Raw genomic sequence first — 72,089 nt, forward strand, 5'->3', positions numbered from 1 at the left:
TACAGGTGTCAGCCTGCAGTGAGTTTTACAAGTGTAAAGTTACGATATGATGATCTTATTTTGAGTAATGGCTCCTGATAGATTTTCTTTTAAAGCAGAATAGAGGGATGAGATCAGGGAGTTTGAACTTCATTTATTAATTTATTTTCTTTTCAGCCTAGTCCTTTTAATAATCTTTGGCTCGCCAGAGCGGAATGAACCGCCAACTTATCTAGCATATGTTTTATGCAGCGGATGCCCTTCCAGCCGCAACCCATCACTGGGAAGCTTCTATACACTCTCATTCTCACACATACACTTCGGCCAATTTGGAGTTTAGACTTAATAAACCTAATTCTCAGCCATGAGTCTGGTCTAAGACAACACACAACAGACAGTTCTATAAAAATATTTTTATGTTATATACAATTGTCTATAGAATTTCATTCTAATAAAATTGATATATTTATGCAAAAAAAAATTCTTAAATGATTTTAACATATCACTTCAGTCTTTACATTGTTTTCCAGTTACATTTAGAATTAATTTATTTTATTTATTTAGAATAAAAATATAATAATAATAATAATGATAAAAACTATATTTTATAAAAAGTATTTATTAAAATAATATATAGTTTTATAGATTTATAAATAAATGGGGGCGTGGTTTGGTGTAGGCGGGGCGAGTGGGCATAAATTCTCACTCCAAGCTAAAGCCAAAAGTTGGCAGCCCTGTAGGTGGCCCCTTTAAGTGTCGTTTTCCGCTTCCGCCTGCTCTCGCTCAGTTCGCGGCAAACGCGATCGAGGAGTGGTGAGTTGTACTAAAGCTCCGGTTAAAAACGTACCAAGTGTTGTTTATCACAATTATGCATGTAATTTCTATCTGAAATGCATTTAAACATGTATAAGAGGTTGTGTAAATTATATGAAGCATGTATTTTGGGTGAAGTTTATAAGCATAAGTATGAAGCTTTGTGGTGAAAATGATCCCTTTCACTGATAGGTTAGTAAAGTCCACAGGAAGGCCACAAACTCTGCTTGATGTCATTTGTTTATTTTGGGTATTTTATTCATGCAGGTATGTGCTTACTCGTGCTTCTGTTTTTGAATTTATGTGTAATGTTTCTTTTTTTTTTTGGTGTATGTTAAACGCACTTTGATTAGATTTATGGCAGTTTGTGGCAAACGCGATTGAGGAGAGGTTGGTGAAGTCTTAAGGAAAGGCAAATACTTAGCTTGATGTCATTTGTTTATTTTATTCATGCAGAATAAAAGACAGTTTACTCCCATATGGTTCTGTTCACCTAAACACAATGCACAGTAAAACGAAGCATTACAGTTTGTTCCCTTATACCTACACATCTTTATTCTTATATTATTTGTACAGAAAAGTACACTGTTATTTCACTGTACTTACTTGGTACTTTTGTTTATAAAAGAAATCGTTACCGATCATGCTGCAGACAAAACAAACACAGACACCAGGACAAGAGTGCAAATCCAGACCTCGCGCGCCCTCATTACACAGGAGCGTGCACAGCCCAAGCGTGGTCATGACAGCACTCATACAGAGACACACAATGACAGAAAATGAGTGCTTTTAATTAAATAAAGTTAGATGAAGGACATAAACCTCAATGAAGACAGACCCCCCCCCAGATAGTTTTCTACATTTCTAGCAATTCAAGTGTGGTGTGTCTGTCTCATTTCTTTAACGTCCAAATGACCTTCAGTAAATGCCGTCTCCAGCACCAGCACCAGAGACTGTTTCAGCTTCTTCTTATAATCCTTACTCATGAACACATAGAGAAATGGATTCAAACTGCTGTTGAGATTTATCAGGTAGAAAGTAAAATCAAATAGCATCCAAAATTGTTTAGTGAGAGTCCAATTATTATTTTTTGCCCTTATTCTCAAAATCCAGCAAACATGGTGTGGAAATGAACAAATGAAGAAGGTCAGGATTACAGTTATAATGAGTCTGTATGACCTGAGCTGCTTCCCCAGTTTGAGGCGTTTGATTTTTACTCCAATAGCAATGTATGAAGATGTAATGATCAGGAAGGTGATAAAAAAGACCACTATAAATTCATATGTGACAATAATTGTATCTGTAATGTTAAAAACTTTGAAGTAGGGTAAAATGTAGCCGATGGATGAAACCCAGACGATGATGCAGATGATTCTGGCTTTACGCAGAGTTCTGTTATTTTGAGCCCAAACAGGCATCCATGTGCACAGACATCGATCCAGACTGATAACTACAAGAGACCAAACACTAATAAACAGATTTAGAGATGTTGTGATGATAAAAAAGTACTCTGTGAAGTCACTGTGCTGCTTGCTCCACTTCAAGGAAAAATTTGTGATTGAAACTAAAATGAAGATGAAGTCTGCAATCGCCAAATTCAGAAACCAAATGGAGTTGACAGTCTTCTTCATTCTGCAGCCGGTCAGAAATATGACCAGACCATTTCCAATGAGACCCACTACAAAGGTTACAGATAAAATGCAGGCAAGAAAAATCTTAAATCCCTCATCTTCCACAGTGCTTTTGTCTGTTGAGTTTCCAGTCACATTTTCAAGCCCAAAACTGCTGTTTTCTATACAAAGAAGCACAGAAAGGACTGTCAGTGTGTCATTGTGCTGCAAAATTCTGAACTATTAGCTATTAGAGCATATCTGATCATGCTCCTCTCAAACATTTTAATAAAACCTCACTAGAATAAAACCAATAATTAGTCTTTTATATTCAATAATTTTGCATTTGCAGTGTGTTGACTCAATAGAAGGATTCTTTAGATAGAAGATCTTTGTTTGAAGGGTCATTTGTTTGAGAAAGTAAATGTGTATCTTGTGCTTAATTATATGGATTTAATATTATCTCTGTGCATTGTCTGTGTTATAAACAAGCTTTTATTTATGTTCTGAAAGGTTTTCATAGACACAAAATATGCATAATAGATATTAATTTCTCACCCATGTTTTCGAGATGCAGTGGAAGGAGTCGAGTCTTAATCTTGTTCCGTCTTCTTGTTTGTGCTGACCGATAGTTGGTTTTATACCAGAGCAAACCCTGATGCATCCCTATTGACTAAATATGGTCATCAGCAAATATCTGCTATGAGTGGACATCAAACCCACCGCAAAACATTTCCTGCCACACCTTTTCTTTTGTTCAAACATGAAGCAAAAAACTTTAAATAAAGTATTCAGGAGTTTTAAGAAAGAATCAAGTGTGTACTGACGGTGGAGGAAATTACTGAGAAATTATTATGACATCTGCATTGAAATACAAAAGCAAGTTCCCCTTCGGGAGGGGAACTTCAATGCTATGTGGAAACTTCCACTATGTGGGATTTCGTCAGATCCAATCATCTGAAAGAATATATAATCAGGCCAATGAGTTGGCAATGTCAGCATGCACAGCTGGCGCTACTTACAATTAATCTTGTATATAAGCGCAGCATGTGCCAAACTGAGGCATCCTTTTGGCTTCAAATCCTGTCACAAAGCTTCTGAGAGGGTCGATGAGGGTTTCTCCAGCAGTTTCTATAGAGAGAGATTTTTCTGCCCAATCTGCGTGCGCCTCCGCCATCAGGCGTTCACCCAGCAATTTACGGCGGTGAAGGAGCAGTTGGACACTATGGGTAAAGTCTCCTATTGGCAGGAACATAAGACTGCTCCCCCCGCCGAACCATCCACATCCACTGCTCCTCACCGAGGGTGCCCATCTGCGAGAGCTGCTCCGCCACCCTGTCTGCGCCTCCGGCCAAGCGGCAGCACCGAGCTCTACGCAGAAAAGCAGCCCCCTTGCCCCAGGGTGCTGTTAAGTCCGGTAAATGGACCGCGAAGCATCCCTGAGACTTGCCATCCGGAGAAGAGGAAACTTGCTCTTTCCCCAGCGGAGTACCGGGCTCTATATCTGAAACATCAAAGACATTTTTCAATGCCACCAAAATTTCAATGAAAGAGCACTTTTTCCCTTTCCCGGATGTAGTAGCCCGAACACTGCCAGTCTGGAATGCTATACCTTCCAGCTTGCGTGTCTTCCCTCCCCGCTAACTATCTTTTTTTCATATGAGTACTCCCCCCTCCTCAGGGCCAGTCCATATGTCTTCTCGCCACCAGGTCTTCCCACTTGAGCAGGAGGTGGCATCCGCAGCATCCTCCATATCTGGACTGCACGCTTTCCCAACATACTGTCTTATTTAAAATTTTAGAGTTTAACTAGATGCATTTTGTGATTCCCAAAAAATATATCTAAATCTGTAAAACTTCTTTACAAGTGGGATAAGTCAGGGAACATGTTTATAAGGCTGCGCCTCTGTTGATGCAGGTGCGCTCCCGCTCTTGGCTTGGCATAACCTCTCATCAGGGGCAAAGTAAGGTTTTGTGGTGTGTTCAATAGATTCCCCCACAGTGGAAGTTTCCACATAGCATTGAAGTTCCCCTCTCGAAGGGGAACGCTCCGGTTAATGAAGTAACACTCATTCCCCAAGGGGGGAGCGAAAATGCTATGTTCCCCTCCCACAATGATTGCCCCTTGGCTGTTAGCCGTGAAAGGCTCTTCAGCTAAAAAATTATGCCTCAGCTTGGCACGTGCAGCACTTATATACAAGATTAATAGTAAGTAGCGCAAGCTGTGCATGCTGATGCTGCCAACTCATTAGCATTTCATTTGCCCGATTGTCCACTCTTTCAGATGATTGGATTCTGACAAAATCCCCCATAGCGGAAGTTTCCATATAGCATTTCTGTTCCCCCCCTCGGGGAATGAGGGTTACTTAGGTAATTGGAGTGTTTCTATGTTATGCACTAATTTGATTATATACTAAAGACAAGCTCTTACATGGTCGCACACTAAAGGCTGCATCTGGTTAGTACCCGTATGGAAAACCACATGGGAAAACAAAATTACTGCTGAAAAAGTTGTTAGTGAGGCAGCAAGTGGTGCTCATCCTGCCATTTATGTGGGTCCTAATGCCCCAATATAGTGACAGTGATGCTATCCAAAGTTCAATGTGACATCACACTGTGGTGCAGCCACCATTTTTGTGACCGAACTGTACCATGCTGTCAATCTGAACTGAACTACTTTTCATTACATAAATGTGTCCTGATGTAATTGAGCATAATGTGCTTTAACATGCTATCCAGGTCTGTGATCATGCTTGCGATACTTGTCTAATGCTAACCTATCATGGAGACAGCATAAACCGCACAGCTTGACTTTCTTTATTACTGAATAAAACCACATTGTTTTTGTTATAATCGCAGTAAACAAATAAAATAGCTCTTTAACTTTTAAACAATACTGTTTTCTTACTCTTATTTAAATGACCTAAAATGACGGAGTATGCTGCTACTTGTGGGATTTTCACTGTCATGCAAACATGCATATCTCAATTCAATTAATCTTTTTTTTATAGCGCCTTACAATGTGGATTGTGTTAAAGCAGCTTCACATAGAAGATTATAGTAAATTGAAACCGTGTCAGTCCAGTTTTCAGAGTTGAAGTTTAGTTCAGTTCAGTGTGGTTTAACTTTCACTGCTAAAATCTAGAAACTGAAGAGCAAATCCATCCATGCGCAGCTCCACATGTCCCAAACTATGCGAGCGACAGAGGTGAGGAACAAACTTTACCAATAGACGAAAGTGGAAAAAACCTTGAGAGAAACCAGACTCAGTAGGGCACGATCATCTCTCCTCTGGCCAAACTTTTTGCGCAGAGCTGCAGTCTAGGAGGCTGCAGAACGCTGGACGTCCATCGTGGAGAAGCTACAGGTGTACACCGGCTGGTGTACAGGCTGGCTTTTCAGGATCAATGCAAGGACTTGTCTGTCACTGGAATCAGTTTCATGCTCTCCACTCCTCCATGACCACCACAGCAGCTGCTCAAGATACGGCCTGGTCCAGGAATATGGAAAGGAATTTTGAAGCTTAGGAGGAGGGAAAAGGCCATCATCGCAGCTTGCGCCTATCGTTTATATATGGTGTTGTAATGATGGCTTAATCTCTCCAGAATATCAGATCCTGAGAACTGTTATGGAATTTCATGATATGCAATAAAACAATACACTTTCTCATCTGAGAAGATCAGGAAACCGGCTGTTCAGCTGTTCTGTTCAAATCAACCTGAGACATTTGACAATAGGCTGGAAACACAGAGCTACACCTCACTAGGGGGCAATGCGAGAAAGCTGACCCTTCACCTTTCACCTCAACCTCATTCTCTTTTCAAGGTAAGGCAAGTTTATTTATATTGCACATTTCATACACAGTGGCAAATTAAAGTGCTTTACATAAACAAGAATAAAAAAGACAAGTTTAAGAGCATAAAAAACAAACAATAAAACAGATTAAAATGTGTTAAAACAAGTTATAAAAGAATGAAAAAATAAAGAAAGACAATAGTGCGATCTGTCAGACGTAGCACAGTGCTCATTCAGTAAAGCCACAGCTACACAGATGTGTTTTCAGTCTCGATTTGAATGTGCCTAATGGTGGAGCACATCTGATCATTTCTGGAAGCTGATTCCAGCAGTGAGGGGCGTAGTAGCTGAAGGCTGATTCACCCTGCTTTGACTGAACTGAGTGATCTGTTAGGTTTGTATTCAGAGAGCATGTCTGTTATGTATTGAAGTCCTAGGCCCTTTAGTGATTTATAAACCAGTAGTAATACTTTAAAATATATTCTGAATGTAACTGGGAGCCAGTGTAAAGACCTGAATTCTTAATGAGCTATAACTGTCTGACTGTCTTTTTGGGAAGGCCCGTGAGAAGGCTGTTACAGTAATCCACCCTGGTGCTGATAAAAGCATGAACAAGTTTTTCTAAGTCTTCACTGGAAACAAAGCATCTGATTCTTGCAATGTCTTAGAGATGAAAGTAGGCTGATTTACTGACTGCTTTGACATGATTATTGAAACTAAGATCTGACTCCAGAGTCACACCAAGATTCTTGACCATATTTTTTGTTGTTTGACCCTTAGTGCTAAGGTACACATTCACCTTGAGAACGTCATCTCTGTTCCCAAATTCAATCACTTCAGTTTTCTCTTTGTTTAACTAAAGAAAGTTTTGGCACATCCAATTGTAAATATCATCAATGCATTGGCAGAGGGTGTCAATGGGGCTGTAGTCATTAGGCAGAGAGGCTAAGTAGATCTGAGTGTCATTATAGACTGTCTTTATAGATATTATAATAAACTACTAGTTTTGTCTTTCTCAATCTTTCATTGTTTGTACTCTTGGTGACCTTGTCCAAAATGCCAGTCATCTTCTTGACTTTAACAGGAGCAATGTATTCTATGACATTCTTAACTTTAGAGTTAAACAAATCTAGGAGAGAATCAACAGAGTCTGCAGATATACTTGGTTCTTCCGATATGGCTAGATAAATTTTGGATGGATAAATTTAAATTTTGTGTTAATATTGTGTTTCTTGTAGCCTTATATTCTTGTTTGGTATCATTTTTTATGTATTTGTGTGATTGGTAAAGTGGTCTTAATTTTACTGTAATATTTCACTAGTATATGTTGAATTGGTTTTTGGCTTTGATAAAATCTTTGCTAGATGCTCCCCCTTAGAGATGGTTAACGCCTCAAATTCACCAGGCAAGGGTCTCGGTGACTCTTTTATTGTCTTGAATTTATGGCTGTTTGTTCCGAGTTGAGTATTTAAGGTAAATGGGCGGCAAGCGTTGTAGAAGTGATGTTTTTGGTCCCCATGAATACTGTCAGGGAGCAATATCTTTCAGATGAGATGATGATAAATAAATAAATAAAGTGTTAATACCGATTAAAGAGAGTAGAAATAAATTATGTACAGGGCAATGCTTTAAATTAAATAAAATAGATGAACAGGTCAACAACACAAACATCAATGAAGACAGACTGAGACTTAAATACACACCGAACTAAACAATGAAATTAGACCTAACTGAATATACAGACACTGAAAACAAGAACACAAAACTAAACCAAGCACAAAACCTGGATTTATAAAACTATCATTTACGAGATATGTATTAGACAGAGAAATTTTGCTGAATAACTGTTAACTGTGATAATTATATACAGTATTAACAATGGTCACAAACCCTTGAAGGTTTTCTACATTTCTAGCAATTCAAGTGTGGTTTTCTTCTCTTGCTCATCCTTTTGTGTCTTTCTCATTTCTTTAATGTCCAGATGATCTTCAGCAAATGCCGTCTCCAGCACCAGCACCAGAGACTGTTTCAGCTTCTTCTTATAATCATCACACATGAACACATAGAGAAATGGGTTCAGACAGCTATTTAGCATAACCAGGTAAGCACTGTATCTACGTAGCATCCGAATTTGTTCAGTGACACACCAATTATTATTTTTTGCAGTTAATATAAATATCCAGCAAACATGGAATGGAAATGAACAGATGAAGAAAGTCAGGATTACAGTTACAATGAGTCTGTATGACCTGAGCTGCTTCCCCATTTTGAGGCGTTTGATTTTTACTCCGATAGCGATGTATGAAGATGCAATGATCAGGAAGGGGATTAGAAAGACCACTATAAATTGATATGTGATAAGAGATTTACCTGTAAGCTTAAAAAAATCTAAGAAAGGGAGAATGTAGCCGATGGATGAAACCCAGATGATCATGCAGATGATTCTGGCTTTACACAGAGTTCTGTTATTTTGAGCCCAAACAGGCATCCATGTGCGCAGGCATCGATCCAGACTGATAACTACAAGAAACAAAATGCTAGCAAATAGATTTAGAGATGTTGTCATGAAGAAACGATAGCTCATAAAGGCACTGTGCTGCTTGCTCAACCAGACTACAGGTATCTTTATGGGGACTCTACACATATGTAATGATTTTTATAAAGTACTAACAATAAGCCACCTATCTTTAAACCCAGCCCTTACAAGAAATATTCTGCGTTTTTAGGGATTTAAGATACACACACACTGAAATGTTGGGATTAGCTACTCTAGTATATCTGATTGTGCTCTTCCTGAAACCTCTTAATACAGCCTCGTTAGAATAAAACCAAAAATTAGTCATTAAAATTGAATAACCTTGCATTTGCAGTGTGTGGATTAATTATGTAAGAAGGACATCTATGAATGGTCATTTATTTGAGAAAAAAAAATCTAACTTTTGTGCTCATTTATGTGGATTTTAAAGTATCTCTGTGCATTGTCTGTTATAAACAATCTTGTATTTATGTTCTCAGAACTGTTCATAAACACATAATATGCATGATAGATATTAATTTCTTACCCATGTTTTGAGGTGTCAATGCAGTGGAAAGAGTTTAGTTTTGATCTTGTTCCGTCTTCTTGTTTGTGCTGACCGTTTTTTTTTTTTTTTTTTTTTTTTACCAGACAGCAAACCCATCCCTATTGGCTAATAAGGCTCATTATGACATAAAGGTATAGGTCATCATATATCATACAGGTCATCAGCAAACTTGATGAAATGATTAGAGATGTACAGTATCTGCTATCATGAGTGGCCATCGAACCCACCACTGATCCTTTCCTGCTTGAAGACAACAACTTTTATTTAAAACAATCAGACATTTTTAGGAAAAAAGAGAGCATATTATGTGATGTTCTTTCTTACAAATATTCTAGGCATTAAAGACATTACTGTGACATCTTTATTGAAATACATACACAAGTTAGTAAGCAGTAAGCAGTATATGCTGAAGGCAAATTCTGAGAAAAGGTTAGCATCAGTGATGTGCAGTGGGGTTTGTGGCCAGGACTGTTGCTGGCCAAAAGAGTGCCCTAAGCAAAATGTTATTGTGGTAGCCCCACAGAAAAACAGAAACATGCAAAGATAAGTACAGACAAAAACACATGTACTTAAACATGTGTATGTGTATGTATAAATATATATATATATATATATATATATATATATATATATATATATATATATATATATATATATATACATATATATATATATATATATATATATATATATATATATACACACACACACACACACACACACACACACACACACACACACACACACACACATATTCCACTCTTCTGTGGAAGCATTTAGAATTTCAAACATTTTCAAAAGGTAAAACCCTGTCAGTGCTTGTAGAGATGGACAGTCCTCATTAAACCTTCATGTACAATGCAGAAGAAATTAAGAATTTAAAGAAAAACTCATTACATACAATGGGCAAGTCAAGCACTCTTCATAATGTTTACAAGCTATAATCAAAATGTGGATTTAACTTGTACTATAATTTATGGTGACAAAAACTGACCTTTGCTGTCAGTATGAATCTTATAAATGTTTTAAAAGAATGAATTGAGTGTACCTTTAAACAAAAACTTATTGTTAACATTCAGAAAATGTTAAACATTAAAGACTCTAAGCTATAAAAATGGTTTATGGCCTGTGGTTTATAGTAATTTGACTATTTTTTTTATCTTTCAGAAATCTCAGAATATTAGTCCGTTTTGTTATTTCATATTTTAATGTAAAAAAATGGCCTATAAAAAAACTGGCTTATTAAAAACACACCTATCTACTGATGTAAAGACTAAAAAGACTTTATTAGCACTACCATTCTGCTGTAAAAGTGCGGTTTATTTGTAAACTAATTTCGAGAGGATCACATGCTTATGATTGCTTGAGACTGATCCTGCATCAGCTCTGCATATTGCGCCAATCAGATGAATACTGACTTACTATAAATAACCAGTTTTCCACTCTAGTCATCTTCATCTTGATGAATCCCCCCTTCTCCTACTCTTCTTCTAATAGGCGTCACGGTCACCCAGTGGTTGGCACTGTTGCCTCACAGCAATAACGCCACTGGTTCGACCCCTCACCAGGCCAGTCAGCGTTTCTGTGCGGAGTTTCCATGTTCTCCCCGTGCTTCCGTATGTTTTCCCAGGGTTCCTCCCACCATCCAAAAACATACATTATAAATAAATTGACTACTCCAAGACAAACACTTAGCCGTCTACATCTCAGCTATTCCTAACACGTTCACATGCAGAAGACTTCGAGACCTACCTAAGCTCAAACTCTGCTCTTGCGCTTCAAACGTGAGGGAGCCCCGGGCTCGAGGATATTCTGAGCTCATGGCTCTCTCCTGGGACAGCATGTTCAATTTTTTCAATTCAATTCAGCTTTACTTGAATAGCGCCTTTACAATGGTAATGGTGTCAAAGCAGCTTCACATAAATGGTCATAGTAACTGGATCAGTGTAGTTCAGTTTTTAGTGTTTAAGTTCAGTTCAGTTTAGCTCAGTTCAGTGTGGTTTAAAATCATTACTGAGAGTCCAAACACTGAAGAGCAAATTCATCGATGCGTAGCTCTACCAATCCTGAACCGTGCAAGCCAGTGGCGACAGCGAAGAGGAAAATAAAAACTTCACCGATAGGAGAGTGAAGAAAAAAAACTTTGAGAGAAACCAGACTCAGTTCGGCATGGCCAAAAGTATTGTGCAGAGCTGCATGTCAAACATGCTTTATAATCAACCATCAGCTAAGTGTGAACTCTAGAAATCTGCATTGGATTCACTCCTCTGTGAAAGTCTCCTTCAGTTACAATAGGCCCTGTATGCTAAATTGACTCTGCATTTCTATTTATATGTGAATTATCGTAAAATGTAAAGGATTTGTTGTCTACTAATGTTGTTTTATTTCTGAGCACAATTTTGACTAATACATGAAACATGAAATAGCATTAAAATTACTTTAACAATTTGGCCGATATCAATAAAAATCCTTAACTGGTCAGTAATGGTCATCTGGTAAATAAATAGTGTTAGTGCTGATTAAAAAGAATAGAAATAATGTACACAGCAATGCTTTTAATCTAATAAAATAGATGAACGACACAAACATCAATGAAGACAGACTGAGACTTAAATACACACACTGAACTAAACAATGAAATCAGCCCTAAGTGAATATACAGACAGTGAAAACAAGAACACACAACTAAACCAAGCACAAAACCTGGATTTATAATGCTATAATTTACAAGATATGTCTTAGACAGAAAATTATGATGAATAACTGTAACGAAGTGGCTGACACAGAGGGATCCATTTGCAGTATGTTTATTAAACACAGTTTAATAACAATAAGCACACAGATGTAATGCGTGTGCGAACTCGCATTAAACACAGTAGTATAAGGTCGAAGGTCTGGCGGTAGGTAAACAAAGGATGAGTATGCAGGCATGGGTCAGAGGCAGGCGGCGAATATCAAAGTCGGTGTGCAGGCTGAGGTACAAGGCAGGCAGGACAAGGTCGATAATCAAGGCAAGGTAAGGTAAGGTAAGGTAAGGTAAGGTAAGGTAAGGTAAGGTAAGGTAAGCAACAGGAAAGCAGGCAAGGATTTGAAACGCTCAGTAGTGTTAGCCGGGGCAAAACAAGACTTCGCAATGAGACTGAGTGTGAGTGCTGTCTATATGTGTGAGCCAGGTGATAGAGAGATGTGCTGCAGGTGTGAGTGCTAATCAGTCAATGGATGATGTAATGTCAATAGTCCGATGATGATGACCTCTGCTGGCCAGCGAGTGGAATGACTGGGACCGAGTCAGTGACAAACTGTTAACTGTGATAATTATACACAGTATTAACAATGGTCACAAACCCCTGAAGGTTTTCTACTTTTCTAGCAATTCAAGTGTGGTTTTCTTCTCTTGCTCCTTCTTTTGTGTCTGTCTCATTACTTTAATGTCCAGTTGATCTTCAGTAAAAGCTGTCTCCAGCACCAGCACCAGAGACTGTTTCAGCTTCTTCTTATAATCTTCACACATGAACACATAGAGAAATGGGTTCAGACAGCTATTTAGCTTAACCAGGTAGGCACTGAATCTAAGTAGCATCCAAATTGGATCACTGTCGCTCAAAGTATTATTTTTTGAAGTTACTATACAAAAACAGCAAACATGATATGGAAATGAACAGATGAAGAAAGTCAGGATTACAGTTACAATGAGTCTGTATGACCTGAGCTGCTTTCCCATTTTAAGACGTCTGATTTTTACCCCAATAGCCATGTATGAAGATGTAATGATGAGGAAGGGGATAAGAAATGCCACTATAAATCGATATGTGACAAGAATTGCATCTGCAATCTCAAAAACTTTAAAGAAAGGGAGAATACAGCCGATGGATGAAACCCAGAGGATGATGCAGATGAATCTGGCTTTACGCAGAGTTCTGTTATTTTGAGCCCAAACAGCCATCCATGTGCGCAGGCATCGATCCAGACTGATAACTACAAGAAACAAAATGCTAGCAAACAGATTCAGAGATATTGTGATGGAGACAAAGTAGTTTGTGAAGACACTGTGACACCCACTCAACCTTAAGGAACGATCTATGATTGAAGATAAAATGAAGATGAAGTCTGCAATCGCCAAATTCAGAAACCAAATGGAGTTGACAGTCGTCTTCATTCTGCAGCCGGTCAGAAATATGACCAGCCCATTTCCAATGAGACCCACTATATGGGTGAAGAAAATGCAGGCAAGGAATATTATAAATCCCTTGTTCTCCACAGTGCTCTTGTCTGTTGAGTTTCCAGTTTCATGTCCAAAACTGGTGTTTTCTAAACATAGAAGTACAGTAGACAGTCAGTGTGTCATTGTGCTGCGTCATCTTTTTCACAAGTCTGCCCTTAGGTTATATTTATTGCTTGAAGAAATAATCTGCATATTTGTCATATCTCTTGTTGAGAACAAATTAAGAGAGAGGAATTGGTGTTGGGATTCTAGAAAACTGTTGTAGGACCAAGGATACACACACATGCAGACAACAGTTATCTTTATGGGAACTTTCCACAGATGTAATATTTTTTTTATAAAGTACTAACAGTAAACCCCCTATCTAAACCCAACTCTAACAGGAAATAATCTACATTTTTAGGGATTCAAAATACACACTGAAATGTTTAGAAGGATTACCTACTCTAATATATCTTGATTGTGCTCCTCCCAAACCTTGTTAATAAAAATTTGTAATTTATATTTAATAACCTTGAATTTCAGTGTATGGATTAATTATGTAAGAAGGACAGATATGTTTGAAGGGTACCTTCTTTGACAAAACACATCTAACCTTTATGTTTATATGTGGACTTCATATTATCTCTGCATTGTCTGTGTTATAAACAATCTTGTATTTATATTCTGAGAGGTTTTTATTAACAAATAATTTGCATAATCGATATTATTTCTTACCCATGTTTTGAGGTGTCGGTGCAGTAGAAAGAGTAAAGTCTTGATCTTGTTTCGTCTTCTCGCTTGTGCTGACCGATAGTTGGTTTTATACCAGACTCCAAACCCATCCCTATTGGCTAATAAGGCTCATTATGACAAAGTTATAGATCATCATATATCATATAGGTCATCAGCAAACTTGATGAAATGATTAGAGATGTACAGTATCTGCTATCACGAGTGGGCATCAAATCCACCACAGAACCTTTCCTGCCACACTAGTATTTGCTCTTGCTAAAAATGAAGCAAACAACTTTAAATAAACGTTCAGACATTTTCAAGAAACTATAAAGCATATAATGTGATATTCTTTCTTACAAATATTCTCAGGCACACAGTGGCGGATATTAGTGATGCTCATTAACGACTAATGTTTAAAGACTGTGACATCTTTATTGAAATACAGATTCTATGTTGTGCAGTGTATGCTGAAGACAAATTCGGAGAAGAGGTTAGCATACCTGCAGCTCGCTCTCATAGTTCCAACATGGTAGTCCACTAAGCAGGGCTGTGCATGTTTCGTATCTTGATGGGAAACCACATGGGAAAACTTACAACTATGGTCCCCTTTAAAATGCTTGGAGAACCTAAAATGCAATATAAATGTAAGGAATTATTATTATTATTATGTCAAATCTTCAGCTTTGAAGATTTCAGAAGACTCACTGTGACCTTACATCTGTGTGGACTTTGAGGATGACTCTTGATCAATGATCACTAAAAAAAATGAAAATTTCTTCATGTTATAATATAACATGATTTTAAAAACGTATATTAGATGATGTTAATCGTACAGCACATGTCTGTACCCAGCCCGGTGATAACATTTTGAAGCTTTTCCTGTCATTTTGTATTCGTTTATGAGGTTTAAATGCTGCATTTTAATGACAATTTATTCACTAATTTTTGCTTGGAAGCTTGTCGGATGATAATGTGCATTAATTGATATATATTTACAGAATTTGGATCTGAAAAATAGTAAGAAAAAATAAAACATGGTAATAATATTAATAATCAGAGTTGGGTGTAACTCATTCCACAGTAACGTGTCACTGTATTTTAATCACATTTTTGGGGAACACAGTAATGAATTTGTCTAATTGATTACAGTTACCAAAGTCAGTGTACTTGTGTTACATTACATATATAGATGTTAGAAAACAATATTTGCTTTTTCTTAAAGTTACGTTTTCAGCTGCAACGACAGTAATGTGAAAAGGGTTGAGCTAATATGCTGAGCTGAATTGGCTGCTGTCGAGAGTGGTTGCTTCTTCAAGTGGATATACAGACATTACTTTGATTTCATTGAGCGTAAAAACAAAAGTATAACTGTGAACTGCAGTCTATGTCCAGCCTTTAAAAAACTTTCAGCTGCTTTTAACTCGACCAGCAACTTGTTCAAGCACTTAACAGAAAGCATTCTAGGACAATACTCATCACTAAGGAGGAAACTGGCACCCTAACACAGTGGCCCAACTCAGCCTTAACAGGCTAAATTGGATTTGTGTGTAGGATTGGAAGTAAAAGTATCCTCTGAAAATCTAAAGTGTAGCTGCGTATGGGGACATCCACATATTGCATCTTTTGCATGCGCAAGTTTGTTCCCAGCAAGAATTTTTTGTTTTTAAAAGATGTTTAATAGATGTCTAAACATAGTCATTTTGGCTAAAATAAAGCTAAATTTGGACTGTCAGTGAAAATCTAATTGACCTCTAGAATAATATGCCAAAACTAGACTGGTCATCAAATAAACAGAAATGAATGACATAGAAAGTCTGTCTAATCTGTCTATTTGATGACAGGTCTAGGGCTATTCGATGTCTATTAGATTTTCACTGACAGCCCAAATTGAGCCTTGTCTTAGCCAAGCTGTCTACGTTTAGATGACTATTAGTCGTCAATTTAAAAAAAAAAATTATTATTATTTTTAAAGATTTTAAAAAATCGTTTTGCCTTTATTAGAGAGGACAGTATTTAGACAGGAAGCAAAGTTGGATAGAGAGAGGGTGGGGGGTAAGGAAATCATCGAACTGGGATTCGACCACGGGACACCCTGACATGCTACTGCACCATTTGTTGATGCACTAACCACTAGGCTATTGCACCGACAAAACATCTTTTGAACACAAAATTGTTTGCTGTGTTATTTCCAATGAAGGCATGCAAGTAAACGACAAGATAGTTTGCCCAAATCTTAAAATGATCTTCTTAAATATTTTGAAGTTGTCAAGTTGCTTTGTTAAACCCATTATAATGTTTTTTTTCTGTAAATATTAAATTACTAAAAGAACTGCAGGTTATTTTGTATGTTTTATATGTTCTAAAAGTAACTCCAAAATAAATTATTTAGTAATCTGATTACTTTTTACATAGAGTAATTAGTTTTGTAACAAAAGTACAAATTTCCAGTAGTTGTCAGTAGCTTGTAATCTATTACTTTTTAAGTAACTTACACTACGCTGTTAATAATAATGATGTGCTTCACTATTTTTCCAACCTCTCCTGTAAAAAGTGGTGCACAATATCAGCTGACAAGCTTCCAAGCACTTCTGGTTTACATACAATTTATAACTATAATTTTATAACATTATTTTCAAAGTCAAGTATGTATTTTTGAAATTTACATGTTGTACTGGATATCAGTGTGCTTATTTAAGGCAAAAGCCCATTTACACCATAAAAGATAGTTGATAATGATAAGCGTGAGACTTGTGATGTTAATACTGTTCTCACACTCTCACACCACATTCATTTCCGCAGACAGTAGCCTACAAATCATCAAGACGTATACAGCAGGCCCAGTGGTGCTAAATGCTGATTTGGATATTTGGAAATCTCATATGTTGCTATACTCACAAGAACAAGGGCTGCAACAATGCAGTTTTAGGAAATTATTGGACAGAATACATGGAGTAGAAAACAAGATATTGTTTTTTAACACTCAATAATAATTCAACCAACTATCGTAAATATTTTGTAAAAATGTCCAACTGGTATTTTTGTGCTACAGTAAATATATTTTGAATTCATTCATTCATTTTCTTTTGGGCTTAGTCCCATTATTATTCTGGTTTCACCACAGCGGAATGAACTGGCAACTTAACCAGAATATGTGCCAAATCTCTAGAGAAATCGTAAGTATTTTACGTTTTGTCAGTTTAGTGGCAAATTTGTTCGAATACGTACGAGTTCAGTCGTATGAAAATGTTTGACTTTAAAAAGGTGGCGTGGCACCTAACCCCACCCCTAAACCCAACTGTCATTGGGCAATGAGCAAATCGTACTAAATTGTATGAATTAGATTGTACGAATTCATACAAATTAGCCACTAAATTAAAGTTACGAATTGGCATGAGATTGCGTTGGTTTTACACAGCGGAAGCCCTTCCAGCTGCAACCCATCACTGGGAAACATCCATACACACTCATTCACACACATACACAACGCACAAATTAGCTTACCCAACTGAACAATTTACGCAATTATTTGAATTGGGTGAATTGGGTTGTTTCCCAGTGATGGGTTGCAGCTGGAAGGCCATTCGCTGCGCAAAACATATGCTAAATAAGTTAGTGGTTCATTCCGCTGTGGTGACCCCAAATTAATAAAGGGACTAAGCCGAAAAGAAAATGAATGAATGTTTATACAGGACTTATTATTAATAATTCTGAACATATTTAAACCACAAATCATATATAATTCATTATTTGATTCAAATTATGTCTTTAACACTGTGCTATTATTTATTAATATTAAAACTATGATATTATTATCTTTGATATACTGCTAAACCTTCATTCAAAATGAAGTTTAAGTCAGTCCTCCAAAATGAGCTATTTTTGATGCACTGTTCTAAGCTATTTTGTAGTATAAATAGTTTAAGTAGTGCAAATAAGTGCACTTTACATACACTTCACGCATTGAACGGCCGCAGCTTTGCTCACGTAGCGGAAGAGGCGGAGCTATCGAGCTCATCATTTATTTATTTTTGATTGTGAAAGCAAACTTCTCCTACTAGAGTGATTATATCGCCTCCCGATGGTGAATGCGGTACTACTGGCAGGTAGGCTACCATTTGGTAGTTTGATTAATTATTTTACGAATTTAGCAACCGTCAAACATAATCTGGTGAAACGATTTGAATTTCAGGTTAACTTAGTAAACAACCAGCCGTTTGTGTTCCGTTTGGGGCGACACTAAATTTATATTTATGCTGTTGAGTGTGTAAGTGCATGAGGGCAGAGTGTGTGCAATTTGGGACACAGCAAGTCACATTCAAAAAGAGCGTACTGTATATTGGGCATTTGGACTGTCTCATAATATGAGTACTTGTCTTAGGACCTTACAGCATGTATTGTTAGCTATCATTCTTCAGAAACGGAATTGAAGAGAAGCTGGTCAGTAAAGCAATCTGTAGTAACAGATAAAATATTTTTTTGCTCAAATAACTATGTTTATTTCTTTCAAAAATGTAATTCAGCCACACTCTTATGTTCTTTAATGATACAGTCATTGTAAATCTCCAGTTGTTACAATAAACAGAAGTGACTGCTGCAGCTTATTTAGGTAGAGATATTTATAGTTAAAGTCAGAATTATTAGCCCCCCTTTCATTTTTTTTTAATTTTTAAAAATATTTCCTAAATGATGTTTAACAGAGCAAGGAAATAATTACAGTATTTCTAATAATATTTTTTTAACATAGAGAAAGTCTTATTTGTTTTATTTCGGCTAGAATAAAAGCAGTTTTTAATTTTTTGAACATCATTTTAAGGACAAAATAGTTAGCCTTTTTAAGCTATATATGTTTTAATAGTTTACAGGATAAACCATCGTTATACAATGACTTGCCTAAGTACCCTTACTAGTTAAGCTAATTAACCTAGTTATGCTTTTAAATGTCACCTTATGGTGTAAAGAAGTGTCTTAAAAATATCTAGTAAAATATTATTTACTGACCTCATGGCAAAGATAAAATAAATCAGTTGCCAGAGATAAGTCGTTAAAACTATTATGTTTTGAAATGTGTTGGAAAATTCTTCTCTGTTAAACCGAAATTGAGGGGAAAAAATAAACAGGGCGGATAATAATTCAGGGGGCTAATAATTCTGACTTTAACTGTATATATATGCTTAATAATTTTTTGTGCCAATCTGTGCAGCAAATTTATTGTTTTTAACAATGTATTTTAGTTGTATAATTTAATTTTACAGTACCGGATGACAGAACAGTTAGCATAATCTGCAGAGACTTTGCTTATGTCACATTGTTTCTTGAAATGAAGTGTTGATAATATATTTACTTCTCCTACATCACCAGGGAAGCAAGTTTAGGGATTCGTCTGTAGGAGGAAGATTTCCTAATATCCCACTGTGCGGAGGAACCAGACATTATTCCCTAAATGGATCCAGGTAACCAGTTTGTAGTTTAATCATCCTCCATTAAAAGGGGAATTTTAAGGGAAGTTTATGAATAAACTAATTTCAAGAGGATCGCATACTTATGATTGACCAGGGCAGCTCTTGCAATAGATAACACATGATTCACCAATTAGATGATTTCAAACACGCAAAAATAGCCAGATTAGGAAGAGTCCTTAGTGATCTTCATCTTGAAGAATCCACCCTGATAATCCACCCCAAATAATTTAAATAACTAAATAATATAATTAATTTAATTAACATGCAGTATATGGCTTCTATGTACATTGTTAATAATTGTTTGTAAAATCTACAGTAACTTACTGGTGGCAGTTTGCCAGTAATTTACAGTTAATCAATTACAGCAGTAATACAGTATTTACATTTACAGCTCCATTTATCTGAGTAGGGACTGCAGAGACTGCTAGACAGGGGTGTAACTTGAGGGGGTGTAACTTGTAGTAGAGGCATAACCTGGAAATTATGGAGATCTGGGTCACATGTCAAAAACTATGCTGTCGGCAAGATGACACAGAGATTTTAACACTTTAGTCAGCGCCCTGACGAGAACTCATTGAGGCGCTGTTTTTCCACATGTCAATGTTTATGAATAGATTACACCAAAAAGGACAAGAGTAATCTTGAAAAACTGTACATCAGTTTAAAGCTACAACCCCTGTGTTTCTATATGCAAAACTAATATTGAACACGATACAATTTTTTTCCTCATGACTTCATAGTGTATAACTTTTTTAAATATTTTTTAACATGTAACTTCTCCTTTCACCACAGTAAAGCTCAAAGTGTTTTCTTTCCAATGATGCATAATTTGTGTTTGTAGCTTACTGGAGTCAGGAACTGTTACTATATAAAGTTAGGTAGGTGTAAATCCCCGATATTGAGTGCTGGCTAACAGGTTAAGTGAAGTTTATATAAAAACTAATTTTTGAGAGGATCAAATGCTTATTATTCACCACAGTGGGTCTAGCATTAGCAATCACATGATATACCAATCAGATGAATCCAAACATACAAAAATAGCTGGATTTCCTTACCTTAGTCATCTTTGTCTTGAAGAATCTACCTCGACTCCTTCTCCTCTTTCTTAAATAGCCGAATTTCATTACCATAGTCATCTTTGTCCCGAAGAATCAACCTAGACTTTTTTCCTCTTTCTCTCAAGACCTACCTGAGCTCAGACTCTTCTCTCTTCCGGCTAAGTGGGAGGGAGCCAATTTAGCCCAAAGTCTAATTTGTTTTATTTCGGCTAGAGTAAAAGCAGTGTTTAATTTTTTAAACACCATTTAAAGGTCAAAATTATTAGCCCCTTTAAGTTACATATTTTTTGATAGTCTACAGAACAAACATCGTTATACAATAACTTTCCTAATTACCCTAACCTGCCTAGGTAAACTAGCTAACCTAGTTAAGTCTTTAAATGTCAGTTTATGGTGTATAGTATCTAGTATAAATATATCTAGATATATTATAGTATAAAAAATCTAGTATAATATTATTTACTGTCATCATGGCATGGATATTTTAGTTATTATTCTAGTTATTAAAAAATGAGTTATTAAAACTATTATGATTAGAAATGTGTTGAAGAAATATTCTCTGTTAAACAGAAATTGAGGAAAAAATAAACAGAGGGGGCTAATAATTCAGGGGGGCTAATAATTCTGACTTCAACTGTATATGCTATAAAATTGCAGGTTAACTATGTTTATATGTAATAACTTTAACTGTTAAAAGTAATTAATCACTAGTTAATTATTTAAAGTTATTAGTAACTAATAAAGTGATGGTTAATATTAACCCTAACTTGAGCAAATTTGGTTGTAATGTAACAATACACCTTTTGTAAAGCTGCTTTGAAACAAGAATTTTTGTGAAAAGTGCTATACAAATAAACTTGAACAGTTAGAATTTCAGTCACCACACAGTAAATACAGTTTGTTCACAGTCCAGCCTTTAAAAGTTAGTTAGCAATATCCTAAATATATATATAAAGGATTTAAGTGCTTTATTTAATAGAACAGTCTTTCTATCAACTGCAAATATACTAGGGTGCTTTTGAAAACTGATGCTTCCTCATTTGCTCGCCTCTTTGTCTTTACATTCATGACCTCGAAATGCATATTGAAGGACGTTGCAGTTCTCTAATTGTGTCTCAGACACAGACTCTGTGGTTTTGACCACTTGGTTTGTACATGTGACAGGAAATAAGGGATGTAAGACTGTCTCAGTTATAAAAAGGGCAACACTTTATGCCCTTAATGCACATTAAAGACACATTATCTCTAATATCACTTTGGAGCGATATTAGTCTAAACACATTTGATCATTCATCATGTTTATGCCCTGAAATAACTAGCTGTCAAAGAAAACTTTGCACTGTAAGTTCATTTAATTGTCACATAATTTGTGTAAAATGTAATGTCACACTACTTGCTTGTACTAAAGTGGGTATGCGTAGTCTGTACATTTTTTTTGCAATTTTTATTTCTCACTTAAGTAAAGCACTGCACTTGAATTGGTAAATTCAAAGGAACAGGATATTTTTAAAGAAATTAAGTTCATTTAAAGTATTAAATATACAAAACGTGTACATAACCTATGTAAAAGTGGTCAATTAAAAATACTGAGATAAATATAAATTCTTTTCCAACACTTGTTGTCACAATTTTGGTCATTGATCTTTTACCCCAAAAAACAATCTATCTCACATATTTCAAAAAGTTTCCTAGTAATGGGTTGCAGCTGCAAGGGCATCCGCTGCGTAAAACATATGCTGGATAAGTTGGCGGTTCATTCCACTCGGGCGACCCCTGTTTAAAAAAGTTACTAAGCATAAAAGAAAATAAACGAATATTTAAAAAAGTCATGTTGATCAATTTTTCCTGATGTCTGGACAAATTCTAAAGTTGTGGCTATGTCTACGCAAATTAGAAATCATTTAAATAATTTAATTAACTCACTTCCTAGTGATGGGTTGCAGCTGGAACGGCATTCCCTGCGTAAAACAAATGCTATGGTTAATTTCGCTGTGTTGACCCCTGATTAATAAAGGGACTAGACCGAAAACAAAATGAATGAATAAATGAATAATTAACATAAAGTACATGGCTTTTTTTATATTTACACTGTTAATAATTTCATGTCGAATCTACAGTAACTTACTGGCAGCAGTTTGCCAGTAAGTTACTATAAATTAATTACAGCAACAATACAGTATTTACATTTACAGCTCTATTTATCTGAGTAGTGTCTGTAGGGACTGCAAGATGGGCGTAACATGAAAGGGGTGTAACTTGTAGTAGAGGTGTAACTTGAAAGTTAATGGAGACCCAGGTCACATGTCAAAACTATGTTGTCGGCAAGATAGTACTGTACCTATCAGTTAACATCCACACCTGCTCCACACCTAAACCCAACCAACACAGTTATTAACGTAACAACTTCCCCAACCCTAAACCCAACTATCACAGCTACAGTATTAACATCTACACCTTTCCCAACCCTAAATCCAACCATCATAGTTATTAATGTCTACACCTTCCCAAACCCTAAACCCAGCCATCACAGTTAATGTCTATACCTTCCTAAACTCTAAACCCAGCCATCACAGTCATTAATGTCTACATATATGCTTTCATATTCTCGATGTGCTCACCATTGTACTGTTTATTTGCAACCACAAGGGACAACACTAAGTAGGCTAACTGTCATGACAAAACGGATGAAGAAGTCAGCAAGTGGAGTTGCTAAATGAATGAATACTGTATAATACAATATCAAATGAATAGGTTGTGGATAAATTTTGAGAAAACTCATGACAATATTTGCTAAAAATGTTTTTTGGTAAGTATTTCCACCATCTTGCCAACAACATCTTATTGTAACATCTTGCATGGTTCAATTGGATCTTGATAACTGCAAGTCAGGCCTTTTTAACTTATTACGTTATGCCCTCTTCATGTTACAAGTTACAAGCTACAAGTTACACCCCCCTCTTGCAGTCCACAGGCAGATACTCTTGATTTATCTAGCTCTATATACATTTCCAATAGTGTAAAATGCACATGCTTTTCTTTTTGTAGGCTATATAATTCATATATATATATATTTAATTTCTCATTTTTTTCAGCTTTATCAGCAGTCACCATATTAGACTGAACCACCAAGCGATATGTATAATATACAACAAAATTAGATTTTGTTTCACTTAACACTAAGTTGTCAAATATTAGACCATTTTTGTAGCTGTTCCATTCTGGGAATAAGATTTGTCTGGGAATATTATGACTGGGAATGGACTCTTTTGTACATCTGTCTGTTTGAAAGTATTGTCAAATTAATTACATATAGATTTCATGCATTAAGACAAAACCCACCATAAAAAAAAAAAAAAAAAAAAAAAAAAAAAAAATATATATATATATATATATATATATATATATATATATATATATATATATATATATATATATATATTGCAAGCCTCTTATAGGTTTCTATTAGTTGTTGAATGTCAGGGATTGCACGCACGTCATACTTTTGCCAAGTACGATGCAATCCTGGATTAACATCTATGTTGATCCTGTAACATAATTTTTATTCAAAAATGTAATCCATCACTCTTGACTAACTGTAAATTTTTCCAAAATCAGAAGGGAATAATAGTTGGATAACAATCATGTAGAGGGCATAAACATAACCATAAGTAACATATTGTAAATGGTAAACGTATCCTTAAATTCTGATTGGCTGATTGGAATGTTGTTCCAGGATCAACATAGATGTTAATTCAGGAATATGTCCTATTTAATGAAATCAATTTGACGAGGGAGTTCACAGCATTTGTTTTCTGTGAAAATAGATTGTCCAAAAGATGACTAAAGGCAGATTGTAGTTGAATCATGCTAACCAAAATAGAATGTTACATAGTAATCGTGATTCATTTAGTCCAGGCCCACAACACAATTGTGACAGACAGTGATTCAACCTGATCATAGTTTTTGTGTGATGGTTTGAAGTAATGGGAAATTGTGTCTCTCACTAGAGGGCGGTAGTTAACCATTTCACTCTAACCATATACAGGAAGACAATTACAGTTTTTCTTAGTGGCTATAGTGCATTTCCAACAACACTTCACATTTGCACAACAGTTAATGCATTTCTCAAAACAATTAGGACAAACTGCAAAACCTTGCTGATAACTTTCAAAAGTGTGTTACTTGCTTAAATTGGATAGCTCATTCCTTAAAAGCAAGTATTGATGTTAATGAAAGTGTCAGTGTCATCAAGATGAAAAGTCCTGACACCATTGTTTATGAACATGAAAGTCAAATGGCTTAGTCATGTTTTCATTATGATCGTTTGCTCTGTACATTCTTTCCAATGCAAAAAAGTCATTATTTGGTGACACTTCCTAAAAATGCTCAAGACAGCACTATATACTATTTGCACAGCCATTTGAAAACTACAGTAAAGTTAGACATCACTGCATTTAGTGAGGCATCTGAGTACAAGACACTGAATATGTGTTTCACATGTTTACTGCATTTGCTCTTTGCAGTTCTAATTTATTCACAGCATTGTGCAAAAGAATAAACACACCCTTATTTACAACAAACATAAACTCTCTTAGGGTAGAGCTGAGCACAGCTGTAAACAACATTGCAGCACATCTTGGAACTGACCCTATAACATACACAGGTCTGTAAATCATTCAAAAAATTGTTCATTTTAGAAGACATTTTCAGGAAAAAAGATTTTATAAAAATTGTTAGACAGATTTCGACAACTATAGTTGTCGAAATCTGTCTAACAATTTTTATAAAATCTTTTTTATAATACTATAAAAAAACTATAGTTGAACTATAGTTCAACATTTTTGAATGTAATGACTCAAGTAATGAAATGAGGACTATTAGTTTTCTATGGAATGACTATTCAGCATTCACAAGTTTAGTTAATGTTGACTCACATGACATAAGCAAATGATAATGTTATAAAACAGCAGAAAGTTGTATGAAAGCAATTGATGCATGTCCAAAGCATTTGCAATTTGTTGGAAGGAATGAGAGACTGCTACTATATGATGTGTTTTGAGAAATGCATTAACTGTTGTGCAAATGTAAATAGTGTTGTGAGAAATGCACCAAAGCCACTGAGAAAAACTAATTGTATTGTTAGAAATGGACAAATTGTCCCTTTCACTATTTGACGTGACTGCACTGCTCTGATGTACTCCATTGCAGTGCTCTGTGGTAAGGAATACAACAATGTTCATTAAATTACATTTTACAGTTAGGGCTAACTTGTCAGCATCAATTTTGCAATTTGTGTATCTGTAATAGACACATCACAGGATGTGCAATTATACATCGAGATTAAAATTGATCAGGAGCCACAGCTGAAAACGCTTAATTTGTGGAGTAATTCCAAAGTTTAACCATAAAAATACCAAAAAGGGAATCATCTGCACTGTAAACAAATGCAGTTTTTTTCAAAATCATGCAGCTCTACATTTAAAGATGAAAGAAAAGTGGTACATTTTTTTTTGTTTTTTCGCCTCCATCAGTTGGGGAAGATTTGGATCCTTGTCACTGTTGCCTTTGGTTTGTTTGGTTGGAACTGCTAGATCTGCACATCGTGGAGCTGCTTACTTGTGGATCAGCCTTCAGTAGTGGCATTTTTATTAAACAGAACTGATGTAAACTGAAATGACATTCATACTAAATTGAGCTGAATCAGTTTTAATATAACTAGAATTAGTACACCAGCATTATCCATTATAACTTTTAGATTTACTGGAATGTTCCACAGTCTGAATTATTGGCTTCTTCATTTTTATTTTTTTATTTTTGTTTACAATCTACATTGTAAAAGCACTATAGAAATAAAGATGAATTGATTTTTTTAATTAAATATATAATAACTAAAAATATTAAACAACAGAATATCCAATTATACAAATGTTATTGTGTGCAACTTTGACTTTTTTATTTCAAATAGGGGTAAGTTCCCACCTAGAAATAGACCTAGAATTTAGTACTTTAAAAGAATGTCAAGAGATTTGAGTAAAACTTTAAATAAGCGGTTCCTTGTGAATTGCTTTGGTGCTTCATATCTACACAGTTTTGGTCTGTAATGCTTTATTATCTTTAATGGCTATCTAAACATTTCATCAACAGTGCGGATAATTGCTAAAGAATATTTCAAAATGTTTCTTAAAATTGCTAAATCATACTGTGATAGATGCTGCTGTATTCATTTAGTCTGTATTTAATGAGCAGGCTGAAAAAATAAACATCAAAATATTCCAAATGATTAAATCAGCATTTTAGGAGCAGTTTTATTTGATAGTTATTTATTTGCCTTAATCACGTTTACAGGAAATTCAGAAATAAGTTGCGTAAGGAATGCTTTCTGAGGTCTTTCCAAGCCACTGTGTTTCGAAACAATGCAATTCATTGGTAGGACATTCAGACAGTGGCCTCATATTGAGAAATAACTCCCTTTGTTGACCATGTCACTGTTACCTGTTTATTTAAAATATATTATTATTATTGTCTTCTATTCATTGCTCTCAACGTTTGCTTCAGTACCATAAGCAAATAAGGAGAATTGTATCTCAATAGTTCTGAGTCTCAAATCGTTGTAGATTTGTTTAATCAAACACATTGAACGGATGGACGGACAGATAGATAGATAGATAGATAGATAGATAGATAGATAGATAGATAGATAGATAGATAGATAGATAGATAGATAGATAGATAGATAGATAGATAGATAGATAGATAGATAGATAGATACAAATAAGACAAGCAGATGGAAATATTATGTTAACATCTTTGCTCAAAGACATTTTAATAAGCAAATACAAGTAGACAGTACAAAAACATTTGTAGTTTTCCTGCAAAAAGAATACAAAACAGCCTTTTAAAAAATCGCAACCCATATAGACACAGCAACATTGAACAATAGCGAGAATTTTGGCTGGCTATCTGTTAGTCCAAACAATATCTGTCTATTCCTTTTAATACCACTTAAATTGCTGTTAAGGTGTATGTTTCAATTATCTAAACACAAGTGGCCAATGCTAAATGCAGGTGTGAACAAAGCCCATTTTTGGCCACTTCCTGATGTGGTTGAAAATCTGTTTACCCAGATTGCTTTTGTGGTGTAAACGGCCCTGAAATCAGATATGTTTAAATGCCATCTCCTCTCTGCCTTCTGACCTCATTCTTTATCAGTTTTGTTGTTGAAGTGCGCTGGCCAAATTTGGCATCTGAAATTTAAGGCAAAAAATATAAATAATTCTGTATTTAGTACTGGTAAAACAGTAGTTCCGGTTCTAACATAAACCCAAATCAAATCAGAAACTATCGAGTTTTACTTATCTCTTCTTGCATTCATATGACCTCCCATTAAAAAATCAGAAAGGAGTCTAAAGTGGACAAAATAGACGAGTTTGGTCTACTTGTGATCCAATCCAACAACATGCATCTTTATACATGAAAACAAGGCCTAACGCCCAATTCACACAGGGCTTCAGCGTCAATGCTTGACAGAGGGTGTGTCTAAAGTTAAGGCTGACACAATTGTCATAGCTGCATCAGCCAATGAAATTAGTCCGCAAGAGATTACTGTCTGAGCTGGTGTATTTGCATAAAGCATTCTGATTAGCTGATGTGTCTTTTGCCCTTGAAAATTTGAGAAGTTCCCAACTTCTGCAGCAAGCAATGTCATGGAAGCAGTGCCGATGGATCAACAATGCAGTTCGGCAACACCCTGATGCCCCGTGTGAATGGGTCGTTAAGCTGCCTTTTCACTGTACACTGCATATATATATATATATATATATATATATATATATATATATATATATATATATATATATATATATTTTAATATAGTCTTTTTTTCTGTTTTCCAAAAATAACGACCGAATGCAAACGGCCGGTTGCATACAGTGTAGTTGCAGGATCGGAACTCCACGCATCTCCCAGACTACTCTCTTTTGGAAATGAATGACTTCCAGTCTGTCGCTTGTTGTTTGTCATGTGCAGTGGGAAGGTGGCTTTGGATCAGGGGTGCTCAACATTGTTCTTGAAAATCTACCATCCTGCAGTGTTCAGCTCCAACTCTGATCAAATTAACTAAATCAATTAAGTAGGATTTAAAGGAGCACTTGGTAATTAAAGACAGGTGGCTTTGATCAAGGTCACAGCTAAACTCTGTAGGAAGGTACATCACCAGGAGCAAGGTTGGGCATCCCTGCTTCAGATTGTCTTTAAAGCAAATATGGCTTTTAGCGACTACCTTTACATAGACATCAGTAATAAAATTATTTGCTTTAAATTGAATAAGACAATAATATGATTAGGGTGTTTACACGAGTTGCTTGTTGAATGTTCCTGTCATGATCCTGTTTTCCATGTTATAGCACATAGATCGATAACGTCATTGCGTCACCACCCTATCCACATTTCCTGTGAAGTTTTATGTAATTTCAAGTCAGGTTTGTCGACTTTAATTGCAGTTTGGCACTTTCGATTTCATACAGGTACATTTCATGCATGGCCCCATGAAAAACTAGATATTGGATGTGCTATGAACTGCTGGTAGAGTGTAGTTTTAATGGAATTTAAACTACTGTTTACATGTACTGCACTTCAATAATGCCACTAAAATCAGTGTACTTCACATGTCTTAATTCTATTTCTGTTTAGTTCTATTATGACCTTAGTCAGATTAAATGGATCAAAAATCAATGTTTACATAGTAGACTCTTAATCAGAGTATTGTCTTAATCATATAAAAATTGGATTAATAAACATACTCAGTGTTGCCAAGTCCTCAGTCCTCCATTAGAGATGATCTACAGTTGCAGCAGGTAATTTGTTCAGTCTAATAAACTAAACCGACTTGCAGACAAAGACAGACTTGCAGTTTGTGGGTTGTTTGTTACAACCTACCTGGCAACCCCAATGGCATCAAGGCAGCACAGTGAAGAGTTTGTTAATACCCTCAAAGTTTGGTAATGTGCTCAAAATTGGACAAGAGTGATTATTCACTAGGTGAATGTGTCTCTCTTGTGATTCGATCCACCAAAACACATCTCAAAATGTATAAACAGGACCATAGATTTTTTTAATCAAATATGGCTTTCAGTGTTGCCAAGTCCTCAGTTGTCCTGCAGAATTGAGGCATTGGTTGTTTTTCAGTCCTAAAGCGATGATGGAAAAATAAGCACATTTAGAGGGGTTTCTTACACAAATCTGGCATCCTTCACATCCTTTTCATGTCATGATCTGGCATCCTTCATGATGTTCTCAAAATCTTTGGTATTGTTGTCTAAAGCGGACCAAATGGCTGAATGAAATCACCAGAAGCAATCAGAAATATGTCTTAGATTCTCTTTAGATCAAATATGGCTTTCAGGGAGGCCTAGTCTTCTGTTCTCCCATAGTATCTGTTAGGTTGTTTGCAATATCAAGCAAGCCTGCAGTTTATGGGGGTTTCTTATGAAAACATGGAATCCCTTATGGGTTTTGTGGGGAGTTTGTTTTTGTGCTTGGAATGACTATTGAAAGCTGCTTTTCTATAGAGTTGTTTTGTTATCCTGGCTGCTAGCAGAAGATGAGAAGGTTGCGTCGTTTGGCTGTTGGAGACCTTGTGATTCAGAGAAGGCTGAGCAGGTGGACTGACGTGTTCGGAAAGGCAGATCTTCAGCAAACGCTGTCTCCAGCACCAGCAGCAGAGACTGTTTGAGCTTCTTTTTAAACTCCTCGCACATGAACACATAGAGGATGGGGTTCAGACAGCTGTTGAAGTAAGCCAGACTGCCAACAAAGGGTCCTATATTATATAATACTTTTCGAATGCCACTCCATTCATCTTTCCCCTTTGTCATTGCAGTAATTAGCTGCTGAAGATGAAAGGGAAGCCAACATATGAAAAAGGCCAGGATTACTGATAAAATGACCCGGAAAGGCTTAAGTTTCTTCCCTCTTTTAAGACGTTTGGCCCGCACTCCTATAGCAATGTATGAAGATGCAATGACTAGAAAGGGGATGAGAAAGCCCACAATAAACCTGTATGTGAACAGAAAGTTTATATTGGTACCAGGATTGTATTTGCATGTTTTTTTCTCTCCTGAACGGCAGATGACAAACGGTATGCTGCAGCAGATGGATAAAACCCACACAAATGCACAGATGATCCTGCCTTTGAAAAGAGTTCGCTTATTTTGAGCCCAAACAATCCACCAGGTGGACATACACCGGTCCAGGCTGATAGCGGTGAGCAAGAAAATGCTGGCAAACATGTTCAGCACTGACACAAAGGAGGCTAACTTGCACATGAAGTCACCAAAGTACCAAACCCTCTTGTTAATCAAGGTAAATATGGTCAGGATTAAAAATAAGATGAAGATGAAGTCTGCGATCGCCAGGTTTAGAAACCAAATGGAGTTGACAGTTGTCTTCATTTTGTAGCCTGTCACGTATATAACAAGTGCGTTTCCAATGATACCCACTGCAAAGATTACAGTAGTGATGCATATATTGAAGATTTCAGTGGCTGTTAACTCCTGCTGCATTGTGTTGTTCAGTCCCATAGTATTGTTTGCTAAAAAAAAAAATAGAGAGTGAGAAAAATGTTAAAAAAGAATTTCATTTCTGACTTTTCCTTTTTACTGTAAATCAGATTTAAATCTTTGTCAGATATAATTAGATTTTTCTTAAATATTTTTCCACAAAAATTTGTTGCATGTTCTTAAAAAAATCAAAAATATTTAGTTTTTGAATTAGAAAGTTTACTAGTTTAAATTTTTTTTGTTATATTTTGAAAAAAAAAAAAGATTTGTACATATAAACAAAGCTAAAAAAAATGAAGACAACATCAGTAGAATACAAGCAAAACCTGGCAGCATCAGCATCATTTTGTCCACTTACAATTACACTTGGCTTTGAAAGTAATTTATGAAAGGTCTCCACATGGCAGTGAACTTGGACCTAGAAGCATTTAAATCAAGTCTTATTTTTTTCTAAAGTAAGGAAATGCAACACATCATTATCATTGGTTAATTTGATTCGGCTTAAAAAATAAAAGTAACCAGGATTTTTTTACAGTGCAGTTAAATGATTTACACAAACATCTTTACAAAATATTATGGAGTAGGATAAAAAAATATTTGACCAAAATACAGACTGGGACGTAACCAAAACATATGGGCTAATGTAGCAGGGGACTGCTTGCATCTTGTACAGGTGGGGTCAACAGAGGTATACATCACTTCCAGCTTTGAAAAAATGAAGTCTTTGTACCACTTTAAATTGTATAAGGCTATGTCTAGCACAAATATATAGCCTCATTCCAGTCTCATCTGTCAAACTGATTTTAAGGTGTAGTTGCCAGGAGTCTCTTTGTGTATATTTAGAAGTGGATAATAATGACGCAAACTTAGTATATAAACCAGAAATGGTTCTACTTTGGAAACAGTTGATCAGGAAAAAGTTGAGCAATAGGATTTTGTTCAGGAAGGGCAGGGAAATTGGGAAATTTAAACCTGTAGATATAAAACAAAAAAAAAAAAAAAAAAGAAGTGGGCTTTGGCAATTTTAAACAGATTATAATTGGGTAAAATACAAGAAACAGCTAACAACAAAGAGATCTTTAAATGTTTAGATGCCTTTTTTTTAACAAAGCAAGAATGTTTGGTCATTCAAAGGCTGAACAAATCTATTGGCGAATTGCAATTTTTGCTTTAAATGTGAAGATAAACACACTGTAAAACCCAAAATGTAAAGGTAACTCATACCATTTGAGGAAACCAATTGCAACAAACCATTTAAGTTCAAAAACTAATCCTAATGAGTACTGTTAACTGAATCAATTTGAGTAAACAACGCAATTTGACCACAGTAAAACCTGATAAATGAAGAGAACTTAAACCAAGTTACCGAGTAGTACAAGTACAGAGTATTATAAAACCAAATAAGTTGAGGTAACTCAAACCATTTGAGGAAACCGATTGCTATAAACCATTTCAGTTAAAAAAAAAAACTAATCAGAGTACTGTGAACTTACTCCATTTAAGATAAAGTAATAAGGTATTTAATTCACTCATTACCATCAACACTGAGTTCAAAGCTCTTTTCAAATAAGTAGAATTAACTTTCAGTCAATTCTGAGTGAACTACACTCATTTCTTATGATAAAGTTGACTGTTGGGTTTTACAGTGTAGGTATACTTTTAGTTTTTACTGCTTTTTTCTAAAATGATGGCTCATTGTTTAAACATACTTTGTCAGCAAAATTGTCACATGCAAAATATACCACAAGACACCAGCCAGTGTCGAACATGCAGTGCTGTAACTCAAAATTAATATTTTACTCTTGTTCTTATCTCAATGCTGCTGGTGTCAGTTTTGCATCCAAGCAAATGAAGTTTGCTTTAGCCTGCATTTGCATTAATACAGTTAGAAATGTCTCATCCTGTATAAAATGACCACAGCCTTTTAACCACTGCTGACTGCTCAGACAGCACGTATTGCACAAGTAAACCCTCCAAGAACTATAGCCACAATAGATTTAAAATATATATGTTTTTTGTTTGTCATTTTATCTTAAACTAGTGGTTTAAACCAAAATTCAACAGCACCATTAGATGATGAGATTATATTTATAGTCAAAGCTTTCAAGTCAAGCTACGTGATGTTGATCAAATCAACAAATCAAGATAATGAAGCTCAACCAGAAGGGTGGAGGACTCAATAATGCATGTCATTTCGAAAAGGCTGTAGACATACAGTTCTTTTCACCTAAAGGAGCATTAAAACTAAGTTGTTATTGTATATGTGGTATCAAATGCTCTGGAATTTTAATAGATGTAGGTTCTTACCCATTTTCAGTCCTTTCCCCCTGTCCTTCTTTAGGGTGTTTGTTATCAGAGCTCTCAACAGTGTCTTCACATGAGCAATTGCTGGCTGTTTCCCCTTGTATGAAAGAGAGAGTGTGGGGAGGAGTAATGATGCAACAAGGGAACTATGCTTCTGTAGAAAGCTGTTTTGAATATGATATTTTAATGTCGATAATCTCCCATACTGGAATCTTGTTATAGTACTATAAATAACACTGTTATCAACAAGATCTAAAATAAGTAATATAATATAAAATTAAATAATAAATGCACTTTAGAATGAAGAGAAGTGCAGAGAGCTGATGATTCTTCAATTTGATGTTGGTGTTTTGAGTATGCTTGACTACATATGTTATTATGTAAATATGCTAAATATGATTTGACATCTTTTGAGGATAATATAGTTGACCTTTTTTGAGTGTTTAAAAGCAGCATCGATGGCGCCATCTAGAGGACTATCTTCTGTCTCCCAATTATAAATAATAGGACGTCCAAACGTTTACATTTATATTATTATTAATCACCTGTTTCTAAATTGTCAGTCTCTAAAAGTGAGGGGGACGTATCCCCCTGGCTGCGCCCTTGTTTAAATCTCAAAGTATATATAAATAAAATAAAATGTATATTTTTTTCTGTGTATTCTAACTTGTTTTTCCAGATTTTGCTATAATGGACTTTGGATCACAGCATGCTTTTGCTTGCATTGCATGTCTTCCACTTCATTTGTAGTCACTAAAGCTAAAAGCGTCTGGAATATGAACAAATATGAACTCATAAAAAGGGCAGACATTGTAAGCCATTTAGACTAACTCGTCATTTATACAAATTGGACATAAAAGCACCATAAAAGCAGTCCATATGGCTCATAATAGTCTCTTTGAGCCACTTGTTAGCCCTGTGTGAGGAACAGATTGCTATTTCTTGGCAATCATGAGAAAGTTCATTGAAATTTATGTACAAATACTGTTAGCAGTCAGTTGTCATGACATTCTTTCCTTTGTTGAACACAAAGAAAGAAATACTAAGAAATATAACACTTTACAATAACAGTACATGAATAATGATGCATTAACCACTTTAACTCCGCTGACCCGGTCCATGGTGTGACGTCATCGACTTTCGCTTTAAGATTAAAAGGGCTAGGGATTTAAATTGCACCCGACCCCCGTAAGTGGTTTGAAAGTGTAGAATCTATATTTTATGCACATATGCATCACTTTGGTTTTTATTCTTCTGTACAAAATATTTTTACACCTAAATACACAGTGTTTTGGATACCCGAGCTTTTTATTGAACATTGGTTCATTTTCATATTTTTCATATGTCACATGTACAAGTTATAGCTCAAATGAAAGCTCTTGCCGGTGCTCATACGGTTCTAGCATTCTTTTTACTGAATTATATTCACATATCAAACAGTTGCCAAATGAATGGCGGTGTTTCCATGGCGCAGAAATGTAAACAATACATTCATGATCAATAAGCAGCCCCAGATAGCACAGACAGCTGTCTTCTCTTACCTTATGCTGTGTGCTTCAGGGCCATTCTCCTCTGTTTTTTAGGTGATGTGCATAAGTAATCCTTTTATATGTCAGACGTGGTCCAAATATAGTGAATTATGTTTTATCAAACAAAAGAATAGTGAAATATGAAAACAATCATTGATCCCTGTGGCTTGTACAGCACCTCTCATCAGTTGGAATACAATAACTTTTGCATAGAATAAGGTAGAGACATTTTTCTTTTGTCCTATGATTACAGACATGTGCAGGAACCACCTAAATTAATTACAGCACGCTAGACCACATAGAACCTAAAAGGGACACTTTCAAATTTGAGTTTATAAAAAAAAATACAAAAAGCGCCTCTTTTTTTAAAGTGTTTATTATAACACAGACAACATCTACAGTTATTTTAAACATTTTCAATAGTGTTTTATGAAAATTCAAAGGGTTTTCTTTAAAATGATTCCAAATTTTTGCATTTACACCTCTGCATGTGGATTTGGAAAGCATTTAAATTTGGGTAGGCCCAAAATCTAGGCGAAAATCCTAAAATAGCAGAGTTTAACTGGTTAATAAATGAACTAAACATTACTTTATTATACTAATGATGAGGTAAGGCATGCGCTAATCATAAAATAACTTTGACCTCTGCATTTCTTGGTAACTTGGATTCACTCGTTAGGTAGCGTCAGAAAGCCGATTGTGTATAGACTATCCTGTCACAAAGTTCTAGACGATGGTAATTGTTTGATTAAGAAGGTGTTTACATGTGTACGCTCTGAAAACAGCATTTACAGCGGATCTTTTTTAGTCCATAATATTGCATTGATATTGAAGTACTGTAAACTTGGGAGCAGGCTAGTGCAGAAAGGCCGTTGGAAATACTGGAGTAAAATAAATTTAAATACTTTAAATTAAAGACGTGAATTGGAAAAATGTTACCTAATGCAGTGCTTCTTGTACATTCTGAGACCCACTTTATAGCTTATATAATTAAGGCAGTGAAGAATTAGATTTTTTTAAGAAAACAGATTTTAAACGTGGCGATTTTATATCGGCATACAGTTGACCCAGGTTACTGACATATTAAAAAGTCCTTCTGCATGCAGGGGGGTCTCTTGGTGATTTTCAACAATCTAATTATCCAATTAATTTTATTAAACCATTAGAATTACCAGATTGTATAACCTACTGAAGATAACATAGTATATAGTTAAAGCAGGTTAAACTTTCTGGCACATTTACAGCACTCGAAAGTTACTGGCATTGCTATTTTGGGGGTCGCCGGATGAAAAGTTTGGGGACCCCTAATATAAGGCATACAGTAGATTTATATAGCAGCATTATACTTTGTACTGTAAAAAATATCTGTTAATGAACATTTTATATATTCTGATTCAAGGGTGTTTTCCATTTGTTGTGAATTGCATTATGGGATTTTAATCTTTGCTTTGTGGACTTTCAACTCTACAGTTTAACAAAGTGGCTTTTATTCACATTTTAGTAGTTTGAAATTGTATAAAGTGAAATAAGTCTGCAAAATAACAGAAAATATACTGTTTATTAAAATGTTTGTGTAACCTTATTTACAACACAAACCCACACAATATATTACTTTAAACTATTAAACTATTAGGAAGACAATGAAGATCAATGTTCCATAATGCAATTCCGTATGCATACGGAGGTAAGCGGTCTGGTGAGAGCGAAAAGGATTGGCGTCCTACCACAGCATAGCGTTTGTTTAAAAAATAAAAATTGCAGCCATACGTACCTCTGGCTACATAATTTGTGGTCTGCAGAAATGTGTATAGGGCTATGTTTTTAGAATGAGCCTATAGTATGTTGGTTAAAGCCTATAGAAACCTTTTTGATTTATGTTATTTTTTCAGTTCCCAATCAACAGCTGATGATTAGAAGAGAAATTTGCTTCTACTGAAATCTATTTTCAATTGACACAGTTCTGTTATTTAAAAAGTGCTATACTGAATCATTTGTCAAAAAAGTGAAACTTTTGCAGAACCTTTGCTCTTGTATCTATACAATCATATATGATACATGTAATATTTTAGGTTTTGTAGATTTAATTCAAAATTTATAGAAAAAAAACCCCATCCATGGTTCAGGATTGGTAGAGCTACGCATTGATGAATTTGCTCTTCAGTGTTTGAACTCTCAGTAATGATTAAATCACACTGAACTGAGCTAAACTGAACTGAACTGAACTTAAACACTAAAACCTGAACCACACTGTTCCAGTTACTATGACCATTTATGTGAAGCTGCTTTGACACAATCTACATTGTAAAAGCGCTATACAAATAAAGCTGAATTGAATTGAAAATCCATTTCTAATGTTAATACATCAACATGTTAAAGTCGATATATAGTGTTGAGCTTTTCTGGTAAGAATGGCCTAAATCAAGCACCATTTTGACAGCTGACACTTGATAACTGAGTAGCGAGACGCATCATTTCCATAAAAACAGGAACAAAAGGAGACGATGCTGGTAGATCTTAATGTACTACTATAAATTCAGAGCACAAGTGTAAAACCTGAAATATGCTGCAAACCATGCAGTCTGAGTTCCGGGACTAAAATGTGATAAGCTCCATACTATATTCTTCTCTGTATAAAATTGTTTATCCACGCATGTTATTGTGAACCAACATTATCCTCTTCATTAACCACAAAAGCGACAACTTCCTCCTTCTGCACATTTCTTCACCACAGAGCGCTAGGCTACTTCCACAGCAGTTATTAGAGCAACAAAAGTCAATGGGTGCATCTCAGTTGTTCAGTAGTCAGTCCAATGATTAGGGAGCCATTTTAGGTGCTGTCTCAATCCCAAAATATCTCTAGTGCACCGAAACAATGCACAACGAATTCAGGCCATTATGTTCTCTTAAACAAATTGCTGACGTGCCAATTATGAATTATGTAAATCAAACCAGCAAGCATAAAAAGTATTGAGAGTATGAAAGAGATTTTATGCATGCACAACTGTCATTAAGGGCACTTACACACTTGGTTCAATTGCCTGGACTTGGACAATTGCCTCCTTTTCGGTTGGTTTGTGTTCACACTGTCTTTTTTTCTTCTGAACCCGGTACGCTTGCATCATCGAGCTGCTGTTGTGTGTATGGCTGTTGCTAGGTGACGGCCACGAAAGCAAATCGCCAAAATGCAAGGACGTATGCACATTACAGTTGTTCTGCTTTTACTGAATCTTTTAGTTTTGGACATGCAGAAAGCGCCTTGCGTCCATCTGCTGCATAAATATCATAAACGTTCAGAACATAACGCGATGTCTGCAGAAGCTGTTTTTGGAGGAGACAAGCAGACATTTCTATGTTTGCCCTGGCTCAGACTCACTTGTCACCACACACACACACACACACACACACACACACACACACACACACACACACACACACACACAAAAAAAAAAAAAATTATAGATTATTGTAACTTTTGTTGTTTGGTACAATTGCATTCATATCAGAAGTGAATCGGACCAGAGTTCGCACAAACTTTACCCCAGGCCATCTCTTTCAGGCGGACTCGGGTATGGTTCACGGGTACACACCCGAGTTCAGAAGACAAGTTCACACTATCTAAACTTACTGAACTCTGACATCCAACAAGTGCCTGAGTATATAATTGTGTTATGAATTTTTTTTCTCTAAGTGGAAAAATATGAATTTGTCATAAAAATTTCTCAGTCAATACTTTGTCAAATAACTGGGTGACAGCGTCATTAATTTTTAAATGACATTTTAATGACAAATTTAATTAGTACCACTGTAGTCAACATAGCCTACATTCTGAAAAGTACTCCAGTATACATTTCTGGAGATCACAAATTATGTAGCTAGAAGTACCTAAGGCTGCATTTCTTCTTTAAAACGAGCACTACGGGTGGTATGACTGCAAATGGCACTCGCAACGAAAATTAAAGATCTCAAAAAGCGTACACAGCGCCTTTTGGTGGATTCATGAAAACAAAAACTGCAAAAATTGTACCTCCTGGGATATATTTGTTGCTCTCCAGAAATGTAAATAGGTGTATGTTTTCAGAATGAGCCTGGGTTGACCGTAGTTAATGTCAAGAAAAATATTAATGATGCTGTTAAAAAAATTCATGACCATTATAAAGGCTTCATGACAATCATGTTTATGACAAGTTATGACAAGTTATGTTGTTTTTATGATGTCAAGTTACTGTAACACAAAGACAAACTGAAGCATGACAATGGAGATGAAGATCCAAAAGCCGTATATTAAAGAGTAGTCAAAGCAGGCAGGGTCAAGACAAGAGCGAACAACAGCATTAAAGGTAACCCATAAGGGGTAATCCGCAACATCTCAGCAGCAAATAATCATGAGAAGTGTGATAAGCGTGAACAAGTGCAGTGGTAATCAGAATCAGGTGTCAGGTGCAGATAATTGTGGGATTTGCAGTCCAGGTGAGTGACAGATGTGAGGTGTAGAGTGGCCTCTGATTTGTCTGCTGACCATGACAGACTGTGACAGATTATGATATATTTGGTTATGTCAAAGTGTCATAACAAAAACATCTCAAACAATTATCTTCAAATAGTCATTTTGCATTTAAAATGACATAACAGTGAATGACACAGCTGTCATAAGCATGCATAAAAAAACTCATAGAGTTATCTCATGATTATGAATGTTTCGTGACAGTCTAATGAACATCCTTTTCAAGTAAATTGTTAGCTAAACTTTATTAACAGATATTCTGCAACCAAACACTGTTGAGAGACATTCAGAGACACCTAATCTCTATCGCTCATCATTTATTATACAGTTTTTACATAGTGTAAACAGCTGTGGAGAATTAGATTTATTCAAGTGTCTTTTGCTGGTCAGTAAAATCTTGCTGCCTTTCTTCGTGCTTGTCATTCAGAAAGTCCAGATGATCTTCAGCAAACACCGTTTCCAACACCAGCAGCAGAGACTGTTTAAGCTTTTTCTTATTCTTATCACAGATGAAAACTTAGAGAATGGGGTTCACACAGCTGTTTAGAAAAGCCAGGCACAGCACAAAAGGTGTCGTTTCAGATATTACTTCCTGAACACTGGCATTCTCCACTGCATTAAATGAAATAACACACAATTTGTGAACATGATAAGGAAACCAACATATGAAAAATGCTAGAACCACTGATATTATGAGATTGTAAGATTTAAGATGCTTTCGTCTTTTAGATGTTTAACTTTTACTCCTATTGCTATATTTGAAGAAGAAATGACAAGGAAGGGGATGACGAAGCTCACCATAAACCTGTATGTGAAAAGAGACTGTAAGTTTAGATAACTGTTGCAGAAATTGTTGACAAAAGGAAGGCTACAACAGATAGATAAAATCCATATGATCGTACAAACGATCCTAGCTTTGACTAGAGTTCGGTTATTCCTTGCCCACGTGATCATCCATGTGCAAAGGCATCGGTCCAGACTGATAGCTGTCAGAAAGAAAATGCTTGCAAACATATTTAGCTCCGTCAAGAAAGGGAGAAGCTTGGATAAAAAGTCACCCAACGGTTTTCCAAAGACCAACACAATGCGCAAGACTGGAGCAAAGGAGGAAAAGAAGTCTGCAACGGCCAAGTTGACAAACCAAATGGAGTTGACTGTTGCTTACATTTTGTACCCAAGTACAAAGATGACAAACCCATTTCCAGCGAAGCCTATGAGGAAGATGCTGAGGTACATGAAGACCACAAAGATCTGGGTGCTTGATAAGTTCTCTTTCACTTCTGTGATGTTAGTCAGATTGTCAGACCCCACATTAATGCATGCTAAACAAAAAAAGAGATGAAATTGCGTTAAGAAATGTTGTTGGAGCAAAGCAAGATACAACTAAAACATTTTGCATCACATTTGAGAATATGATGTTTTTTTTTCTATCCTTTTCTTGTTTGTCCACATAAATTAGCTTTAACAACCAATATTGCATACATTCTACAAGCACAACAGTATATAGACCAGGGGTGCTCACACTTTTTCTTATGAACAGCCAAACACCAAGCTTGATTGAGAGCTGTGGGCCAAATGTAAATATAGCAAACTATATAACATTAAAGTTGTCATAGGTTATTCCCTAATTCATTATAATCAAAAATTAAAATAATAAATTAATTCAGCCATATTTACTAAAGCATTTAAATTTTTTGAAAATATATATCATTTTAATGAACTTTGTGAAACCTCCTGGTGCCGATCTATCTTGCAGTGTAAACAAAACAGCGACAGAACATTAGCCCAGATAGTCAAGCAGTGTGAAAACACCTGTGACACGAATACTTTCAAAATCATGCAGTCTGACCTCGGCATAAGCTTTGCAGTGTGAACGTAATGTGCATTTTTAAAAAATCTGTTTTATTTACAACATTTAATTGAAACATTTAATTTTATTTTTGTTTGTTTTTATAGCTTAACAATAAATCAAACAGACCAAAGGTAACATTCAAATTTCCTTAACCTTCCCAATCAGTTTCAATATGGAGGGCCAAATCAAAGGATACAAATAGCCAACTTTGGCCTGTGGGCCCTAGTTTGGGCATCTCTGATATACAGTACAGTAGACGTTAATGTGACTTGACACATTTTCTTTGTTTAAAATACCATCTTAGGTAAATGTAAGAGAAAATCTATTTTTTTAAAAACATTAAAACTGTTTTTTTATCTTGTATGTGACCCCAGAACACAAAACCTGGTCTTGTTGACCAGGCATATTTCAAAACTCATTGAGATTGCTACATAGGAATGATTATATTAAAAAAAGACATTTTGTAAACTTTCTTCCATAAATCGATCAAAGCATATTTTTTCACTAAGCATAGAATTTGGACTATTTTTAAGCTGATTGTTACAATATTTGGATTTTCTGAACCTTCAGATTTCATGTTTTCAAATTTCAGTCAAGTATTATCCTATTCTAATAAACCATACATCACTGGGAAGCTTATTCTGCTCGTCCCATTGAATTATTTATTCATCCCATTTATGACCGCTTATGACTGGTTTTGTGGTCATATGTTAACTTATTTTAGCATATACTGAGTTTCACTGACTTTTCCAAATTTTTCCGTCTAAATTTACAACTAATTGTCTTAAAGACAATATAAAGATAAATTATTTCATAAACAAAAAAAAATATTTACAAAATAGAACTATTTGGTGTGCAAATATTAAGAGAGTAGCTTCATTAAACTGTAAAAAAGTCATAAAAGTGCTTTAAAAACTGACAATCTGGTGCCATGAGGTTTTCTTCTTACAATTTACCCATTAAATATTAAAACATACAAACAACAAAATACATTTAAAGCAACAAAGTACATGGAATAATCTTGCATCATTTTCCTCGAAAGTAAAGTCTGCTTCCATACGGCCAGTTCTTGCCCAAGATTCTTTAGAAAATACTTAGTACAACATTACTCTCTGGTTTCTCAATCAGTGGATTGGTTGCATAATTCACAGAACTTTCGAGTTGTTTGAATTCGTCTTCATCCTAACTCTCACAAACGATATTCTCAGTTTAAGGAAACATTATATGGCTAAACTCTCCTACACATCTGTATCTTACACTGAAGCATCAGTTTCCCCAAGTTATTTAAGTACATCATTTAGCAATTGAGGTTAATCTTTATTTACAAGATTTTATACATTGAAATCATTTTCATAAACGTAAATACACATATTAAAAATTATATATATATATATATATATATATATATATATACTTTATATGTTTATATGACTGAATGTTCAATCAAGGACCTCTAGGAATGCTGTAAAAATTATTCATTCATATATATATATATATATGTATATATATATATATATATATATATGTATATATATATATATATATATATATATATATATATATATATATATATATATATATATATATATATATATATATGAATGAATATTTTTTTTTACATTGCCCATGCCTACAGATGTTCATGAATTGTCATCAATTGGCCGTCATCAATTTTTAAATTTTTTTTTTGCGTGGTCATACTTGGCCTGAATGCTATAAAGAGGTTTGTTCCTCATTTCAGTGTGACATCCGTTTTCCACACAATCTTGTGATCTCAGTTTGCTATTAGTGCAACCACAGCATTCATTGGCTAACAGAATATAATCAGCTTTGATGCACATAAGAGATTTCAAAATATGAAATAATCTTACTGACCCTCAAATTTTTTAATGGAAATGCACAGTTGAAGTCAGAATTATTAGCCCTCTTCACCTGGATTATTAGCCCTCCTTGTTTATCCCCCCCCCCCCCCCCTGTTTATTTCCCCTGTACAGTGTTTAAAACGGTTGATTCATCTATAAAAGAGTCGACTCATAGTGCTTCAAACGAGTCGCCTTTACACCGAGTCATTAGGTGTTTCGCCATGACGTACGAATGAAACCAAGTTATTCACGAGCACGCGCAAACCCGGGAGATTTCAAACCTGCGGCCCCGCCCTCTGACGCAGAAACCCAGACACACACACACACACACACACACACACACACACACAAACATGCCGGTCGATTGAAGTCACACTGCAGATGGATATATTGAGTCTCTACCCAAAGATGAAACCTCAGCATTATAGCCAAGCAGTTGGAAACTTCTGGAAACTTCTGAAAACTACATGCTACAAAGAATACTTCATAGGCGTTTGTTAAAGGAAGGATCAGTAAAGAGTAACTTACTGATGGACGTCAGGATGGGTTTCTTCTTCCATTTCTCTAGTGTAAGTACGTGCGATTAAAGTTGTTGCCTAGTTGACTCTAGCTTGCAAATGTATTTAGTTGTGATTTGTTACTTGTAACCGCGTGTACTGTATCAGGTTAAATGGCTATATTCTCATATCGGGTGCAAAGTCACGTTAAAAACGCGACGCGTGCTGCTTTGTTTACGGAGCTCCGTGGAGGAGTAGTCTGTGTGTCTGTGTGTGTGTGCGCGCGCGTGTGTGCGCGCTGTCGTCTGGAGGTGTGTGTGTTTGTTTCATGTGTGTGTGTGTGTGTGTGTGTGTGTGCGCGCGTTGTCGTCCGGAGCAGGGTTAAGTGTGTGTGTGTGTGTGTGTGCGCGTGCATGCGTGTGTGTGTGTGTGTGTGTGTGCAATATGTGTGTGTGTGTCTGTGAAAAGAGCAGAGTGAGAAGCTAGGAGATCTCCTAAACTGTTTTTGGAGTTTTTGCTCAATAAAATAGTTAGTCGTCTGTATTTTCAAGTCCATAGTCTGTATTTACATTGACCCACTGGCAGCTAAAATCCACGCCTTACACTATCGAGCGTGTATGAACCAATGATTGTAAAAAATATGGACGACGCGACAGCCTCTTTTCCCATTGAACGCCTTGAGAGCAAAACGCCTGCTTGACGGGCACAAACTGTCACAAAAGACTGCTGAAATTGGAACCTTGACATGCGCAGAAGGACTGTCTGATGGAGTCAGAGGAGAAGCCGCGAAAATGAGCGGAGTCGAGCTTCCAACCAAACGCTTTATGTAAAATCAACCACACCCCCCGAACTTCTCAGCATGCGCTTGCTGTCATATCAACACAAATGGATGTAATAACGTTAACAAATATGAGGGTTTTATATATTCAATCGCGCCAGCTCCAGGCCGCAGCGCATAACCTACTCGCGGCGTCGCGGGCTGATTCCGGCTCGCATGCGGCAGCGCCGGCTCGCTCGGCCGCCGCATCTGGCTCGATTGACTCGGGCTGGAATCGGGCAGTGAGTCTAGGCATCCGGAGTAGGTCCAGCAGAGGTAGTCAGTCTGAGCTCTGAGGGGTAAATCTCCGGCAGGCGAGAATCTAGCCGGAACTAGTCCGAGTGTATTTTGCTATCTGGGTGGTTAGGCGTGTATCAGCAAATTAATAAAGCCCGAAAAAAGCCCTGAACTTAGCGAATAAACAGTGTTCCACCAGATCATGTAGGTCAGAAACTGTAGTTTACTGCTGAACTCATTTTGTCATGGTAAAATAACACAGAAATCGAATAATAACACTTCAGTCACCTGCCGAAGCTCAGACGCGCTGCTTTGAGAAACTGTCAATCACAGCTGTCAATCACGATGACACGCCCAGCATTAAATTACTGCTAAAAACAAACTGTTTACAAAAATGAAGATCTGCACCTATTTCAGCACAATAACCAGTGCCTTAATCGACCAGAACCATCTTTCGGGACATTTTATTGCAAGTGTAATTAATTTTTTTACTTGGGCTCAAGTCTCCTTCATTAACATGGAGGATGCGAGCTTTATGACTTGTACTGCAGCCAGCCCCCAGGGGGCGATCTAACGGCCGAGACCTTCACCCAAACGCAGGCTTGCGGCACACTTGGTATGAACTGTGATTACTTTTATATTGCTGATTAGCTTTTGGACATTTCACTCTCTCACTGAAGGCAGTCGACCAATCGCAACAGACTGTCATTGGTCCAATCAGCGCAGATTAGCGTCGCGCTAAGGAGGGGTTTGGGAACAAATGAATCACTGGACGATTCATACGGGAGTCGCTGGGATAATTAGGTAAAAATAAATGCAGATTATAAGACCACGAAAGTGTTTTTTGACCTTGCATGCATATTAAACTGTTTTTGGAGACCCTTACAACCAAGATATGACCCTATTTCATGTATAATTTGGGCTCTTTAATGGAGAGATTTTTTTCAACTAATTTCTGAACACAATAGTTTTAATAATTAATTTCTATTTACTGATTTATTTAATCTTTGGCGTAATGACAGTACATAATATTTTACGATATTTTTTTAGACACTTATATATACATTAAAGTGACATTTAAACTAGGTCAAAAGGGTAACTAGGCAGGTTAGCGTAATTAGCAAGTTGTTGTATAACGATGGTTCTGTAAACAAAGGTTAAAAATTCTGACTTCAACTGTATATTGTTATCCGTACTGTATGCATGTTTTTTTTTTTTTTTGTGTGTGATATAATGTTCATTTTGGTTGTTTAGTACAGTTGTGATGTGTATTTATTTTGGTAATGATTTCTGGAAACAGAACTGATGATAAAGCAGATCAGGGCTATTCCAGTGGCGGTCCGCAATGCACTGATATTGTTAATAGGGATGCAATGATTAGCCGATTTCACTATTATCCGCGATTAAATTCATTATGGTTAATTAAACCTAAAGGCTTCTCAACGCCACGTTTCTGTTGCATGGAACAAAACTGCTACCACTTAACAAAGTTTTGCCACCTGTGTGCTAGTTTAAAGTTTCAAGCTTATACCGAGGCTTAATATGCACGCACACTGGATTAACTATAGCAGCAGGTTGTTCACATATTGCGTCTTTTCCGTACGCAAGTTTATTATTTCCAATGAAAACGTGCACATATAGGGAGTAGTGCGCGCAAGCAGGCTTGCAAGCAGACCTCCTGGTACACCGAGTAGGAATGAGCTTACGCTGTAATGGGAAGAGTTGTGCGTGGCTTTTAGTGCAATGTAAACAAAAGATTTGTGAGACAAATTATTACAAACTATTAAAATTAATATGCATGTATGAACGCAGATAATAAAAACAATTCTTTTAAATTCTTAGTTATTATATAGCTTAAATTAACATTAGACAAATACTATTTTTTATTCTTATTTGTATTTATTTATTTATTGCTTTGTCATTTATTTTTATTGAATTTATTTAAGTCCAAAGAGAGAAATAGACTATTGTTTGTTTTTTATTAATATTTTGTGCTGTATTTGGTTACTGAGCAGCAATAAACAACACTTTAAAATATAAGCAGATTTCTGGTGTTTTTTCTAAACTAGTGGTGTTTTGAATTTAATAAATGCGTAAAAATCGTGATAACTGTGAAACCATCATTATTCTTCAGACTATAATCACACAAGCAAAATCTATAAACGTCGCTTCCCTAATTGTTGCGCAGTTCAAAACAACATATGAATGTGTCTGAATGTAGAAGAAGCCTACTTAAGCAATGCACTGCTTTTGTTGTGCTTCAAAATATTTTTGTTTGTAATATGTTTGTAAAAAAGCCACATTGTACAGATGTTGTGTAGTTTCAAAATATAACATATTAACATTTTAATGTAGAAAAAGCCAAGGTGGGTGTCTTAAGGAGCAAAAACACAGCATATGGACTCTTATATTGCTGTCATCACTTAAATTGCAGGTCAAATCTCTCCGGCCCCTTATTTGGGATGCTTTTCATGAACTAGCCTCCATGACAAACTAATTGAATAGTCCTGATCTAGATCATGAAACCAATACTCATGTTAATATATATTTATTTTTTTTTACTTTAACTCAGGGGTGTCAATCCCTGCACAGTTTAGTACCAACAATAATGCAACACACTTACCTGTAGGTTTTAAACAAGTCTAAAGCACCCAATTAGTTTGATCAGGGGCCTGTTTCAGTAAGGAGGTTCAAACAACTCAGAGTTTAAACTTGAACTCTGAGTTGATTTACCGAGAGATTAAAAACTCTGAGTTTTCGGTTTCAGAACAGCTGATCTGAGTTGGGTCAATCAACTTTGAGTAGACCAACTCAGAGTTAAGCGCGCGCACAGTGACTATAAAAAGGCATTATCAATGGAGCGCAGATATTACGAGTGACTATGGCAACATCTTAAAAAAAGAGATCAGCATTTCTTTCTCCAGCTAAACTTGATGTGCTCATGGAAAGTTATAGCAAATATGAGTGTATATATTTAAAATGAAGCAACCATCAGTGAAACAGAGACAGCGTGGGAAAACAGCTGCCCAAGTTAAGGCGTAATTTTTAATTTTAACTATTTAAACATTTTAACTATAATAAAATAAGTAATGTAATGTGTGACGTTTATACTTTTTTTCTAAACGTTTATACACTTTTATCAGTTTTAATAGATTTAACAGTGCACTTGTTATGTGTCTGCCTTTTTATTGATCAAGTGATAGAGGTTGATATAACATTAAGAAGGTAAGCAGTAATAAAATAATTTAGACAGAATAATAATCCCATTAATCTAGTAACAGTGCATGTCGAAGGTTAATTATTTATGAAAAAAAGGACAAGCCTCGTACGTGACTTTGTTCTGTGTGTGACAAAAATGTAGGCAATAGCTGTGTTTCCATCTAAATATAGGCTATTACATAAATTTGTGCAAAACTGGAATAACGCCTAAAAATAAAGCAGCGTTTTTATCCAAAGAGTCGAAGAGAACACAATCGTCACTTCCTGATTAACTTGCGCCAAATATCAACAGTAAAAACAGAATTACTGCGGTAGAAGAAGCTGCATCAATGATTTTTTATTTAATTAATGTACCTGAGCCTCAGAAGACAATTGACACAGAATGAACACGTGGGGGCGTTTGAAGCCAGACGCGGAGATCGTGACACGCTCCAGACGCTCGGAGGTAATTAATAATATACACTAATACTGAAACAGTTAAGGCATTTTAGAATGACTAAAACAACATTTAAGATGTTCTGCAGTGTGCTCAGTCTGCTGGTTTGTCCTTTCACACACATTTCCATCATCATCTCTAACAAACCATTTTTTAATGTACATAGCCTACTGTAATTTGTTAAGTGCACTTCGTAGTTTATGTGCATCTTATCAAATAAAAGTTTAACCTACTCAGTTATGCACATGTTTTATTATGCGTATTTTCAAAAGTTATGTGAATCATGACGTTTCCATCAATCTTTTTTATGCACATCTCCAAAATGAGCTCTAAAATAGGTGTGTGGAAATGTAAGACTAATGCGAGAAATACCGCTTCATCTTTAAAAAAGGGGAGGAGACCGACAGAAACTTTTAGAGAATAAAACCTGCTCTGGACCAGGTTAGATTCACAGAGTAAGTTACCACGGTAACTGACTCTGAGTTAAAGTTAACTCTCTTTTAGAAACAGGCTTGACTTACCCTGCTTTCTCGAGTTTAACAAACCTGCCATTTTGAAACGGAAAACCCAGAGTTTCTCTCATTTCAAGGTTAAACTACTCTGAGTTTTAACTTAACCTGCTTTCTGAAACAGGCCCCAGGTGTGTTTGATTAGGGTTGGAACTAAACTGCTCAGAGCTGCGGCCAGGGCTTAATTTGTGCCAGAACACACCGGATCTGGCACCTGATTTTACCAATCCCCTCCTCAACTGCCCTCCTCATGCCGGATCCGTTACTCCGATCTGTTCCGGGACCTCACAATTCACAAATTAATTTGTGTTTTAACTACAGTTTAAATTGACTGAGTCATTAAGCATAGTTTTTTAGATTTTATTGGCATTTTCTTCAGAGAGTAAGAGCTCTAGTTGGAGGCAACGATCTGGTCAATCCATTGGCGAAGGTAAGAGACGCGAGCATAGACGGCAGGGGTACGAACATTGCAGTCACTGGTGCCCCAGGACACGATGCCAACCTGATACCAAGCACCTGAGCTCTCACACACCAGAGGACCACCAGAATCACCCTGTAGTTGACACACAGACACATATACGATCATTTAAGGATTAATTAATGTATGTACACTGTAAATTAAATAAAACAAAATTAAGAAAATTGTCCCACAAATTCAGGATAAGGTGGCAAAAACGTTTCCTCACAATTAAACTGAAGATATTCCAGGTGTTATATTAAAATGAAAAATGTAATTTAATTAAATCTGTAAAAAAAGATTGAAACCAAACCATTTTTTGGGAAGAAAATGCTATATATTAGAGGTGTGAACCTACAATTGTTTCACGGTTCGGTTACGATTATCATGCCATCAATTCGGTTCATTTGACATCATGGTGCATTGACGTTGCTTTCCATACACAATTAGATTTTTTATTTACAATACAAGATTTTTTTTATTCAAATCTACCAATATATTTACATATTATTTGTAATACAGATTTGTTCTTTAATACACGCCTTAAGATATATGAACTGTACCTTTAATTTTACTTGCTCAAAGAAAACATGGGTTTTGAATGTTTTAGAAAAAACGCCAATACATGCACAGAAGACAGCATGAGCATTTATAGCAAATAAACTAATGTAAATATTATCCCGCTTGCTTTTTAAGCACTGTCAAGCGAGGTCTTACACCACTGTGATATCGGTCATTGTCTTCACCCGCTCAATAGAAAGGGCTGCGATTGACTTCAGAAATGAAAGCGATGTTCACCGATGAGTGACCCAGCACGAACAGCTGCAGTTACACTCTATATGCACAAAATAGGCGGTTATGACAAATAATTCATAATAGACACAGTGGAGAAAACTTGTACCTCAGGCACACTCATGTCTGGATCCACAAATATCGCTTTAACAGGCAAGAGGAGAGAAAAAGTTACGTCAGGAACACGCCAGCGGGTCAAATGTCTAAAGTGAGATGTATTTTTACAGCATTTGTCCCTAGTAGTGAATTAGCAGCTCATGTGCTGTGCCCAGTGGCGGATTTAGGCATGGGCAATTAGGCGATCGCCCAGGGTGGCATCTTGCTGGGGGACGACATGGGGAGACAGTGCAAAAAAAAAAAAAACGAGCCTCAGTAAAAGCTTTGAGATTTATTTAGTTTAATTTATTTGACGTTAGAGGCCATTCACATTTGCTGTATTTTGTATGTGCAAGATTGTTTTTCTCTATGTGCAACTAAAACAGCACTGGTGAAAGCAAACTGATGCACACAGAAAACCATTCCCGTGCGCCTCATCCGCTGTTCTGCTCCCGATGTGAATACCGGTTGTTTACATGCACTCCGATAAAATACACGCCGCCTATATGCTGTGAAACCAGAGCAACTTTTATGCAGAGGTGTCGGCACACAGCGAGCTTTGCAAGTCGACAATAAGTTGACTAAAGTTATAATATGATGATGATCTTATTTTGACTAAGCATGGCTATGAAGCAGAATGGAGAGATGAGTCAGAGAGGTAAGACTTAATAATTAATTAATAAATAATTACTTAATAATTCATTCTCAGCCATCAGTCGGGTCTAAGACAACAGATAATAATTACCTAATTTTTTTTTTTGTATTCTATATAATTGTCTTTTAAATTCATGCAAAAGATTTGTTAATAGATCTTAACATTTCACTCCAGTTGTGTTTTTACATTGTTTTCCAGTAACATTTAGGATTGATTTCTGTTATTTATTAAGAAAAATTCTATAACAATAATATTAATTTTATTTATATGTAATAAAGTAATAAATATAGTAACTGGGGTTGAATGTAAATGAAAATGGGGTTGATGTAGTTGATATGGGGTGATTTGTAGGGTGCCATTTAATCTAGAACCGCCACTGGCTGTGCCTTTTTCACTGTCAATGAAAGACTTTCCAGCAAACTCACAAGCAGTTGAACTGTGCATAATAATCAACCTTTTAAGTTTAACTCCTATGTTTTATTTACTCGCCCTCGCCTCCTTCGCCATAGTATTCGACTGCAACATCACGCATAGCAGATAAATGACGTCAGAACAAAACAACTGGTTATGATCTATGACTGAATCGATATTGAATTGTCCCCATCTGCATCGGGGTGCACTGATGAAACTATTAATTTTGACACATTTATTTTTATTATTATTGATATTTTAATTTTGTAAAACTTTTATTAAACTTTCTAAAGATTAAGAGATTTTAAGATTTAAGATTTTAGCTATCGAATGTAAATGCAAAGTTATTTTCAAACAGTCTATATTTTCATATCTAATAGGGCAGACTGTGTACATGTTAGAAATGTATGCTACTTTTAAACAGTATTAAACAGGGGGCAAATACTTTCACTCAGTAGAAAAGTACATTTCCAATGTAAATCTAGCATGACATACCTGGCAAGAGGAGACACCGGAGGCTCCAGCACAGATCATGGCGTCTGTGATTCTGTTCTGGCCCCAGTATTGCTTACACTGAGCTGGACTCAGAAGAGGCAATGCGGTCTGCTGCAGGATACGAGGGCTTGCTGTGAAAACAAAAGAAGAAAATCTAAGGCATAGTCATTGTGTGACAGGTATTGAATTGGCATTAATTGAGCTATATTTACAGGTGCTTCCAGTTTTGCCCCATCCAGTGGTGACGCAGCGAGTTCCAGATGGGATGCTGGTGGAGGAGGCCGCCAGACACACAGGAGAGATGCGAGACGTCAGCTGGGCTGGAGAGGACAGTTTCAGCAGGGTAATGTCATTGTTGAAGTTCTGACTATTGTAGTAAGGATGAGTGATGGCCTAGAGTGGGAGAAAACATATTGTCTGTTTAATTTAAATGTTAACACTTTACAATAAGCTTTCATTGCTTAATGTATTTGCTAACTTGAACAAGTAATGAACAATACTAGTACAGCATTTATTATAGTTCAAACATTTACTAATGAATTATTAAAATCCAAAGTCAAAACTTGTTAAAATTAATGCACTGTGAGTTACCAAAGAATGACCTACAGACAGCTGAAGTGAATTATTAAAATTATAAATTTAATTTAATTAAAAAAAAAAATCTTAAATGATGTTCAACAAAGCAAGGGATTTTTCACAGAATTCCCTATAATATTATTTATTGTGGGGAAAGTCTTATTTGTTTTATTTCAGCTAAAATGAAAGCAGTTTTTATTTTATTTTTTTAAAATAATTTTGTGGTCAATATTATTAGCCCCCTTAAACATTTTTTTTTTCGATTGTCTACAGAACAAATCACTGATATAAAATGACTTGCCTATATAAAAAGGAGACAGTTTGACTCAAACAATTTGAAATGAAGCAAGCGATACTTGCAGATAGTGACTCAAAGTACAGAAATTATTTATTCCTATAATTGCAAAGCTTACATTTCTGCAGAACTTTACATTTAAATGTATTCCTTTAGCAGATGCTTTTATCCAAAGAGACTTGATGTGGACTTAAATGATAAATGAGGATACAAGAAGCACTTCAAATCATTAGAGAGTAGCAGAATATAAAGGCTATCACAAGTCAAAGTTATTAAGTCTACAATTCCAAGTTATATTTATTTCATTTTATTTTTTGGAGGTTGCCACAGCCGAATGGACTGGAATGAACAACTATTCCAGCATATGTTTTATACAGCGGATGCCCTTCCAGTAGCAACTCAGTAACAGGAAATCTATACACTCACATACACACACTACTTCTAATTTAGTTCATCCAATTCAGCTATAGTCCATGTCTTTGGACTGTGGGGGAACCCGGAGCAACCGGAGGAAACCCATACAAACACAAGGAGAACATGCAAACTCCACAAAGAAATGCGCAACTGACCCAGTTAGGACTCTAACTTGCGACTTTCATGTTGTGAGGTAACAGTGTTAACCACTGAGCCACTATCCTGCCCCTATTTGATTTGATTTTATTTGAAAAGAGTGTGTCCAATTTCTCCAGTCTTCAGAGTGACACTGTTTTTCAGAAATCATATGCTGATGAATATGCTGATTTAATGCCATAAAGAAACATTTCTTATGAACTTATTAGACTGAAAACAGTTTTGCTGATTAGTATTTTTGTAGAAACAAAATTCTGTAGAAAAAACAGGATACTTCCATGAACTGAAAGTTCAAAGTTCAGAATAACAGAATTCATTGGAAACAGAAATCGTGTATAACATTGAAATGCATTTACTGGCACTTATAATAAATTTATTGCATCCTAGCTGAATTAGAGTAAGGAATAATACAGTAAGCCCAGTAAGCCATACAGTAAGCCCATTATTTCTTAAAAATCTTAATGACCTCGTACTTTTGAATGGTTACAAGTAATTCTTGTAGAATGCAATTGAATGACCTTTAAATCTACTGAGAACTTTGGTTTTTACAGAGACTTCACTGATATCCATCACGTTTAATGCAAATTTAAAAAATGCAAATCTTGTGGCTTTACAAAGAAAAAAAAAAGAGTAAATTGTGGCACAAACACAAAGGTGTCTGTTTCTAAGAAACTGTTGTTTATAAGGAAGCAAGCAATACTTTTACGTTCTGTAAATCATAATGACAAATCTCTGTGGTTTCAGATGCTCACAATATAATGTGTTGAGCAGACAGTGAGTCAAATGAAAGGTATTCTGGGCCAATAACATTTTAATGGGATGAAAAAAAGTAGATGTAAATGTAAAATAAGTCTCTGATGTTCCTAGAGTGTGTATGTGAAATTTCAGCTCAAAGTACCTGACAGATATATTTTTATAGCTTTTTAAAACGGCCCCTTTTAGGCTTTAATTCAAATTGTGCCATTCTGATTACTGTCACTTTAAATGCATCTGATATTGTGCTCCAGACAACTTTTCAAAAGAGGCTGGAGCTATAAATGCCTATGTGCCAGATGGTGACAGATTCACAATAGGACTAACGCTATCTGTGTTCATTTGTGAAACTTCACATTTATTAGTCACTGACATTAAAATGGCAGACGGCTGCTTCTCATTTAGGATTGTTTATGCAATGAGGAAGAGATCATCACTAGTGGGCGGAGCTTTCCCCCTTTGATGACACGTACAGGAGAATGTCAATCAAAGTGTTTCTGCACACTGCTTTTATCAAGTGTGATAATAAATATAGAATTAATACATTTTATTATGAGTAAGCTGCTTAAATTCGAACAATGTTGTCACACAGCGGTGTTTAAAAGCCTTATAAAAGTGATTTTTGCATAATAGGTCCTCTTAAAGATGTTACTGTACCTTAGCGATGCTTTTAACCTGAACAGACTCAGCGCTGGAGCCGCGGTCATGCTCTCCAAGAATCACATAGTGATATCCAGCCCTAGCAGAAAAACAAGGTTTAAATTGGAAGCATGGAATATAGATCTCAGTAAAGATATGCATTCAGTTATTGCTTTCACTACTCTACTAGCAAGACGTTTAATATTATTCAAGTGGAAAAGAGTAGACCCTCCTGCACACGCTGGCTGGATAAATAAAGTTATGTATTACATTCAATTGGAAAAGATTAAATACATGATTCGAGGCTCGAAACGCAAGACAAATGATCTCCCTTTATTAAATACTTTGAAGAACTCCCTGGCCTTTAGAATAAATTTATTTCTTTATTTTAATTTTATTTCATTAAATGTTTTCTTCTAAGTTATTTCTATTTTGTACTCTTTGGGTGTTATCAAACTCTTCATGTCAAATGATAATGTATTTATTTAAAATATGACAATGTTTTGCCTCACTGTTAACTTTGATATAGCTGGCTATTCTTTTAGATGTTGCCAAGCATCTCATGTTAAATGATAACATATGGACTGAACAAATATGATCGACTCTGTTTTATCACTTTCAAATCAGAAACTCTGGAATGACATATAACTTTAATTTTGTTTAGGCTAGATTATTATTTTGTTTAACAAACCAACACAATCTCACGACAGCTTGTTTTGGTGCTAAAGCATATAGCAGACTTGTTTTGAAGCACTTCACCCCTAAGGTTTTTTTGTTATTCTTTTTTATCTAGCAGTTAACTGACCAACGAAAAATACATTACAATTAAAATACAAATTATAGCAAACGATATTCGTTTCAAAAATATTTTTTTTTTCAAGAAAAATATATGAATGATATTTTTATTTTGTGCCCGTCCAACTGTGCGATGATTTGTTCTGCTCCTTCGAAAATAAGGATTTTATAAATGCTTCACTGCTTTACAGCTGCTGGCAGCATGTTCATGCAAAGTGTTTAATAGCAAGATTGGCAGGAAAATATACATTTAAATTTCAAAGTAAATATCCTAATATTAAAAAGGAATCATACGTTTGATCCAGTCAATGTCATCTTAAATATTGTAGCTTAGTTGTCTTTTTAATGATTATTGAAGGAATTATAATGCTTTGTTTCATTGCTTATTTTTATTTACAAGTAGCAGAGTATTTACAGCTAATGTATAGGCTATTTCTGTCCATTCGCATCTCGTTCCTTTGTGCCACCAGGCAGCATAGTCCCAAACTGTGATCATACCTAAAAAACACATTTTTCTCCTTTAGAACGGCGGCGGTACATAGAGCTTCGGTAATGGCCATATTAAAGTATCACCTACTGTATTTTATTTGTAAGTTTCCTTTTCTTTTTCTTTTCTTTCAATGTCATGGTTGTGATATAAATAAAAAAATATAAAAAAATTGAAGCATAAAACCAATATTTAGACTCAGTTTATGAAAATATAAAGGTTTTTACTGAACACGGCAGTGGGCAGCGGTGACAACCCAATACTGGTTGATCAGGGATCCACCGCAGAAATGGAAGCCATTGGATTGCTGTGTAAAAACATTGTTGGTTTTAATGCCCTTATCATGCAGTTTTGTTTATAACAACAACAACAACAACACAAAAACTCTAGTTGATTAATAAAAGTTTTGCATAATTAAGACGAGTTACCTGGAGAGAGACCTGCCAGGGCCAGGAGCCAGACACTGCATTCTCTCCATTCACAATTCTGTTGTAGCCACTAATAACGGGCTTAATGGCTGGCACTCCACAGCCTGTGAGAAGGAAATTATCGGAATTATAGACAAACAAGTTTTTTTTTTTTTTACTTAAAACTGAACTTCTGATACTCTTTACGTTGAAGTCAGAGTTATTAGCCCTGCTGAATTAAAAGAAAACAAACCACTGTTGTCCAATGACTTGCCTAATTACCTTAACTTGATTAGTTAACCTATTTAACCCAGTTAAGTCTTTAAATTACACTTTAAGCAGTGTAATATAATTACATTGCACAAGTAATAACTAGTAAAATTTGATGTACTGTACTGTCTTCTTGGCAAAGACTAAAGAATTTAGGGTAACACTATATTTTGTTGGTCCATTTGAGTATTAGTAGACTGTCTGCTTATTATCTGCTGATACTGCTCCTTCAACAGACATTTAACTGACTATAAGAAACTTAGCAAGTATATGTCAACTCATACTAACCCTTACCCAACCAACAGTCTACTTAAAATCTATTGAGAATTGGTTGACATGTAGATGCAATGTAGTAAACAGACCATCAAAATAAAGTGTGACCAAATTATTTACATATAAATATTTTTCTAAGTTTAGCCTTTAGCTGCAAATACATTTTTAAATAAATTTCAATTATCTGGTTCTAAATATATCTTATTCTGTAAAATGTTGTCATATTAGATATTTTTGTCTTGTTTATGTATATATATATATATGTATATATATATATATATATATATATATATATATATATATATATATATATATATATATATATATATATATATATATATATAAATCCTAAATCAAGAAGCATTTTCTAGACAAGCAAAACATACTGTCTTGTTTTAAGAAATAATATGTCAAGATTAGGTTTTTTTTTCTTTAAAACAAGCAAAATAACCATGTCAAAAGAAAAAACAAGATTATTTTTTCCATGTTTTAAGGAAAAACTCACTTAATTTTAGCATATTATTTCCTAAAACAAGTCAATGTTTTTTGCTTGTCTAAAAAATGCTTCGAATTAAGAATGTTTAGACATTTGGACTAGAAACAAGACAAAAAATAAATAAAAAACAAAAAAAAGCATTACCTGAAGTATACCCATCTCATTGAAAGCTGAAAAAAAACTCACCCAGAGTGGAGGCCACCAAAGCAAAACAGCTAATGATCCAGAGCATTATAGAGACTTATAATTTCCTGCTGTTTTTTTTCCACCGATTCTCACCTCCGCTTTATATTCTCCCAGAATCTGATAAAACTGGGAATTCATCAAGGTGGTTCCATGCAGCTGGCAGGATCTCAGAGCTCAGGAACGTTCATATCTTGTTCAGTACAGTAGTGACAAAAAGTATGTTGAAATGTTGACAAGATCAAGAGGGTCAACAACTAAAAAAGAGGGTTAGTTCGCTATAGCCTTTGTTGAAACAAATGTTTTCTTAATGCATTCAAGAATGAGAAAACCTAAGAAGTTATTCTTTAACCTGTAAATTAATAACCTGAAGTTCTTATCAACCCTATACAATCTAACAGCAAATATACCATATAAGAAAATGCAAAGATTTAAAACTCAACACATTTTGATTACATTCCTTTTTTTTTGTGCATGTGTATTTGGTTGTTTAACACCATAAATTCATCCGAATGATGTTTAACTCCGGGGGTTTCTATAGGAGAATATCTATAAGATGACAAAATGCTGATCGTTCGAATGCTGCCACCATGGGAATGCTCATAGTCTGCACAGGTTTTGCAATCGTGATCATTCTCTTCAAGGACAACCGAGAGAAAATAACAGGACATGCAGAGAAGTGTGTATTTTTTTTGATACAACAGATACGTGGAAATGTACAAATTAAATAGACAATAAGGAATTAATGTTTGTGTTTTACTCAGATTTAAGCATCTGAGGAGCGACAAAATTATAGATATACCTATACAGTATGTTGTCTTTATCAAATTGCTTACTTTAAAGCTTCAAATAAATGTCATAAAAAATAAAATGTCAAATATGGGTGTAAAAATGTTCCTTTATTATTCGTTTTAACAGACATTTATATACTGAATAAAAGGAAGAGTAAATTTGATCACACTAAATTTTATTATATTTGAACTGAATAAAAATGTATTGTTGATTGAAGATTTTAAGAAAGACTAAAGATTTTATATGAAAATGTATTAGTTTTTGGGGCTAGTTTTAGTTTTTTGGGCTTACATTATGATCTGAAAACTCTCTGACCTTGTGAACCTGACCTTGTGACCTGTGATTTATTTTTCTTTTAAAAATATTTTCCAAATAAAGTTTAACAGAGCAAGGCGTTTTTCACAGTATTTCCTTTAACAGTTTTCCTTTTAAAGAAAGTTTTATCTGTTTTGTTAAAGCTAGAATTAAAGCTGTTTGAAATCTTTTAAAACCATTTTAAGGTTAACATTATTAGCCTCCTTAAGTGATATATATATTTTTTCGATTGTCTACAGAGCAAACCATTGTTATACAATGATTTGCCTAATTACCATGACTTAATTACTTAAGTTACTTAATTAACATTATTACCCTAGTTAAGCCTTTAATGAATGAATTTTTCTGACATAAAGTCAATTTATGTTAAACAATATTTTGGTTATATCGCTGAATGACTTTTAGTCTTTATTTTTTTAATCAAAAAATATACTGGACACATTCTATTGTGCCAATTTAAAAAAGCTGTATTAAATTTGATGCTTAAAAATATCTATATTTAATCACTTGATTGTTGCTTTACCACAAATACTCAAGTCTGACCAGGTAGACCCAAAATCATTCACTAACTATTTGTAGAATCAAAAGCATGCATGTATAACAAAAGTATGTAAGTATGTAGTGTAATACAAGAAGAGTAAAACTGTGGATACATAAGTGTTATATAAATTGCCTTTAATCATTTCATTGGCATTATGACATGTGGTATTTCCAGTATTGAAAAAATATAGTAGGTTATGAAGACATATTTTCGTCACTGGAATACTTGCTAGTGCTCTAGTTTAATCTAACAGTTTTGTCAATCCATTTTCGTAAGTAAGAGACACGGGCATAGACTAATGGAAAATCCACATGGCAGTCTGTTCTGCCCCAGGAAACGATGCCCACTTGATACCAAACACCTGAGCTCTCACACATCAGAGGACCACCCGAATCGCCCTGCATTTGACAGAAAGACATCAATATTGCATCCATAATATAAGCATACATTGGTATTTCACATTTTAAATGAAGTTTAAAGCTGTTTAATTTTTAGTTCACCCCAAAATTGAACATGTTCAACATTTTTTACTCAGCTTCATGCGATTGCAAATGTGAAAAAAAAATTAAAAATCATATGTAGAACACAAATAGAGATATTTTCAATCAAATGTAAAAGTTTTATATGCCAAAACTTTGGGTTAATATTTGGTTTATTCTATAAAGCTCTGCAAAAAGTTATTCCAAATTTTAAATAAAAATATTGTCATTTTTAAAATGGGACAGAAAATCTGATTTATTCCACCAAAAATTTACTTCTTATGCCGAGTTTAGACTGCACAAGTTTATCCCCGATTTTGACTCGCTAACAGGTTTTTGAATCGCCAACAAATGCCTGAAATCACAGGCAAATTGGTGCTCGTGCACGTGAGTTACAATCACAAAGTATCAAAGACATGATTTGAAAGAATCGCCAATACCCGTGAGAAACAGTGTTTGGCATGCTGAATATCTGGAGCTGTTGGTGAATCGAATCATGCCATGTGAAATGAGTTTTGAGTGAAAATAACATCCGCAATCACCCACAGCCAATGAGAGAGCAGCATCCACTAGTGTGGGCACCTGCAGGCCAGTGGGAGGTTGGGGGAGAATTTAAAAGAGCTCATTTTAGTTTATTTTGACACAAGAAATTAAAGAAAAATTAGCAGAAATTTGGCAGGAGCACCAGTCTCTGTTTGACGTGTCATCTGAGCAAAATCACAACCGAATAGTTGAGGAGAAATTGTGAATTCCCTTCAAACCCAGGTGATAGATAGATAGATAGATAGATAGATGGATAGATGGATGGATGGATGGATGGATGGATAGATAGATAGATAGATAGATAGATAGATAGATAGATAGATAGATAGATAGATAGATAGATAGATAGATAGATAGATAGATAGATAGATAGATAGATAGATAGATAGATAGATAGATAGATAGATAGGGAGCAGGTTAGGGTAATTAGACAAGTTATTGTTTAATGGTGGTTTGTTCTGAAGACTTAAAGGGGCTAATAATTTTGACCTCAAAATGTTTTTTAAAAAATAAAAAACTGCTTTTATTCTAGCTGAAATAAAACAAATAAGACTTTCTCCAGATGAAAAAACATTATCAGACATACTGTGAAAATTTTCTTGCTGTTAAACATCATTTGTGAAATAATGAAAAAAAAAAAACAACAACATGAAAACATTTTATTTCATGGAAAAATGCTCTAAAGCAATTCTCAACATTTGGATTTTAAAATTGTAAGACATGTCATCAGTAACTTTCAGAATGAGACAAAAATTATGTTTTACTCAAACACAAAATATAAAACATAAACTATTAAAAAAAAAAAAAAAAAAAAAAAAAAAAAAAAAAAAATATATATATATATATATATATATATATATATATATATATATATATATATATATATATATATATATATATATATATATATATGTATGATTGTACATCTGTCTTCATTTACCTGGCAAGACGAGGATCCAGATCCTCCAGCACAGATCATGCTGTCGGTGATTTTGCTCTGCCCAAAAATCTGCTTACATTGAGACTGACTCACTATTGGTATGGTGGTTTCCTGCAGGATACGAGCGCTCACTAAAAGAACAAAAGATTTCATGAGAGTTTGATTAAGAAAGACCCAGCTGTTGTTATACAGGAGTTATAGGCCAAGTTGACACAGACATTATGAACTGCAGGCTTACGTTCAGTTTCAGTTCTGCCCCAGCCAGTTGTGACACAAAGAGTTCCGGGGACAATGTTTGAAGAAGAACTTGCCAAACATACGGGAGATACGAGGGAAGTAATTTGTGCTGGACTAGACAATTTAAGCAGAGTAACATCATTGTTAAATTTAGTCTGTATGTTGTTGTCAGGATGGGTGATGACCTGTAAGCGTAGGAAGAAAAATGTCAAGTTAAATGGAAAATATGTATTTCATTGATAAAAAAGCAGCAATCATTTATAAATAATATCTATCTATCTCTCCATCCATCCATCCATCTATCCAGTGCAGTTTCCACAAAAGTATTACGGATCAGAGGAGTTTTCAACATTGATAATAAGAAATGTTTTTTGAGAATCAAATCATTATCATTTTCAATTGTAATATTTAATTATGTATGTTAATATTTAATATGTAACATTTGACAATATTACAGTTTTTACGCTTATCAAACAGTTTTTAAGGGTAACTTTTTTTAAGCGTTATTTAATTTAAAAAATATATATTTTTAAATGCACACTGTAGTAATCACATTAAAATAAATGATACCTTTGCAATTTCTTTGACCTGAACATTTCCATCATTGGAGCCACGGTCATGTTGTCCTAGGACTACATAGTGACTTCTAGCCCTAGTAAGACAGTGACAGAGAGCTGCATTCAAATTTTACACACACACACACACACACACACACACACACACACACACACACACACACACACACACACACACACACACACACACACACACACACACACACTTAAAAAGACTACATTAAGTAGGTTTTTTAAGCATTTGAACTACAAGGACATAAAACCTCATAAGTCTGTATAAACCACCTCAATGCTGAAATACATACAATAGGTCATACCCATGTCATACATTTAAACCACCCAAATCCGTACACACACTTGTATACTTGGTTTACATGGACTCCATAATGTATTTTACACTGTAAGAATTATTTATTATATGGCCCTACCTCTAAACCCAACCCTTACAACATGTTGCAAATTTTGATTGTCATTAGATCCTGTTAAATATGATTTTTAAGCATTTTCAATTACAGGGACATAATACATTTAAACCACCTTAATTGAGCATAACTAAATAATACTCATGTCATTATGCAGTAATCTAAAAACCAAACCCTAACTTGTCCCTAACTTGAGAAACATGCACACACACACAGATTCTTACTGAATTTGACAGTGGGCAGCAGTGAGGACCCAAAATTTGTTGATCAGAGAGCCTCCACATAAATGCTCGCCACTGGATGTCTGGTTTAAATATTGAGAATTTCATTAGTACAGAATTAATATGACATAGACTTTTAACAGTCATTTTGTATTTAAACAACTTCACCTTGATAGAAACCTGCCAGGGCCAACGGAGAGCATCCACTCCCTGCATTATACCTTCATGAATGTCTCCATCAATAGGTTTTTTAGTGGTTGATTCTTTAGCAGCCCAACCTAATGGCTGACGCACACCACATCCTATTAACAAAGTTTAAAATGAGACAAATAAGAATCCAAATATCACAACTCATTACTGTAAAAACAAAAACATTGACTCAACTTAAAATTGTATGGCAACTTGCTTAATGTTTTTTTTTAGTAGACTCAACCTAAATCGAGTCAACAATAGTACTTGGGTTAAAATTTGAGTCTGGTCAACTAAAAAAAAAAACAGCAGCAAGTTGCCTTACAATATTAAGTTGAGTCAACTTTTTGTGTTTACACTACATAATTTGTTTACTGTGGTGTTTTTTGGAGTCTTTGTATGGATTTGTATTCACTGTACATTATACTTTTTAATTACATATTTAAATCAAAATAATAATGATAATAAAAAAAAAACTCACCCAGAGTGGAAGCCACCAAAGCCAAAAAGCTAATGAGCCAGATCATGTTGTTGTAGACAAGCACCTACTGCCTTGCTGTTGTTCCCATTAGGACTCTCTCTGGCTTTATATTCTGTCTAGTATCTGATACATTTCGCAATTACAACCTCCATGCAATTAGGAGGAGCTCAGGAATGTAACTGTCATACGAGGAAACAAAAAAAATTAATTATTGGCAATAATAGGTGGACCAGCCAAACAAAAACAAATGGACATCACCTAATCCAACTATTATTTGGACTATGTTTCTACATAAATGCATTCAATTGCAGAAATGAGTCTGTTGCTTATGAACTGGGCTACTTGTTAAAGGCCATCTACTTATAGATTTCCTTCTGGCATAAATCCTATTGAACTAAAACACAAGGAAACACATGACAAGATATTGAGGAAATAATATGCTTTATTTTTGTTGGGTCACACCGGAAACAATTATTGAATTTATTCTTAAGCTTATAATTGTGAAATACTGAATAATGAGCATAACGGCTAACTGGACAAATAACAAGGCCTCACCTCAGCTTGGTATTTATTTCTAATTATCGCATTATTAAGCGTATAATAGCTCTGATATAATAGTTTACAGCCAGGTAGATTACAGATTTGATACTAAAATTCTAATGCAGTTTTGAAAGTGCCATATTGCTTTGGTCACAAGCTATAAGTTGGTCTCATCTGGCACATTTGACCAATGTGAGTAAATGCTATTTGAAAAGAAGCCTGTTTGACATGCTACACAGTGTTTGGTTTCTTTCGTTGTGTAAGCCTGGATGTTCTGGTGCCAAAAGTTAGTCCACTTCCTCAATGGTAGGACCAGAGGAAGAACCACTTCCTTGCCCTCCAGGGTAACCGCCGGGCATCCCACCTGGCATCCCACCTGGCATGCCACCAGCGCCTTGATAGAGCTTAGTGATGATGGGGTTGCACACTTTTTCCAGCTCCTTCTGTTGATGCTCGTACTCATCTTTTTCTGCGGTCTGTGGCACAAGAGATAAGAAAATACTCATTGTTCTGCCAAGTGGCTTATCGCCTAATACATTTCCCAAACATGGTTCAGAAGTCACACCAAAAGTATAAACCCTAACTCTATTTGAATACAGACAATTAGTTCGATCAGCTCACTAGTAGAGGCTCCAAGAACAGAAATAAATGGGTTAGATAAGAGTGATATCTAAATTGTATACCGTTGGCAGGGTTGCCATGTCCAAGAAAAATTTCCAGCCCAATTACAACTCAAGTCCCAACCAAATGGAAAGAAAAGTAAACCCAGGGAAAGGTTTACTATATCTTTTCTATTGTATTGTTATACACATACTTGTACATACTGTGTAGGTGTTGAGGTACCGACTATCCGCTAACCGAAAAACACTTCGCATTACCTTTATCAGATGTGTTCATCGATATGTGGGCAGTTATATCACTTACTCACTTGCAGTGGTCTTTGGGTTGATAGGTATGTATTCTGAGATCAGTGTCCATTAAGAAACGATTAGGTTGTTATTTTATACTCATCAGAAATAAACATTTTAATGGCTGTGGCACATTACAAAAGTTTTTTCCTGCAACTGTATTATTAAAATAGTCCAACTGTGCAGGAAAACACACCCCTGGCAACACTGACTGTTGGTGTACCTTTGGGAATAACATTGGGAATTTCTCGCTTAATGATCTCTTCTGGGGAATTCACACTTGATTTATCCTTTTGTAGGTCTCCCACTACTTATATTTTACCAAGGGTTAGTAATCTTGGAAATTTATCATTTAATACAGTACACGACTGAAACCTTGGATATATCTACATTGTCAGTGTCTATGATTGGATGAAAGCCGTATGAAACTTCTTTAAATAAAAGATCTTGCTTTGCTTAGTCTGATATTATACTATATCGTAAACTGTATTATAAAGATTTTTCTAAATGGACATCCGGCATACAGGTATCAGACATACAGGTAAGTAGGGGTGCAACGGTTTAATCTACTCATGGTTTCATGGTTAGGTATGTATCACGGTTTTGGGGTCACGGCTTCGGTACGTTTTGTGCTATGCTTAGAAACAAAATGCCTACAGAATAATTTAAAAAACAATAAACATATTTATCGGGTAACAAACACCTGACAATGCAAGAGCTTCACACATATGACTGCAGATTTGCATATTCTCGCAATAATTAAAGTAGTGTATTTCGAAAATTGCCTTAAATTCCCCTTTATCTATTTTACATTTTGACTCAACAGTCTCAATTAATTTTGCAGATAATAATTATGTCAAAACATCTTAATTATTAAGCACTTTTTAAAGTATTGATTACGTCCAATGAAAAAATGCATTTTTATTTATGATTTTTACATGATCTTATTATGATTCCAAAGAGTTTTGTTTCACTTAGCACCATCGTAGAGAATGAAACTTAAGCAAAGAAAGAGTGTTCGGCTCTTCTCTCTTAATTTAGTGAGAACAGTCAGTCGAGAAGAAATCAGTTCTTAGCAAACGGCGGGTAAACAGTGAATAGTGGGAGTGATCGGGTGCAGAACAACACTCAGAATGAGCAGGACTGAAGTAACAGACCTGTTGTATGTCCGCGTCCGTATGGGACGCTTCTGGATCTGGACACAGACCTCGATCCACCTGTTAGTGACCATTGATTTATTGAGATTGAGTGATATTGATATTGAGTGTCTGTTGAAACACTGATGGTAATGTGCTGTGATTTAGCCTCACCTGCGCATTTGGCCTTTATTGCCTTTATTTGCCATACTGAAACACAAACTCCACAAACACACCAACACGTGAGGAAACGTGATGTCAACAGCATATTTACATACTATGAGGTGATTGGACAGGTCTTCGCACTTGCAATAAATGGGAAAGGTAATTGGAAGCAATAACAAAACAATATTAATAATGCATATTCTGAACCGCGGATCACAGGGCCCACAAAACCATGGAAGAACTACGGGACGATATGTTTTTTTTTTTTTTTACTGAGAACCGTTGCATTCCTACGGGTCAGTATAATGTTTTTGTTTTGCATTCAGAAAAAAATGGTGCTAAATGGTTTCTAAATTATCAATGTCTACCATTTCTCTACTGGGGTTAAATAACAGGTTTGGGATGATGATAAACCCAGGGATAAGAGCAGTGTAAAAAGCTTATTTATTATTGACTCACTCTGGGTGGCTACACAAATGGATTTGGTTTCCTCAAGGTGAGGAACATCTTTCATAATCTTAAACTAGTGTAACCTGAAGATTCACTTGTAAGTTGCAATATATGCAATGTATGTTGTAACCTACCTGGTTCTTGTCCAGCCATGAGATGACCTCATTGCATTTGTCAGTAATAGTTTTCTTGTCCTCTGGACTGATCTTGTCCTGCAACTTGTCGTCCTCAACAGTGCTCTTCATGTTAAAGGCCAAGGACTCCAGAGTGTTCTTGGCGGTGACCTTTTCCCTCTGTACTTCATCCTCTGCTCTGTATTGGTCAGCCTCTTGTACCATACGCTCTATGTCTTCCTTGCTCAAACGACCTAAAAGAAGCAGAAGAGATTAGTGGGAAACTCATTGCAAAAACTGAGACCACCTTTAAACCTCAAAATTAGACAAGTTTAGGACAAGTTGTTCCACCTTTGTCATTGGTAATAGTGATCTTGTTCTCTTTGCCAGTGCTTTTGTCTACTGCGGATACGTTGAGAATGCCATTGGCGTCAATGTCAAAGGTAACTTCAATCTGTGGCACACCACGAGGAGCAGGAGGGATGCCGGTCAACTCAAATTTGCCAAGAATGTTGTTGTCCTTTGTCATGGCTCTCTCTCCCTCGTATACCTACAGATTAGAAAAGTGGGATTACTAAAATTAAATCCAAATAGTTGCAGATGTAACTACTTTAATTGTTAAGGACAGGGGTCATCTGTCTCAGGGTGCTTTCACACCTGTGATTTGATTCAGTTGTTTCGAAACAGGGATTAAAATTGTTACATTGTTGCTCTTTGTTGTTGGTGCAGCAAAGTTTCTAAACAGACCAAAAGAGCTAAAACAAGTCACATGTGAGTAAACTCTCCTCACATTGGTCAGAGTTTTAGGGTTTATTGCAGAGTCCCGCTTAGCTGTCAGGGGAGTTGGTGGTTTGGTGGTGTTTGACAAGGTGCGCGCGACGTGTCTGAAAAACGAGGAGGTATGCGGTGGGGAGGGGTAAGAAGGGTGCGCGACAAATTTGTGGACCCGGAGGGAGACGTGCAATTTCTGGGAGATTAACACTCGTTTGTGGGCATCCTGGAGTCTCTGTGCATTTGCGGGAGACTCACAAAACTTTTGGGAGACATGGGATGTCTGGAATGACCTCCCGCCCTACTCATAATTCTCTCTTCCTGTAGCCGTATGCCTATTACATATCCATAATACACTGTGATATAACTGGGCTCGGATCGTATCGCTTTCTCACTACAATCGATCCACTCCAGAGTTTGTTTTAACCAAGCTGAGACCACCTCATTCAAAACGATCTCAGAGCGATTGTTTTTGTGCGGATCCAAGCGCGTTTGGTGTTTTCACATATGCTAAACGAACCGCGCTAACTGGGCAAACGAAACAGGTTCCGAAACAAAAGTCTAGGTGTGAAAGCACCCTCAGTCTTGAAGGGCCGGTGTCCCTGGAGAGGTTATCTACGACTTGTTTAAACACACCTGCCTGGAAATTTCAAGTGTACCTAGTAAGACCTTGATTTACTTGTTCAGTTGTGTTTGATTCATAGACTGTAAAATATATGGACGTAGTATCCGTGACGTCACCCATAGGTTTCTGAAGAGCGCAAAAGAAGCCACAAGTAGGCGCGGCCAACCGTCGCCATTTTGGTCACGCGTCATCACACCCACGGCGGGATACCAAACAAGGGCAAAGAGGCGGAGAGTGAGCGGAGCTACAGACACCTGCTAGCATTTAGCTTGGACCTGGTTCAGACACACTTTACTTTGGGAGAAATGCTTAATACTTTATCACTTGTGACTCATTTGTATTCTGACCACTTGTACTTGGTTGTACACTATATCAATAAAGTGTTTAGACTTTTAAAAACACTGCTGTAATACATTGAGCCACTAAACATTGTTCTTATGACGTTTTTAAACAGGAGGAAAACGCGAATTACTTCCAAACACTAGATATAGTCTGTGTTAGTTACTGTAAGACTTTTGATAAAATCCAGCATAACACTGTATGACAACGCTTCAGATGACTGATCTACAGCCTACAGCTAATCAATCTGACAGATTCTGGAGTGCATTACAGCTCTAAATATAATTAAATATATATAAATAATATAAATATAAACAAATACATGTATAGAGATGGTATATAAGTATATAACTTTACTCACATGGGAAACGGAGGCCACGTGAATGGTTTGTGAGCACAATTAAGTGCCCTCAGCATGCCATGCCATCTAATAATTGTGGGAAACAAGTCCAAAAGGCAGTTGACTGCGTAAAGCCACATAAAACAACACAGAAATACGATAAATATGCCGAGTTCAGTGGCTAATATACAGAGGTGACATGACGGCGACCAGCGAGACCTAACTGTCACTCAAGTGGCCACTCCCTTAATTATGCAAACTTAATATAACTTAATATAAAGGAAACGGATGAGTTATAAAAAAATTCACCCCCCTCACAGTTGTCATGAAGGGTAATATTACCTGTATTAACCAAAATCTTTTTTTGTACCAGGCTGTAAACACCTTTTTTTCTGCTGTAAAGTTGGCCATTCTAACAGTGGGCTCAATTGAAATTTGCTCTGTTTTGGAGCCAGGAGCGGCCACGACTAGCGGAATTTCGGATGAATTGCAGTTTGAGTTACTTCCGTATTGGCTTCCTGAGGGAGAGCGGGAGGTTGCCGCTTGGTTTGATTAAGGTTGGAGCTAAACTGAACTGGACACCCACCCTCCAGGAACACGTTTGGTGAGCCCTAGTTCAGGATGTTCCACAACAGTCCAGGATTTCTTGTCATCAGCATATATTGTATTTTTTTATGCTAATAATGACATTTTAACTGGCATTACCAGCAAGACATTCTTGTTATAACACCCATGAATATATGCTGGTGAACATGACTCTTGACATACATGCACTAAAGGAGCTTTGAATTAAAAATGCATGTTATACGGATATTGGTTAATCAAAAGCAAACAAACTATGGGTCTAAAACAAAACTTATTCTATTACCTGGATGAGTACACCCGGCTGGTTGTCTGAGTAGGTGGTAAAGGTCTGGGTTTGCTTAGTGGGAATGGTGGTGTTCCTCTTAATTAGCACGGTCATGACACCACCTGCTGTCTCAATGCCCAGAGAGAGAGGAGTGACGTCCAGCAGCAACAAGTCTTGGACATTCTCTGATGTATCACCTGTTAAGATGGCTGCCTGGACAGCTGGGTGGGTTTTTTGGGGGAAAATTAGTAGCATGTCACAAAGCAAAATTAATTTATAATCTACTGTAGATAGGAAATTAAACCTCTTACCAGCTCCATAAGCTACGGCTTCATCAGGGTTGATACTCTTGTTAAGATCTCGCCCATTAAAGAAGTCCTGAAGCAGCTTTTGGATCTTGGGAATACGAGTGGAGCCACCAACCAGCACAATGTCATGGATCTGTGCCTTATCCATCTTGGCATCCCTCAGAGCCTTTTCCACTGGCTCCAGTGTACCGCGAAACAGGTCAGCATTGAGCTCCTCAAAACGGGCTCTGGTGATGGAAGTGTAGAAGTCAGCACCTTCATACAGAGAGTCGATCTCAATGCTGGCCTGTGTGCTGGATGAAAGGGTGCGCTTGGCACGCTCACATGCTGTCCGCAGGCGACGGACAGCACGTTTATTGCCAGTGATGTCTTTCTTGAACTTGCGCTTGAACTCGGTGATGAAGTGGTTGACCATGCGGTTGTCGAAGTCCTCACCACCCAAATGGGTGTCACCTGCAGTTGACCTGACCTCAAAAATGCCATCCTCGATGGTCAGAATGGACACGTCAAAGGTGCCACCACCCAAATCAAAGATGAGGACATTGCGCTCACCACCAACCTGTAGTGAATTGTGGTCAAACAGTAAAGCAACACTTTAACTTTCCTAATCTTTCAACCGTACTGCACTGAAGTTCATTCAAATATATATTACATGCCAGTTAAAGGGATTCCTTAAAAAAGTAAAATTGTAGTAACCATAATTTTTGTCACCTTTCTGTTTGTATAACCCAGGGGTGCCCAAACTTGGTTCTGTAGGGAAAGTGTCCTGCAAAGTTTAGTTCCAAGCCATTCAGACACTCCTAGGCTAGTGAATCCAGCTCTTACTAGGCTTTTTAGAAACATCCTTGCAGGTGTGTCAGGGCAAGTTGGAGCTAAAATCTGCAGGACACTGGCCCTCCAGGATTGAGTTTGGACACCCCTGGTATAACCACAGTGTTACGTTTTACTACAATTAGCAGGATAAAACTATAGTAAGATTTGTAAACCATACTTAATTTGTGATTACCATAGTCAACTATGGTAACCCCAAATTAACCATGGTTTTGCATTATCAACCTTAGCTTTTCCATGGTATTTTTAGTAAAATTGAGGTTGTACAAATGAACGTCAATGTGTTATTTCAATGTTAAAGTAAGAGTTCACCCAAAAATGAAAATTTACTCACCATTTACCATAGTTGAGCACAAAAGAAGTTATTTTTTTAAATGTTGGACACCGGTAGTCATTGTCATTCATAGTATGAAAAACTAAGGAAGTCATAATATATCTTCATTTATGTCCAGCATAAGAAATAATTTCAAACTGGTTTCAAGAGTTCACACTTAGCTGATGATTGATTATAAAGCTTGTTTGGCATGCTGTCCTGGGAGAGAGCCCTGAGCTCATAAGATCCTCGAGCCCGGAGCTCCCTCCCTTTAACTTAAGTTGCATGTTTTTGGACTGTGAGAGGAAACCAGGGAACCAAGGGGCAACCCACATGAGCACGGAGAGATTGTGTAAACTTCACACAGAAATGTCGGCTGGCTTAGTAAGGACTGGAACCAGTGACGTTCTTGCTGTGGGGCAACAGTGCTAACCACTGGGCCAATGTGCCACCCATCTAGGAAAGGAGGAGGAGTAGGGGTGGAAGGATGGATTCTTCAAAATGAAGATGGCTGTTATATGGAACTTAGGGTACTTATAATGGCTTAGGGATCGTCTGATTGGTGAATCATAACTTAAATAATGCGGGACCAACCTCAAGCAGACATAACCATGTGATCCTCTTGAAATTAGTTTATAAATAAACTTCACTTTGAACAAGTAAAGAATAACAAGTTTTCTTTTTGGGTCAACTCTCCCTGTAAGCATCTTTACTCATATAAAGACCTTAACTAGATAGCTCAGAATGTTTACCTTTTTGTCCAATCCATATGCAATAGCAGCTGCTGTTGGTTCGTTGATGATGCGAAGGACATTAAGGCCAGCGATGGTTCCAGCATCTTTGGTGGCTTGGCGCTGGGAGTCATTAAAGTAAGCAGGCACCGTAATCACTGCATTTGATACAGTCTAAAAAGACAACAAGATCAAATTCTCATCTGCACGTTTTATAATGGCATTGTTA

At 35.9% G+C, this 72,089-nt stretch overlaps 7 protein-coding genes, 1 long non-coding RNA gene and 1 pseudogene across 14 annotated transcripts in view; 1 reads left to right on the top strand and 8 right to left on the bottom strand.

Moving 5' to 3' along the window:
• Positions 1–1,217: 1,217 nt before the first annotated feature.
• On the bottom strand, positions 1,218–3,283 carry si:dkey-42l23.4. Its single transcript, XM_087284541.1, has 2 exons — positions 2,961–3,283; positions 1,218–2,584 (listed from the first exon to the last, which is right to left on the bottom strand). The coding sequence occupies exons 1-2, from the start codon at positions 3,064–3,066 to the stop codon at positions 1,665–1,667; spliced, it is 1,026 nt and encodes a 341-aa protein (XP_087140667.1). The 5' UTR covers positions 3,067–3,283; the 3' UTR covers positions 1,218–1,664.
• A 4,704-nt stretch (positions 3,284–7,987) lies between these two features.
• LOC137487700 (C3a anaphylatoxin chemotactic receptor-like) lies at positions 7,988–8,790 on the bottom strand. The gene has a single exon (XM_087284544.1). It carries the CDS (start codon positions 8,779–8,781, stop codon positions 8,101–8,103), a length of 681 nt encoding a protein of 226 aa, XP_087140670.1. The 5' UTR covers positions 8,782–8,790; the 3' UTR covers positions 7,988–8,100.
• A 3,848-nt stretch (positions 8,791–12,638) lies between these two features.
• LOC147840678 (chemerin-like receptor 1) lies at positions 12,639–13,598 on the bottom strand (the record flags this gene model as incomplete). Its single annotated transcript, XM_087283432.1, has 1 exon — positions 12,639–13,598. A coding segment is annotated over one exon (960 nt), but the record flags the coding sequence as incomplete, so codon positions are not given.
• A 4,670-nt stretch (positions 13,599–18,268) lies between these two features.
• Positions 18,269–32,301, top strand: LOC147840679 (uncharacterized). 2 transcript variants are annotated; one of them, XR_015509774.1, is made up of 4 exons: positions 18,269–18,322; positions 19,578–19,669; positions 30,332–30,527; positions 30,614–32,301. It is a non-coding gene; the product is annotated as an uncharacterized LOC147840679 (long non-coding RNA). The 2 variants fall into 2 exon arrangements; XR_015509775.1 differs by lacking the exon at positions 30,614–32,301 and having other exon boundaries at positions 30,303–30,402.
• si:dkey-42l23.2 lies at positions 27,530–33,700 on the bottom strand. 2 transcript variants are annotated; one of them, XM_087284525.1, is made up of 3 exons: positions 33,600–33,700; positions 29,968–31,324; positions 27,530–27,980 (listed from the first exon to the last, which is right to left on the bottom strand). In XM_087284525.1, the coding sequence occupies exons 1-2, from the start codon at positions 33,601–33,603 to the stop codon at positions 30,297–30,299; spliced, it is 1,032 nt and encodes a 343-aa protein (XP_087140651.1). In that variant the 5' UTR covers positions 33,604–33,700; the 3' UTR covers positions 27,530–27,980; positions 29,968–30,296. The 2 variants fall into 2 exon arrangements, with proteins under 2 accessions (XP_087140651.1, XP_087140650.1); XM_087284524.1 differs by having other exon boundaries at positions 27,530–28,241; positions 28,974–31,324.
• Positions 33,701–39,928: 6,228 nt separating this feature from the next.
• Positions 39,929–40,961, bottom strand: LOC137487701 (C3a anaphylatoxin chemotactic receptor-like; annotated as a pseudogene).
• An 8,440-nt stretch (positions 40,962–49,401) lies between these two features.
• On the bottom strand, positions 49,402–57,774 carry ctrl (chymotrypsin-like). Its single transcript, NM_001004582.1, is given in 7 exon segments — positions 49,402–49,608; positions 51,962–52,092; positions 52,174–52,354; positions 54,813–54,894; positions 56,304–56,383; positions 56,505–56,608; positions 57,709–57,774. Coding segments are annotated over 7 exon segments (786 nt in total). The 5' UTR covers positions 57,755–57,774; the 3' UTR covers positions 49,402–49,446.
• Positions 57,775–59,471: 1,697 nt separating this feature from the next.
• On the bottom strand, positions 59,472–63,649 carry si:dkey-238d18.3. Its single transcript, NM_001386247.1, is given in 7 exon segments — positions 59,472–59,751; positions 61,316–61,446; positions 61,554–61,737; positions 62,123–62,204; positions 62,774–62,853; positions 62,939–63,072; positions 63,441–63,649. Coding segments are annotated over 7 exon segments (819 nt in total). The 5' UTR covers positions 63,487–63,649; the 3' UTR covers positions 59,472–59,589.
• A 215-nt stretch (positions 63,650–63,864) lies between these two features.
• The window catches only part of hsc70 (heat shock cognate 70), a 16,273-nt gene continuing 8,048 nt past the window's right edge, over positions 63,865–72,089 (bottom strand). For 3 of the 5 annotated variants that reach the window (XM_087282562.1, XM_087282561.1, NM_200614.1), the window contains 6 exon segments: positions 71,882–72,034; positions 69,989–70,544; positions 69,696–69,898; positions 67,104–67,302; positions 66,774–67,006; positions 63,865–64,456 (listed from right to left, as the gene is read on the bottom strand). In XM_087282562.1, coding sequence (XP_087138688.1) covers positions 64,268–64,456; positions 66,774–67,006; positions 67,104–67,302; positions 69,696–69,898; positions 69,989–70,544; positions 71,882–72,034 — 1,533 coding nt within the window. In that variant the 3' untranslated portion in view covers positions 63,865–64,267. 5 annotated transcript variants of the gene reach the window in all.

This window comes from Danio rerio, chromosome 15, assembly GCF_052040795.2.
Source record: "Danio rerio strain M-AB ecotype USA chromosome 15, GRCz13ab, whole genome shotgun sequence".
NCBI classification, from domain to species: domain Eukaryota; kingdom Metazoa; phylum Chordata; class Actinopteri; order Cypriniformes; family Danionidae; genus Danio; species Danio rerio.

What these genes read in the sequence shown, in the direction of transcription:
- si:dkey-42l23.4 (XM_087284541.1), bottom strand. Translation starts at nt 3,066, where the DNA reads ATGCATCAGGGTTTGCTCTGGTATAAAACCAACTATCGGTCAGCACAA. An exon ending in ACTGCATCTCGAAAACATGG is followed by an intron (nt 2,585 to 2,960) that starts GTGAGAAATTAA and finishes TTCTTTGTATAG; the next exon opens with AAAACAGCAGTTTTGGGCTT.
- LOC137487700 (XM_087284544.1), bottom strand. Translation starts at nt 8,781, where the DNA reads ATGAGCTATCGTTTCTTCATGACAACATCTCTAAATCTATTTGCTAGC.